This window comes from Garra rufa, chromosome 6 (genome assembly GCF_049309525.1).
Source record: "Garra rufa chromosome 6, GarRuf1.0, whole genome shotgun sequence".
In the NCBI taxonomy this organism is placed as follows: Eukaryota; Metazoa; Chordata; class Actinopteri; order Cypriniformes; family Cyprinidae; genus Garra; species Garra rufa.
In genome coordinates this window covers 19,841,504-19,913,592 of record NC_133366.1, presented here as the reverse complement: position 1 = coordinate 19,913,592, position 72,089 = coordinate 19,841,504, and the positions used below count along the sequence as shown (strand labels likewise).

Below are 72,089 nucleotides of genomic sequence, written 5' to 3'. Positions count from 1 at the left end.
AATAAGAGTGAATCTGTGCATATTTAAAAAAAAATATTTTCAAACAGTTAAAGGAACCGTATGTAGGATTGTGGCCAAAACTGGTACTGCAATCACTTTCAAAATACTGTAGAACGGTGTATCCCCATCCTCCCTGACTGGAGGTTGCCAGCTAAGCAGGAACGTATTTGAAATGAACATAATTTCTTAATGTCTAGTGCCATGTCAGGGCCATTTTATGATTAATTGAAATAAATTTCTTACATACGGTTCCTTTAAAAATTATTATTATTTCTATTTCTTTATACACTGCCATTCAAAAGAATCCGTAAGATTTGTAATGTTTTTAAAGAAATCTCTTATGTTCATCAAAGTTGCATTTATTTGATATGAAATATTATTGCAATTAAAAATGTTATGTTTTCTATGTTAATATACTTTAAAATGCTATTTATTTCTTTGTACGTTCTTTGTATTTCTGGTCATTACTCCAGTCTTCTGTGTCACATGATCCTTCAGAAATTATTCTAATATGCTAATTTATTATAATTGTTGGAAATGCTGCTTAATATTTTTTTGGAACCTGTGATACTTTTATCGGGATTCTTTAATAAATAAAAAGTAAAAACAAAAACAAAATAATTAATTAATTTCATTCAAACAAAAAGAAAATATTTAGTGAGCCCAAACTCTAAACAGGAGTGTATAGTATGTTACAAAAGATTTCTATTTTAAATAAATGTCTTTTTAACGTTTTTTTTTTTTTTCAAGAATCCTAAAAAAAGTACTACAGGCTCAAACAAAATATTGAGCAATGATGCTGAAAAAATAGCTTTGCATCAAAAAAAATTAAATGTTCAAACATCCAAAAAAAAGCATCTTCTAAGTGAATAAATGTAAACATGTTACACAGCCTTCTGGGAGCTCCCCCTTTCCAGAGCTGTGCGAGCCCATAGCAAATGCTATAAACTATTACATGGCAAATAGACGCATTGGGTATATTTAAAAAGCACTGTTCAGTCACCGAAGCCACTAACAGAGTTACGTCTCATTTGATCTCCAATATGTGAAGCGAGAAACCCAATGAGACATGCCAGTTTAACCAAGAGCCCAGAGTCTGGTCCAGGGTTGATAGCACTGCATGGATCATACGACATTAAATATAACTTATATATATATATATATATATAACTTTTAAAATGTCACATGCAAAAAAAAAACTGAATAAAGAATTTTTGTAGAATTCAAAAATATCATTGTAAATTTTATAGGTCTGGCTTCTGGTCTCATCCGTGTAGAGCTATTTTTAGCTGTCCTTTTGCTGCTTGCCTTAACATATTACTTGAATGTATTATCTTATTTATGAACACGCTGTTTGCTGCATGTTGTTATTCTTCTCATTTAGATTTCTCATTAGATGACTTCCACTGATAAACGTATATTTCATTAACCTGACAGGCAACAACAACAAAAAAAAAAAACCAGAGCTTATGAACAAAATATATTCTTAAAATGAGTAATTAACAAAAAATACCTAGTTTTATAGATCAATAGTTCATTCAAATATAATAGGTCTATACAGTCAAACCAAAAATTACTCGGACACCAGATATAATATTTTGATATTTTATACTAGTGGGTGCAGGACACTATAGTTCAATTGTGACAGTAAAACTGATTAAAATTGGAACCAAAAATTTTATTTGACACTTTGACCTTATCTTGTTTTTTTTTTACATACCTTTCTATCAAAGTTATTTGACATTATCAGGATGAGTTTGTTCTGACACAGTTCTTGTCATATTTTATCACCATTTTCTAAACTATAGCAAATAAACTGATAATGTGAAAAATTCTGAAGATGTCTGAATACATTTTGGTTTGACTGTAGTTCATTTGTGATTATCAAGATGAATTTGTTCTGACACAGTTTAACTCCGAGTTCTTGCCAAATTTAATTACCATTTTCTAAACTATAAAAAAAAATTAACTGATAATGTGAAAAATCTTGAAGGCGTTTCAATTAAATTACGTTCATAAATAATGGAATGCACTTTATCTAATGATTGGTTAAACATTATTCAATATTGAAATATACTTAAAGTTTTAAAACGACCTCACAGAGTACACAAACTATTGCACATTTATAACTGGAATCTGAATGCTTTCATTTATAAATTCTAGGCAAAGGCTTAGCTCAAGAATAAAACGTCAAATTATTTCTCTGAAGGTTAGTCTATCTTTAGTCAGTCTAGCCGTTTGTCTAATTGCGCAGTGAGTCGCTTTTTATTAGTATCAAATTAAACATTTCAAGACATGCCTTGAGACCCCTGCTCCATTTTAGAACAGAAATTCTTCCTGTGTGTACTCAGATACGAAATTAGGCTTTGTGAATACTAGATGAGCCATGTAGAAATGCAAACTGCTTTGTGCACTCACTCTGGACGTGTTCTTTGTTCTTTTCGGTGAAAAACAATGAGAGCAGCCACTGGATTTTGTATTTTTGTACAATGTTAGACACATTAAGACTGCATGTGATATGTACTTTAGATTGAAGCTGATAATAACGAAACGACGCTCCATGTGGTCGTTTTCAACGGCGGCAAAATCCAACTAGCAGAGGAAGACGCTTGATAAGGCAACATAAACTGCTATAGCGAGCAGCGCCCTCTGTTGGTTAAAACAAACAAACGCCGAGGTGGAACTGTGGCTCTGATACTCATTGTATATTGTATATTAAATTGTCTTTGTATATTAAATTATAAACGTTTTGTTTAACTTTTTAGGTGATATAACTTTTTTAGGCAGGGTTAGAATCAGAGTGAGCCTTATGGCAAGGAATTTTGTCTTTTCTTAAATTATTTTATTTATAAGACTGGGAATATTCAAACATAAGTTGGTCTATTTGGCATTAAATTACATGACGTAAATAAATGCATCTAATGATGTGTCGAAGTGTTAAAACCATAACTATTTCAAGAGCACATAAACTACTGCGCATTAATGGAATATTTATGCTGCAATGTAGTGCAAAAACAATAACAGATATGGGTAATTTAATAAATATGACTGAAATGACATATTTCTCTCGAGTTGTACAACACAGTGGTAGCATTTCCACTATACAATAAAATGTAATAATGATAAATTAAACGTTAAAATATTACATTTAATTTCTCCACCTTATTTTTGTGTGGGCAGGTTAAATTGTATAGGTCTGGCAGGCTTCTGGTCTCATCCATTTTGTCTCAAATCGTTTTGCTGCTTTATTGGTGTGTCTTACCATGTATTATCTTAATTATGAACACACTGGTTTGTAGTGCAAACAGTTTTGCTGTTTACTGTTGTTATTCTTGTTATTTCACTATAGACGTTTTTCCTGAACACGGAAGTAAGTCCGACTCTTAACTGAAAGAATGCTTTGCATTTCCGGTCTGCATTGTTTCTAGTCAAATTAGGGTATATTCCGAGCTAATAAACTAATGTTAAACCTATTAAAATGTTTTTAAAAAGCATAGCGCCATCACTTGGCAATGTCGCAATGACAGTCATTTGTCAGTGCTTCACTTTAATGAGTGTAGATGACACGAAGCAGCGGACGTTGGCTACATTAAAAACAGATGGACACTATTTGAATGGGTTCCTATGGAAACCGGAACAGAAAAGCATTCAATCTGACATTAGAATTCGTAATGGCGGCGCTCATTGTTTACTAAAGAAAAAGGTCTATAGCGATGCATCATCAATCAGCCATATTGGCAGCATTGAAAGTAAACAATGCCACTGAACCGAACAAAACTAGCATATTTTGCAGATTATTGCTGCTGAACATGATCAGTTGTTGTCATGTTTTGGGTTGTACTAATCAGTCAGACCTATAGACAGAGTACTTATAGACTGTTAAAAGTTATAACAGAAATGTCTGAGGACCAAAAGGCATTTGTGGTTGGCCAAACTGAACCAGGATTTCCAGGACAAGAATCGTGACAACATTCATGTTTGTTCTTATCATTTTCAGTCAGGTAGGTGAAATATTACGCTAATATCTTAACTGCTCATATCTTAACCACCTATTAACTTTAGTTTGTCAAAATATTGTGCCCTTTTCTGCCTACAAAGTCCTTCTCAATATAATTTAGCAGCTTCCACATGTTTTGCATGGTTTAGATAGCATAAATTAGCATAACAACGTATTCAGTAGTACATTAACCGCACAATCCATGCTGTTGTATACATTCGTGTATCGCCAATATGGCTGCGTATCTGGGCAACTGACAAATTCGTGATGAAAATTGATAGATTTGTAAATTTTATGGGTCAGGTCTCATCTGTGTCCAGCTATTTTTAGCTGTACAAAACAACTAATTTTGCTGGTTGATATTGCAAATTGGTTTGTCTTGCCATATTGTTAAAATTTATTATCCTAATTATGAGCATACTGCATGTTGTTATTCTTCTTGTTTTTTCCCTATAGCAGATAATGAACCAGAGGTCTCACCCATAGGCTTAGGTGGATATATATTACCCAAAACATGCAATAACACAACACATACGATTTCCCATACAATGGGTTTATGAACCAAGATGGAAGTACAGTTAATTTCCCATAATCCTCATAATCACCTAAGAAGCTGCAAATTTAGCGCATTCCAGAATGTGTCAACAACCAGTTTGGTTACTAAATTGAAGACATGACTGTATGGATCAGCAATTAACCACGTTTAGAACTGAACTTGAAGCAAATAAGGAGTGTTTAACACTTCATAACCACAGCTATAACACCTTGCCACCTGTATTATTGTGTCCTTGTTTTGTGCTATTTTTTCATCTGGAACCATATGGGAAGCAAGTTTGATGGATATCAAATGGAGCTCTCTGTGTCACACTCCATATGCCGAAGCAAACATAAAGGTAAGTGAAGGCTGCTGCGGTTCATTTAAAAATGCCATAGTGCATTCAGGTCATTTCATTAGCTAGCTGAACATCAAATCATGCCGGAAGGTTTTATGTTTTTAATGGAGACAATGGGCCAAATGAAATTAGACATGTTTTTAGTTCATTCCACGTTTTGCTCTAAGAGGGCATCCTTTACATTTCTGATCAAAGTGTCTTTTCACTTGGCAGCCAAAAGAGTTTTTAATGCAGCCGCCTTCCTCTAACTGTTTTTATCTTCACTTACAAAGCTTTTGGCTAATGACCAGCGCTTTATCAAGGCTTAAATGGAAAGAAACAGGGAGGGAGCTCATTGCAGGCCCACATAAGGATTTAATGTATAAGACACCTGAGCTAAATAAGAAAAAGCTTTTTATTTGCCTTCAAACACTCACATTATGGTTACCTGAAATATTGAAAGGTAAGAAGTTGCTGTCAGAGTGGGATAATGTTATCAATTCTAGAACGAAAAGGTATGATTTTCCTCACATTAAATTATTTCCAGTTTATTCAACACCCACATCACCTGTCACTGTTGTTACACTTGCTGAGCATGATTTGCCAAACACCATATCGGACAGATTGCATCTCTCTGGTCTGCAAACTTTTGCCTTCACACTGAAGAGCCTCGATACAGGCATGGAGGACTTCTGTTTGTCGAAGTGTCAAACCTTGTTTCCAGTTTGAAGATGAAGCCTAAAGGAAACTAGCTTTTGAGGTCAGCAAGCAGCAACATAAGGACAGATATAGTTTACAGAGTGGGAAAAGAACTGATCCTCAGTGCATTTCAAACTGCTTGTTTATATATACACATAAGGGTGATGCTGAAGAAAGGAACAAACAAAAACAACCGCAAAACCTACATATCAATCAAAAAGTCAAAATGGTGGCACCCACCATAGTCTACACTCTTAAAAATAAAGTGAGTTTTCACTTTTCCATAGCGATGCCATGGAAGAACCATTTTTGGTTCCCCAAAGAACATTTTAGTGAACAGTTCTTAAAAGATTTTATTTTTCCCTCACTATAAAGAACCATTTTTGCAACTGAAAGGTTCTATGGATGTTAAACATTCTTCGTGGAATCCTAGATGCCAATAAAAAACTTTTTTTCTGATTTCCCTTTGATTTCTGACATAATATGAATGATAAAGATGTTGATAATAATGAGGAACAAATAGTTGGTTTAAACTGACAGGTATAATGTGCTTAGTCCTTCAGATGCATTATACATTGATATCATTTTATACATCTTTCTGTCAGCATGCTTCAGTTTTCCACCATACTTATCTCTATACATATTCTTCTTACAGTAAGTGACACTGTGTAGTGCTGAAAGTACAAGACCTGTCACTCTGAGTATCAATTTAAATGTCTACACAACACAGGCGTCGGATGAGAAAGAGCGAAGTACAGCACAATAAGAAATACGGTGGCTTTTTCACCCGTTTTGTTCCTAAAGTAGGTTGTCTAGCGCTTTTCTCTCATAAAGAGTGACAGGACATTTAAAATTTATGGCAGTGAAAAGACAGAAGCTGAAAAGATGACCACATGACATGTCTTTTAAACTATTCAATACACCTTAAATCTGTATTCCATCAAATATTTTTAGAATGATTTGAGTCTATCACAGGTCAATGCTAATATGACAGAGCTTTAAATACTCTTCAGTGTGTGCAAAATTAGGTTAGATGTCTATAAAAATAGCTGCTTTTTTATCAAAACCATCTACTGTCTTTTTAAAAATTATTCTACTTTATTTATTTATTTAGTCGCTGTTGCAAGATCTGCTTAAAAGTAAATATTTTAGTAACACACTACCAGTCAAAAGTTTCTGAACAGTAAGATTTTGTTTTTTTTAAGTAGTCTCTACAATTTTGAAATATTTTTACTTCGTTCTATTTGAATACATTTAAAAATTAAATTTATTCCAGTGATTTCAAAACTGAATTTTCAGCATTATTACTCCAGTCACATGATCCTTCAGAAATACTGATTTTCTGCTCAAAAGACATTTATTATAATAATTTATTATTATGATCAAATCAGCTGAGTACAATTTTTCAGGTTTCTTTGATGAATAAAAGTTCAGAAGAACAGCAAAATTATAAATGTCTTTATCATCACTTTTGATTAATTGATAAATAATATTCTTTTAATTATACTGACTCCAAGCTTTTGAATAGTATAGTTAATAATGTTACAAAAGCTTTTTATTTCAGATAAATGCTGATCTTTGGATCTTTATATTCATCAAAAAATCCTGAAAAAAAAAACAGACTCAACTGTTTTAAATATTGATAATAATAATGATTAAAAAATGTTTCTTGAACAGCAAATCAGCATATTAGAATGATTTCTGAAGGATGTGGCACTAAAGACTTAAGTAATGATGCTGAAAAATTAGCTTTGATCAATTTAAATTACATTTTAAAATACATTTAAATAGAAAAGTTATTTAAATAGTAAAAATATTACAAAATTGTACTGTTTTCGCTGTGTTTCGCATTAAATAAATGTAGGCTTGGTGAGCAGAAGAGACTTCTTTACAAAACAAAAAATCTTACTGTTCAAAAACTTTTGACTGGTAGTTTAAATTTAACAATTTTATTCGTCTTTGCATATTCTGTCATCCTTACGGTGCTTATATGTAGACATATCTTCTCCATCATGTTCTGTCAGCTCTCCGACAAGTCACTGTCACAAATATGGCACTGCCTATAAAAGTCTAAAACTTGCTGGTGTTGGTGACTTTCCAAATGTACTTTTAAAGAGCTACACTTTCCCACAATTTGCATTGTAACAATTTTGTGACCAATTTGATGTGCATTTTACCTGTGTCGTTTCTTAAGGCTTCAGTATCTCACCTCTGAAGAGGGCCGGTGTGCTTTGGTCTGTCTTCTTTTAGACAGTGCTGGCTGGCTGTCAGTGCGCTGTGTTCCAGAGAATGATTGCACTTGGTTCTCAAACAGACTATGCTGCAGCACTCCATCAGCTACACCATCTGACACATGAACAGGTTTTCATCTGCTTGCAGTAAACTTTTTTTGAGGCATTTTATAACCCCCAACACAGAACACTTCTCCTTCCTGCTAAAGACCATTACAAGAATTATTTTTAGCAGCACCTCCAGACCCATCACCCAAAACAATCATCAGAGAAAACCATCATCTAAAAAAAATGATGGGTCTGATCACCCCCATGCATTATGCAATTCACATATATCAACCAGCTCATGTCTGTTTTATTTAAGGCTTTGAGGTCTTTGTGACCTTTACCATCATATAACAACATACTGCATTTCAGATAAAAGAATAGACGAACAAAAGAATATTTCTTTTCTCTTCAAGTATAAACTGAGTGGGCCTGTTCTGTTTCAGCAATGACAACACTCCCATCAGGTGGGTGTAATGATGCAATACATCATCAAACTCAAAGATAAAAATATAAGCAGCCACAACATCTAGCTAAAAAAAGAAGCGCAAAGTTATAGAATAGCAACAAACTAATGATCTACATCATTATGGTTTTATAAGCTACACTTACTTCTGATGTAGTCAGAATGTTCATTGCAAGGGATACTGCAGACATGTATACCTTTCGTCTGCCAAAAAAAAGTGTATACATTTCAAAAGTGGGTTTTCACAGTAATGCTTTAGAATAACCATTTTTGGTTCCCCAAAGAACCTTTCAGTGAACTTTTCTTAAAGGTGTAGTCCAACCAAAAATGAAAATTCTATCATTAATTACTCAACCTCATGTTGTTCCAAACCAGGAAGACCTTTGCTCATCTTCAGAACACAAATTAAGATATTTTTGATGAAATCCCAGAGCTTCCTGAACCTGCATACACTTTTAAAAATAAAGGTGCTTTACGATGCCATAGAAGAACCCTTTGGTCTAAAAGGTTCCATAAAGAACCTTTAAAATCTGAAGAACCTTTCTGTTTCACAAAAGGTTCTTTGTGGCGAAAGAAGGTTTTTCAGATTATAAAAAAGTAAGAGCTAGATGGTTATTTAAAGAACCTTTGACTGAATGCTTCTTTGTGGAACCAAAAATGGTTCCTCAATGGCATTGCTGTGAAGAACCTTTTAAAGCACCTTTATTTTTAAGAATGTAGACAGCAATGCAACTTACAATTGTTAGGACATCAATACAGTTTAACTGTAATTTTATGAAGCTCTGAGAATACTTTTTGTGAACAAAGAAACAAAAATTATGACTTTATTCAACAATTTCTTCTCTTTTGTGTCAGTCTTTGACAATCATTAGCAAGACTACCACAACACATCAAAAATATCTTAATTTGTGTTCCGATTATGAACGAAGGTCATACCGGTTTGGAACATCATGAGGGTGAGTAATTAATGACAGAATTTTCATTTTTGGGTGAACTATACCTTTAAAATTCACTTTTCTTCTCAGAATGAAGAACATTTTCATAATCTAAAGAACCTTTTTTCCACTATAAAGAGAATTTTGTGATATGGAAAGATTCCATAGATATTAAAAGTTGTTCATGGAACAATCAATGCTAATAAAGAACTTTTATTTTTAAGAGTGTAGTAGAATGACCAAGCTGCTATTTTTGTGAAAGTGCAAGTGGATTGGGACCGGTGACATTTCACGAAATTTCATTCTGACTAAGAGACATTTCATTTTTTCTAATATTTTCTTCAGTTTCTTTTAGAAACCACAAGCTCTAAGTGATAAGATATATAAGACCTTTCTTTGAACGTGTTTTTATGTCAAAAGCTAAGGGTGTACGGGAAAATTTTTAAAAACAATTAACACAAGAAACATCACATGGCATGTGGCATTTTCACTGGCCATCAATTAAAGGGATAGTTCACATAAAAATAAAAATTCTGTCATTAATTACTCACCCTGACGCTGTTCCGAACCCGTAAGCCCCTTATTCATCTTGAAACACAAATTAAGATATTTTCGATGAAATTCAAGAGCTTTCTGGCCCTTCATAGACAGCAACACAACTGAAACATTCAAACGGCCCAGAAAGGTATAGTCTACATGCCTCATGCTACTGTCCTGAATGGAGACTGCACCAGAAGAGAAGAAATTGTTAACACAAGTCCTTATTTTTGTATTCTTTGCAAACCGGAAGTATTCTCATAGCTTCACAACACTGCGGTTGAACCATTGATGTCACATGGACTATTTTAACAATGTCCTTACTACCTTTCTGGGCCTTAAATGTGGTAGTTGTGTTGCTGTTAGGCTCAGAAAGCTCTCTAATTTCATAAAAAATATCTTAATTTGTGTTCTGAAAGGTCTTACGGGTTTAAAATGACATGAGGGTGAGTAATTAATGACAGAATTTTTATTTTTGGATGAACTCTCTTTAATGAATGACCTCTGCATATTGGCAACAACATTCCTTCTTATTTTCATAAAACATGCAGAGCATATGTAAGGACACTTGAAACAAGGACCACTTCAAGAGCTGCAAGGCAGCTTTGAAGAGAATGACTTTATGGTTCCTGAGAAAAAAATGATATGGCTTTTTAAATCCTCTAATGTTTGACATTAAAATCATTTAAAGGTTCTCAAATCTCAACTGCCTGTGAAAAACTGGCGTTATTTTCTTAATTTCGTCAAACCGTTTACAGCTTTGGTTTATGGTGCCGTTAAGACACAAGTCTGAATGACTTTTTCAGTAATGCCTGCACAGGCAGCAACATTCTACACAACCATAAGTGAATGTGTAATTCATCCAGGCAGTCTAATATAATCTGTCTGATCTAATCAGCATGATGGTTTTAATAAGCTTTCATCAAATTGAGTTTATTCAAACTTCTTTTTTAAAGGAATAGTGCAACCCCCTCAAAAAACTGTCATTATGTCATTCCAAACCTGAATCACTTCTTCAATGTTTTATAGAACAGCATGACTAATTGATCACAGAATTAAATTTTTAGTGTCAACTATCACTTTAAGTTTTCATTGCAACACTGCAAACATTCATAACGGATACTTTACAGTATGAGGGTGTGCTGCTCTACCTCATTATGCTTCAAGAGCCTCATCATTTTAGTATTCAAGAGCTTAGTATTAATTATCACCTCATTAAGTCTGATATAACTCAGAAGTGATACAGATATGTATGGAAGCCCGTTTCCACTGAATAAAAAAGGGAAAAAAGGTAATTGCGACTTCTCACAATTCAGACTTTTTTATTGCAATTGTGAGTTTACATCTCGCAATTCTATTTTCCTCACAGTTGCATGATACAAACTCACACTTTTGACTTTTTTTCTAAGAATTGTGAGATTATAACTTAAACCTTTTAAAGCACCTTTATTTTTAAAAGTGTAGACAGCAATGCAACTTACAATTGTTAAGACATCAATACAGTTCAACTGTAATTTTATGAAGCTCTGAGAATACTTTTTGTGAAAAAAGAAACAAAAATTACGACTTTATTCAACAATTTTTTCTCTTTTGTGTCAGTCTTTGACACGCAGTAACAAGAGTACCACAATATCTTAATTTGTGTTCTGAAGATGAACGAAGGTCATACAGGTTTGGAACGACATGATGGTGAGTAATTACTGACAGAATTTTCATTTTTGGGTGAACTATCCCTATAAAATTCACTTTTCTTCTCAGTATTCAATATTTTAATAATCTAAAGAACCTTTTTTCCACTATATAGAGAATTTTGTGACATGGAAAGATTCCATAGATATTAAAAGTTGTTCATGGAACAATCAATGCTAATAAAGAACTTTTATTTTTAAGAGTGTAGTAGAATGACCAAGCTGCTATTTTTGTGAAAGTGCAAGTGGATTGGGACCGGTGACATTTCACGACATTTAATTCTAAGAGACATTTTATTTTCCTAATATTTTCTTCAGTTTCTTTCAGAAAACACAAGCTCTAAGATAAGATATATAAGACCTTTCTTTGAATGTGTTTTTATGTCAAAAGACAAGAGTGTACTGGAAAATATTTTAAAACAATTAACACAATAACATGGCATGTGGCATTTTCACTGGCTATTTAAAGGGATAGATATGTATGGAAGCCTGAGATTATAACTCACAATTGTGAGTTTATAAATCAGAATTGTAAGACATGAACTCACAATTCTGAGAAATACACACACTTTTGACTTTATTTCTCAGACTGCATGTTTATATCTTGCAATCATGACTACAACACATAATTGTGGGTTATAAAGTAACAATTGTGAGATTTAAACTCACAATTCTGAGAACAGTCTTTTTCCCTTCAAAATTGGACTTTATAACTCTTAATTGCAAGTTAATCTCACAATTCTGAAAAAATATTTTTTTGAGTAAAGAAATGCGCAGAATTGCGAGAATAAGTCAGAATTCAAAGAAAATTGCAAGAAAAAGTTAGAATTACAAAATACAAACTCGCCATTGTGGGAAAAAAGTCAGAATTGCGAAGACTCACAATTACGAGAAAAGGAATTGCAAAAAAGAGTCAGAAATGCAAGATACAAACTCGCCATTGTGGGGAAAAAGTCAGAATTGTGAGATACAAAATCGCATTTGTGAGAAAAAAAATCTGAATTGTGAGTTTTTATCTTGCAATTCTGACTTTATTTCGCAAAATTGAGTTTATATAACAAGTTTAAAAAAACTAAATTGCATTTGTGAAAAAAAGAATTGCAAAAAAAAACAATTGCTCTAACCGTTTTACCGTGTCATGGCAGATGCCCAAAATCCACTATAATTTTATAGTTTTTGTCACAGAATGTAGTTTTAAAAGTTTTTTTTTTTTTAGGCGAGAATGCACTTATCTAGACTACAGATATGCAGTTTGTCAAAGATAACGTCTACTTGAAAATTTCCTTTGTTGTTTTCGGAGATGTGAGCTCCATGACGTCAACGGTCAATCAGTGCTAATGAACCCGCCGACCGCAGCCTTACCATAACTAGTTTTTCTAAAATTTACCCCTGGCTCTGATGTCTCTATTACATATCATTTGTTTATGGTAAATTGAATGGCCAGTGCAGTCATCTGAAATCACCATTAACAGATGAAAGGATAGTATAACAAAGATATCGCTTTCCTCTGCAGACATTGAAACTAATGTTTTATTGTGAATATGAGATAAAGAAAATGCATAAAGAAGTAAAGAAATGTGCAGAATTGCGAGAATAAGTCAGAATTCAAAGAAAAGTCATAATTGCAAGAAAAAGTTAGAATTACAAAATACAAACTCGCCATTGTGGGAAAAAAGTCAGAATTGCGAAGACTCACAATTACGAGAAAAAGAATTGCAAAAAAAAGTCAGAATTGCAAGATACAAACTCGCCATTGTTTGAAAAAAAAAGTCAGAATTGTGAGATACAAAATTGCATTTGCGAGAAAAAAAAAATCTGAATTGTGAGTTTATCTTGCAATTCTGACTTCATTTCTCAAAATTGAGTTTATAACAATTCTAAAAAAAACTAAATTGTATTTGTGAGAAAAAGAATTGCAAAAAAAGGTCAAAATTGCAAGATACAAACTCTCCATTGTGGGAGAAAAAAAGTCAGAATTGTGACATACAAAATTGCTTTTGTGAGAAAAAAATCAGAACTGCAAGAAAAAATCTGAATTGTGAGATTTTATCTTGCAATTCTGACTTTATTTCTCGAGATTGAGCTTATATAACAATTCTGAAAAAGCATTGCAGAAGTCAGAACTGCAAGAAAGTCAGAATTGTGAGAAAAAAAAATCAGAATTGTGAGGAAAAAAGTTAGAATTGTGAGGATACAAAATTGCATTTGCGAGAAAAACTCAGAACTGCAAGAAAAAAAGTCAGAATTTAGAAATCACAAGAAAAAAAAAGTTAGAATTGCAAGAAAGTCAAAAAAAAATTGAGACAAAATTGCATTTGTGAGAAAAAGTCAGAATTGCGAGATAAGTCGCAATAACAGGTTTCCATAGATATGAATATATGACAAACCAGAAAACAATAATAAAACTGCAATGCCATACAACCATAAAATGAACATTTCACTCTTAAATGAAGATTTTATTTGATTACAAGATCTCTGCATTATATCCCAGGAGAAATTAATAGTAGTGACCAAATTATGCTCAGAAAAAAAGAAGAAAAAAAAACTAAATCTAAATTAAATTGTTAAGAAAGCATTAAGTAATTCCAAAGTTCTCAACAAACTTTTTACCTGTTAAACGATGCATGCCACAGAGAAAAAAAAACTATCAGCAGCTAAGGGCAGTTATGATTTGTGACTGTGGTTTGTGTAATGTAATGAAAAACCAATATTCAAACTCTTAAAGTATGCTTATGTACTACAAATGAGGGAGTCATTTTTTATTCATTTTTTATTTTGTGATTGTGATTCCACTGTTATCCCGTTATAACAACACTTGCAAACAAACATGTGTAACACTTGCAAACTGTTTCCTCCAAACCAATGTCTCCTCTTTTTTAATTAAAATCTGAAGATGAGGGTTCTACCCTGAAGAGACACAACATGCACAAAAGATTGTGGACTGGGGTTTGACAGAATATGAGTTTTATCTGCTGCGGTACTTACAAAAGCTTAGGAATATGAGCAAAACAGCCATCAGTGGTTAATGGTTGAAAAGGGAAGGGTAATTTACAGTTCTTGTACTTGTGAAATGAACATGAAAAACTAATCAGCCGCGTCTTGGAGAATACAAAAAGGTTAAAAGAAAAAGGTAAATAACACATTTGAATTGGTTAATGTTGGCATCCAGCTTGGTTTTAATGTCCTCATTGTCCCACTCATCATAAATATTGAAACTCTAAAAGAATCAATTTAAAAAAGGCACATCAGCCAAGGTCACAAACCGGCTGCTATTTTGCATGTCAACTGATTAAAAATTACTGCATTTGTTTATGAATTCCAGCATATACAAAAAAGAAAAACATTCAAAACACTGATAATAGTTAATTCCAGCAAGTTTCACGATTTGAAGAAACTATTTGAAACAAAAAAAGCACATCTTTTACTTAGTGTCATTTTCCAAGTTCCTCAGTCTATGGTGACTGTATGCCCCCCAAACCACTGGGAGTTTTCAATCCGGGGTGGTTGATTGAATTAAAATCAATGACAATCCTGCCTTGCTTTGGTTTGAATTGCCTGTAGGACAGATGGAAGAACAGAAAATATTACTGAAGCATGACCAAATAAAACATAAGTAGTTTGTCACTCTAGTCAAATCTAAGCCCTCCTTTTAAAATACCTTGATAAAAGTGGGAGAAAGAGAATTCACTCCTTGTCCTCATTGTCACACTAGTAATTCACCTCAGCACGCTGGAGTTGAGGAAACCAATTACGCACTAGACCTCGTGAGAGAGCACAAGCAGTAACCTCTCCATAAGGCACTCCCAGCAGGGACCAAACGCCCCAACATCTCATGAGAAAATGCACTGCCAAGAAGAACCAAACCAGCAGGTGGTAAACTCCCGATTTTCCCACTTATAGCCTTGTCTTCTGCGGCTGCTCCAGAAACCCTGTTTTTCCTTTTATTTTTCCTTCCTTTTTCAATTCACCTTCTATCTCCTTTTACTCTTTATTCTTTTATTAAACCCTCCCTCCCAGTGTGAGATAAACTGGATGTAGCAAAAATCTATTCCTTATCATCGAACCTCTATAACAACAGAGGCTAATAGAAATAAAATCTCTACTGACAGTAAAAGTATTCAAAGACCACGAACAACCACAAAGCTTTGACTCTCGCTCCTCCATGTTCCTTAATGCAAAGCCAGCTTCAGTTGATGCCTGAGCAAATCGATTCATCATCTCATTCAGAATTCAGAATTCTACACAGCAAGAATTTCAATAACACCTCTGTCCATCCTTCATTTCCTATTGATATGCCAATGAAAAAAAAAACCTGAAAACATAGTCTACTACTACAGTTCACTCTAACAGTCAAAGTCAAGTCTAAATATTTTATGGGAAACAAACGCTGTGAATAGGTACTGAAATATTTTTATCAATTTGCACACCAACTAACTTTATGAAATGTTTTGCTTGAAAAAGTATGCTAGTTTAAAAAAATAAAATAATGGCCACTTGGTTTGATATTTTGCTTTGTAACTAAGACATGCATACATTTAAAAGAGACTTAAACAACAGTTCTTTCTGGTCCTAGAATATGATTGGCTGAGAGGAGTGCGATTATAATTTATAACAGAATTCTAACTGTTTTACCATTTGTATCACTCAGCTAGTGTCACCGCAGATGCCCAAAATCCACTATAATTGTATAGTTTTTGTCATTGAAAGCAGTTTTAAAAGATTTTAGGTGAGAATGCACTTGTTTAGACTTCAAATATGCAATTATGTCAACGGTCATTCAGTGCTAATGAACCTGCCGAGCGCAGCCTTACCTTGACCAGTTTTTCTAGAAATTGCCACTGGCTCTGATGTCTCTATAGTGGTTAAACATGACATATAATTTGTTTATGGTAAAGTGAATGGCCAGTGTGGTCATCTGAAATCACTAATCAACAGTTGAAAGGATAATACGACAAAGATATTGCTTTCCTCAGCAGACATTAAAACTAATGTTTTATTGTGAATATGAGATTGAGCTGAAGAATAAATGCTGTACCAGATGCAGGTAATCACACTTGCTCTGTCCATCTCTTTCTCATAATACTCTACATAATACAGTGAGCTTTTAATACAGTAATACAATAAGCCATCACTGAAGCAACTTACATTCATTTGGTACTATTTCTAAATTGACATTTTCGATTTAGTAACAGAGGTTTGGGATCAGCTTGTTAAGCTGTCAAACTGAGAACTGAACCTGACGAGACAATCGAAATAAACTCGGAATTCCGAGAATAAAGTCAGAATTTTGAAATATAAACTAAAATTTACCTTTTTTTATTCTTTTATTCCATGATTTCCATAGACTGCTATTTGAGAACTGTCATTTTTCATTTTTGAACGTGATGCTATTGGTCTAATAGGATTCAATGATCTATGCTAAGCTATGCTGAAAGTGATATCGCCAGAACAGGAGAACGGCTGAATGGATTTCAAAACGGTAAAACTGAACTTATTAACTCTGGGGAAGTTAGAGAATGAGCCCATTTCCAAAAAAAGTGGAGTGTTCTTTTAAGTAAAAAAAATAAATAAATACCTGATATCATGACCATGTAAATGGATTTTAATATGAGCTTCATTAAATATCCTATGGCTCTGCAATCAAAGAGCTGAAGCCATGGAAATGCGGAGATTCAGCAGGACAAATTCATAGTAATGCTGGAAGTATTGGAGAACAACCTTCAAAAAGCGGCAGCAGGGGAATTAACCTTGCTACCCTCAAAGACTGGAAAGAGGCATGAAAGTATCTTCAAGGATTTCCTGATTTTCATCTTCAGGCGGATCTACTCCTTTTGTCTCCTCAGGCTCATGTCCCCCTAGTCCTATTTGATCTGACTCTGATGAAAGGCTTCAGAGTATATTTACCGTGCATCTATATATAGTGTGTACATACAACTGGGGAGATGAGATTTCCGTCCTGTCCGCTCTTGCTGTGGTTCCCGCTGGCTCTCTCTAACATAAAGAGGACCGTGTTTGGACTGCAAACCCCACTGAGAGTTCAGTTAAGTTTTCAGTTAACCCTGTATCTCATTAAAAAAAAGAAAAAGTGAAGGACTTCTTCACTCACACTATGTGTGTCTAAGGGTGTTAAATGTTTGCGTTCACATTTTGCTCTTTTAGTCCCAGTGCTCTTGGACTTTAAACTAAAAATCTTACTTGATACAGTATGGACGATATGAACAAAATCTTATTTCACAGTATGAGAGATTTTATTTAACAACAGCAATATACGTGACCCTGGACCACAAAACAAGTCATAAGGTTACATTTTTTTTAATTCAGATTTATACATCATCTACATAATCATATCTTTACTCAACATCCTAATGATTTTTGGCATAAAATAAAAATAATAATAATTTTGACCCATACAATGTATTGTTGGCTATTGCTACAAATATACCTGTGCTATATAAGTCTGGTTTTGTGGTCCTGGGTCACATATGTCACAATATATCTATAAACTAGGTTTTTCAGGTAAAATACAGTAAGAAACACTACGGTAATAATTATTAATGAACCAGAAGATTCTTATTAATGAACCAGAAGAGTAGTGAGTCAAGGTTTTCTTTGGTTGTTGATTAACATTAATGACACAAACAGCAGCAGGTTTATAATGTTGCTGTCACTTTAAAACAATAGCTACCCAAAAATGACATTTGTGTCATCATAAACTCACCCTTAAGTTCTTCCAAACCAAAAAGAATTCTGAAAAGATCTTTTGAATAATGTGAATAACTGAACAGTTCATGGTCCCAATTAAGTACCATAGTATTTTCTTCCCTATTATGGAATTCAATGGAGACCATCAACTGTACAGTTACCCAGATTCTTAAATTACATTTGTGTTGTGATACGGTTTGACGTTCTATGGAGACATATGCAGACTTGTGCACCGTGCTTTCTCATTCTTCCCCAAGCGTCTTTTTTTTCCAAAGGCTCACAGAAGCTTTTTGAGGCTTCAGGTCACACGTACACCCACACATCTGAGGGTCGGGCTCCCTTAACAGCCTTGATTGTACAATCGTTCGGGCCAGTGAGAACTGACAGGAATGCAAATGAAGCTTCTTAATTTCCAAGCCCCACACACACCAACCTCTTACTAAGGTCAGACTCGAGAGACTCACTTGTACGTGATGCCCGCCAAGTTAAGAAGCCGTCTGGAGGCAGTCATTTCTGGAGCATCATGGTATTTGTCTGACAAATAGATCACATCCTTTATACCTGTAAGGCAAAAACAGCAAAAATATAGTGTGGGTCAGACAAAAGCACACTTGCGTGCGCACACACACACACACACACACACACACACACACAAACAAACAGACAGAGGAATTTAAACAAACAGGCCCAAGGAGAACAGGGACCCAAAATAGCCTGTTAGGAAAGAACAAGAGCTTGTGCTCGGGGAGAGGGAAGGGAAGTCGATAACTTGTCGCTGCAGGCTCGAGCCAATATCAACCAATCCCAATTGGGACAAAATCTGCCCTGCTGGCGTCTTTAAAACACGTGGTGCATTTGGCAGCACCCCCACGCATCCTGCTGACTACTCGCAAGCGGCCCACATGAGGCGATTCTATAAAGGGCCCCGTTAGCCAAGCTTTACAGAGAAATGTGAGGAATCTGGTGAAACCACTTAGACTCCCTCTTGCCCTTAAAGCTTTCAGAGGTGAAAAGAGAAGTCCAACATTGCCAACGGTAGCTGCAATCGCAGATGAATATACCGGAGAGAAACACACCCACTCTCCAAAATACACAGCATCTCCATCATGCACTTTTATCTGCACAGGAGGAGAGAAGTGCTCTGATCGAAGGCAAAATGACTTGCGCAGAGTGAATTCCACCTGTCATTAAAGGCTGTCATTACAAGCATGGGGCTCTCCACGGTATTACTTGAACAATTTTTGAGAGGGAACAGATGAAATTACCATGGAACAGCCTGGCTATGCCATCTTAAAACCATTTTGGTGGTGACATTTTATGGTGCAGCAGGGGGAAAAAAAAAACCCCCGTTGTATATCCAAGTCTCAACGGTCTATTTAAAATAGAAAGCAAATACTCAATCAAAAAAAACCTCGAGCCATTCAGAGCGTTCCAGCTAAAGTCCGACGTGAAACATAAAAGAAAAAAGTTCGAAGAAATTGCAAAGAAGTGTTTGCATGTAAACATGCCTTTTCATGAAAAGAACATGAGAATACTGCTCAAAACACTTCCAAGACGACAAGCTGTCCAACAGAAGGGAAGGCTCTGATGGAAGGTGGAGCAGAACTCTGGAGATGCTACGTTTCCAGAATGCTCTCTGGAGATGAGGTGACAGAACAGTCCCTCAGTCCCTCCAAAAACAGTCACAGGAAGTGACAAGATGGCAGCTGCTTGGGAACTGAACACTTTAATTCCTCAGAGAGAGGAGAGGCTCTAAAGCAGCGCTTGAGAAGCTGCCGTCGCCGGCACCGAGGAGCCAAAGTGCAGGGGGGACATCAACATGGGAGCCGGAGAAAGTGAAAATGATTTGGTGTCATTTCATTCTGTGAGATTGAGGGATGGACACATTTGAACGGCATTTTCGAAAAGAGCAGTAACACTCTCTCACTGGAGGAATGGCAACAGAATTAGATACAGAAACGTAATGTCTGGGGGTCTTCACTTTCTCTTTTGATGCTCTCATCTCATTTAGTGTGAAAAAATTAGATGGCGAAAGAACAGTGGAAGAGCTCTCAATTTAGCACAAAAACAGTTGTCAAATGACCGACACAGCACACATGTAGGCAGGAATAGGATTACGGCAAATGAAAGCACTGTCGCTGGCACAAAAGCGTGTACCGATGGCACCAAATTACTGGAAAAACCTTCATTTTAATAAATCCCTCTGGTTATAATTAAATTACGTTACAGTTTTTCCATTAGAGAAGCACAGGCTGCCAATATCAAAAGGTTTAGCATGCACAAATAAACAAGATACAGCCCGCTTGCCTTTATAAGAGAATCAGGGTGGATTCGCATTCCAAGTCTACTAATATTCCCCTTTATCCTATGCAGAGGCTTTTCTGTTTCCTCATATCATGGGGCTTTACAACTTCTAGTAAACAAACATGGCCATAACACCTTCAAAATGAACAAACAGCGACGACACCCCTGACTCAATTCTTTTAAACTCAGCATTCAAACATTAAACATCCGCTTTGTTCGGCTCCATCTGATTGGCATCATCAGAGGGCGTTTTTAATGAGGTCGGACGTTCATTTTTAGCCGCGTTTTGTTGCATCCTATAGAGCGCGAGGAGACGAAAGGGAGAGAAAGTGCTGTGTGTGTTCCTTAATGATGCCGGAACATTGAGAGGAAGCTGACACCCCGCTGAGAGATGGGCCGGGGCAAGGCCAAGCATCCTGAAGATCAGACGGCATCGGAGCGTGTGTCGTGCTATCTTCAGCACACAGCTTCAGTAGGCTTTACCACAAGAGTACATGGAGGGGGATCAGGAAAAGCAAACCAAAGAAAGAAAGAGAGAGAGGGAGAGAGAGAAGATGAGGACAAAAAGACTTGGAGGGGAGGAGAGAGACTGGGGAAGGGGGTGTTAAGAGAGTTCAACAGATAAGAAGAGATTGAAAATAACAACAGAGCAGGGCTTGGAGAAGGAAAAATAAGAGGAAGACAACCTGTCACCACGTAGGCTGTATCTAACCAGCCAAGAAGGCTCACAAAGAAGATGGCTGCTCAAAGTGACGCCCACTGCAGGCTTCACGGTATGGAAGGGTGACCATAGAGAACCTCAGTTTCCTCCTGTCTTATCCGTCAATTCATCTGCAGCCACATCAGCACTGGCACAAAGGCTCAAATATCTGAGCAGAAATGCTGATCCTGATGTGTGAAGTGCAGAGATGGAACGGAATAAACGTTCATCACATGCTATGCAATCCAACAGGGTTGAAAAGGAGGAGGAAGAAAAATAAAGTTGATGTTCAAGGTTTGTACTACATTTCATCTTGTGTCTTTCTCAGAAAACATAAATATGAAATGCGTTAAGAATGGAAAGTGCTTGTTTTAAAAGCATAATTACAATAATTCTACAATAATTCTCTTGCGACAGTTGGACTGTGCAAAAAATCAAAAGAAAGAGTTTGAGAGCACATGTAGGTTCTTAGTCACACTTGCAAGACAAAGCCAGAGCTCAGAGATTGAATTTTGTTAACTTAAAGAAAAGCTTAAAGAGGTTAAATAAACCTTTTGTTATAATTATACCTCACTGGAGGTGTGTTTCAGGTGTGTAAAAGTAGGACTATTAATGCTAGGGATGCACCGAAATGAAAATTTTTGGCCAAAACCGAAAAAAAAGGAAACCAAGGCCGAAAACCGAAACACCGAAAGAATTATGCCAATTATTAGTACCATTGCATTTATGGCTATGACTGTGTACTAATCTTACTAAAATAAAGGCATTGCAATTGCATAAATTAATATTTAAGTTTCAAAGAATAAATCAATTATATTAATTAAAAAAAATTATCATCAATCAAGTATTATATTACTTAAATAACATATACATATATTTTACTGCCTTTGTTTAAATAGTTTAATTGTTTACATTTTATAACACATTATCTTGTGGATCCATCAGTTCACATTTACAACTCTACGTGTTTCTCTTCCAGCAGGAGGCGCTTTCAGATTGGTAGTACACAAAGCAGTGCAGCAAATTACTTTGAAAGGTGCAGTGCTCATATTTATTCAATGGATAGCCTTTTGAAGTTTCATCGGAATTCTTGTCTTTCAGTCCCCACATTTAAGACCACCTGAAATCATAATTAAGACTTTCTTAACCCCTAATAACACTGCAGTCATCAATGAAAATTAAGAGCTTTAAGACTTTCAAAAACAAACCTTACACAAAATATGTTTCTTTTTATTTTTTTCCCACCATGTTCAGGGCACAAGAAAAATATTAGGGGACTAAATTAATATCAGCATATGAAGTATAATCGTCTCTCATTGTCTCTGAGGGAATGCACGTCAGATTCTGAAAGCACTGTCAGTTTTTACTTTCACTTTAACATTGCACAGTTTTCACATTGCTTGTGTGATATCCATTGGCTCACCTCCATGGTTTAAAACAAATATTTATAAAAATACAGTATGTAGAAAAGACATATCTTTAAAATACATGCATTTAAAAAACATAAAGCCATTGTTTTTCACTCACTGAAAGCTACATCTGTCTGTCTCTGCTCTCATCACGCACGCACGACTGCAGACACACCCCTCTTGAAATTTCTGCATTACAAGTTTTGCAAATCTCTATCCATGGGTCTTTCTCAGATATATTAAAATACGTCCACACCGCAGACGTGTTGCTTCAGACAAGCACGTGCAGGCTGCGGTTTCTGTTTGCGTCAACATACTGGTACGGCCGTGTTGTTTCGGTGATAGAAGTCTCTTTTGGGCCATTTTCGGCCGAAAATTTTCCGTGGCCGAATATTCGGTGCATCCCTAATTAATGCGTTATCAATAGCGTACATTTTACTAAATTCTGCATTGTATGGTGACAGATGGTTTAATCTAGTGTGTGTTAAAGGGGACTTTCTGGATTTTTCATAAGCCAGGCTAAAAAATAAAAAATAAGCAAAAATAACAGAACTAAACTAACAGAAAACATGCAACTAGTAATCGGCACCAAGTCAACAATATAATCTTTAAAAACCAAACAAAAAGCTGTAAATTTGTTGTTGAAATATAAACTTTTAAATGGTGCCTGTAATAAAAACTTCAGGCCAGATTTAGGCCTTGTCCACTCAAATACATTTTAGTTTCAAAACACATATTTTTTGCTTCATTTTGGCCTTCTGTCCACACCGAGATGGCATTTTTGACAAAGAACACTGAGCTTTTTGAAATTTCTCTCCAAAGTATGGATACTGTTTATGCGTTGTAGTGTGGACTGTGAAAAAGGAGGCTTTTAAAAAACAATGACATGTTTAGTGAAGTGACACATATTGTACTAATAGACCAAATATAGGTTTGTAAACCTTTTGATTGCATGTGCGCATCATGGCTGCAGAAAACCCGGCAGAGATGGCCTTTACAGCTAGAGAATTACACAGATATGGTACAAAAAAGTTAGATTTAAAAATGATAATGGATTATATTGATTAGATGTCATTTTCAAGATGTTCTTAGCTTATTACAAGAGCTTGTCACCCAGCGATAAGCACTGTTATTGAACGTAATTGACATTAGATAGTGGAATAGTCTCACAGATATGAAACGGATGTTTTTTTTTTTTTTTAATGGGCAAAGCCTATCTAGCCTATAAAAAAAATCTAAATACTGAGAAAATCACCTTTAAAGTTGTCCAAATTAAGTTCTTAATGCATATTACTAATCAAAAATTACATTTTGACAGGTTTACAGTAGGAATTTTACAAAAAATCTTAATGTAACATGATCTTTACTTAATTTCCTAATGATTTTTGACATAAAAGAAAAATCAATAATTTTGAATCAATAACTCCATCCATAATATGTCCATTTTAAACATCTGCGTTTAGCTTTAAATGGCATCTTTGATGACAGTATTTTATAAAAATTATTTGCATTCTGATTTTGACATCAAAATGCACAAAAATATTTTTTTTCATGGATTTCTCCACTTGTTACCAGTGTTTTTCCTGCAACCACTGTACACGTGCAGCTGCAAGTGACGCAAGTGTGATGTCTACTCTAAATTGGTCTAATAAAAAAAATAATGTTTATACCATTAATGTGCCTGTTATGTGCCATTCACTTACACACTGTTGCTACAGATGTGTTTTTTTGTACACTCTTCATATTACAGTCCTGCAAAGATGACAGAACTTTTTTTTTTCGATTGCTGTTTGCGGCAAAACATGAGGGAAGTGGCTTTTTAGATCAGACATATAATGTTGAGTGTGAGCGACCTGGACACAACAATAACTGGTAAAAGAATTGCCAGAAGAATTGCATGAAAACGTATCACGTCTGTTTCGTCTGCTTACGCATGCGCAGTAAAGCGAATTTAACATTTTCTGACATTTCAGTGTGAATGAGAACATTTTGTAAAATGTTTGAAAACGCTAGTGTGGACGGAAAGCGCTTGAAAATGAGTTTTTTGTATCTGGATTAAGGCCCTGTCCATATGAACACGGCTATTTTCAAAAGTGTAACTTTTTCAATGTGGTTTGGCCGTTGGTCCACAAGCAAATGCTGTGTCAGGTCACTTAAAACCGGATCTTTTTTGAAAAATCTTTTTAGAAATTCCGGCTGTTGTTGGATAGCTGGTGAAACCAGAGATTCTGATTGGCCAACATGACTTTACATACAGGGTTATATTGCCAGCTGTTGGTTTGGCATGCTCTTGACAGCGCTACATAGCATGTTTTTGCGTTTTCTTGTGGACTAGATTTTTAAAACTAGACTTTTTTTAAACTAGAATTTATAAAACAAACTGCATTTATAAAAACACTTGTGTGTGGACTAGGCCTAACGTAGACATGACCTTATTTAAACACACTTTCAATAATTCAAGGTAAAAAATATCATGAATATTTAATATAGTGCGTAGATTTTGCACAATTCCCCACAGTAGCCAACTTACAAGTTATAGACACTGAATGGCTTTCCTGAGGTAAATGTATTATGTGACATTGTTTACAAGCTGTTTTACTGACATCTTTAAACAGTTGACATACACAAGATGTGATACATTTCAGTAAGTTGTACTATTTCTTTCAACATACCTTCTGATATTAATTCATGTTTAATGTTGTGCTATATAACTTATAAAGAGATTTATGATTATTTTACACCACATTATAGAGCATCAAAACCACAATTATTGATTGCATTTCATACTCAAGTTTCAGCATTCAAATTCTGTTAACTTTGTTTCATATTAAAAGTAACAAAGCAAAAAGCTTTTATTGCAATTATTGGATAAAAGGTCCACAAGAAAAAATGTTTAGTGAAATTCAAGCATTAACAGAAAACAGCTTGATCTTGAAATGTAAAAATCCATATCAGTATAAATTTAAAAATGAGAAATCGCTAGTTATTCCCGCTCTAGTATCTTCAGAGCTGACACATTTACCTGTTGTAGTTAATCGACATTGTGTGCACAAATTAGTTAAAACGCGATTTTGGCCCTCCAAAACCATTTCATCCAAATCCGTAAATTGCTGAAATTTTGGTGCACCACCAATTAATTTTATTATTGCCTGCTTACAAAATCAATGTCAATTATCTGCTCACCTGCGATGCGATTCCTGAACAGTGAAAGCAAAAGTATTGATTGAAAAACCAACACGCACATCATGAAACTCACACAGTTCAGACACACTCTCACCTGCTTGAATAATGAGTTTGGCGCACTCGTTGCAAGGGAAGAGCGCTACATACATGGTGCAACCCTTGACATCTGCCGAGTTCTTATTCATAATGGCGTTCAGCTCTGCGTGGCACACTGAAACAAAACATGAAAGACCTGTTAGAAATGTTCAGAGTTCACGAACGCACATACGTGCAGCACAGAGTGATGCGTCAAAGCTATGATTAATATCTCTGCTTCACAACAAACTTGGATTCAGCTTTCTTGGCTTGTCAACATTGTACCACTTCACCACAAAAAGGCTCCAGTCACCAGTTCACTGTTAAAAAGGAAAAAGATTTCAAAGCATGAGTCTGAACAGATGTCAGCTCTCCACAACATCACCCAGAAAAAGCCCTGTCTAATCACTCACTCTGCTCGCCTTAATTACGGAGAATGAATTGGCCCATCAGCGGTGGCACATTACCATTGCACCACGAAACACCAGCCTGACACGTTTATTTTGGCAGAGCTTCAGCACAAGGCAGAGAAAGAGAGAGAGGCCATGTAGTTATGATGGAAGAGAGATGTCAATAATTCACACAGATACACACACTCATTGTGTTTTAACTGAAAGCACACACACACACAGCTAAGAGTAAGCGCGCAGTGATGATAGAGTACGATCAACCATGTAAATGTGAGAGGGACTGAGCTCTTAAATAAAATTTAACATTTAATATATTACTATTAATCTGACTGGATTGTCAAGGTAGTGAAACATTTTCAGCATAAGCAATCGGTAGGTAAATATTGCAGACGATTATGCTTAATAAATCAGGAGAAGCAGAAGTTGGGATCATGATTAAAATACGATTTATCTTACAGCCCTATCCGAACAAAACCAACACTGAACTGACTTCAGCTGAAGAATAATCCCATTATCGTTTAGAGCTACTTTACAACAGAATCAGACCAATTTCCATAATCGGTTCTGCTGTTTTCTGTTCATCACTGTGAAGCTGCTTTGACACAACCTGTATTGTATAAAGCACTATGGAGTTGAATTGACTAGTATGAAAGATATTGTTATTAACGCAGCTGCAGCAAAATAAAGCACAGCATTAACCAACATCATTCTCTCTTGTTGCAGCACATAAACCTTGTCTCCCGTTACAGAATACGGTGAAAGCACCATTATGTTAACAGGGCAAAAATCAAGTTAGGCCAGTATGTGCCATACTTAGTATTTCAGCACCCTCTAGTGGCACAATACTGTACAGAATCTTCATTAAAAGCAACTACAGTGCAGATCAAAACTAGAGAATCTACAATCTCCTAAATTCCAAGGTTACAGCTTAGTCCTATTTGAAGTTACTTAACTGTAGTAGAAGGGCAGTTTTTAAGCACATTTCAGTAATTAATTGTATTCTGAAGCACAGTATTAAAAAAACTTTATATAGAGAACTCTGATTAAAATTAGAGAACACCTACAGATGTTTCCAAATTATTGGTGCTAATCTGTCAACTAGTGCTAATTTCTTTAATTATGACAAACCCTATTGAACTGGCAGCATTCCTCCAATTTTCAGGGCAGCTCCAAGGTGACCGAAACCCTGCGACAGGAGGATGTCCAGATGGAGGCCAAAGGGATGACCCTTTCAGACACTGCAAGAGAAGCTGGTCGTTCCAAATCAGATCAGGTTTACAATGACACTAATTCATTCAATCCCCCAAAAAGGCAGGTCGTCCATGTAAAAGAAAAATGCACGAGAAGACAGAATAACAGAGACTCTCAATGGGGAATTGGTTCAACACTGCAGCTGGAACTGCTTGCCAGTTAAGTGCTGAACAGGGTAAGGATCTGTCATTGCATGTTTAAGAGAAGTCGGACTGAAAGCGCACTCTGCAGTGACCAAACATCTCATCAGCAAAAAGAATCAAAAGGCTAAGCTCAGCTTTGCTGAGGAGAAAGTTGTGTGGACAGAGGAGAATTGGTCCAAAGTTCACTTTAGTGATGAGAGCAAGTTTAACTTATTTGGGTCTGATGGGAAACATTTTGTACGGCGTCAAACTAAAGAAAGACTGAAGCCCAAGTGCATAAAGAAGCCAGTGAAAGGTGGAGGAGGAAGTGTCATGGTTTGAGGGACGTTTTCAGCAGCAGGAGTTTATAAAGCCACATGGCAGGGTAAATGCAGAACCTCCTTCAGCAACATGCAGTTCCTTCCCTGCAAGCATCTTCCAATCAGCCTGTAACAGCTGGAAAATTCTTTTGGCTGAGAAACCCACAACAGTTACTAAATTATGGAAGAGAGTGGAAGAAGAATGGACCAAGATCACACCAGCACAGTGTGGGAAACTAGTAATGTCCTGTGGCCGTAGATGTGCTCAAGTCATTCAAAGCAAGGGGCTCCACACTTCCTACTAATTTCTGACAGCTGCAACCCTCCAAAATTTGTTGCAATCTTCTTTTGTGCTACAGTGGTTACTGTTCTTTAATTTTGATCACTGTGTTTTCCACAAAATAAAGGTTTTTGTTAAATTGCCTTGGATATTTTGTCATACATGTTAGTAGGACAGTGGCATACCTACAGCTAGTATTCCTTCAAATTTTGAGCAATGAAGATTAAAAATATTTCAGAAATAGAATGTTCTCCAATTTCAATCTCCACTGAATTGCTCATACTTAGGCTTAAATGTTTGCTCAAGTCTGCAAAAATGTTAAACAGTTGTCATCCACTCCCATAAATAATACTGTGAATGACAATCAAGTTCAAAACAAAACAAACAAAAAAAAAGTACACTGCATTGATTTACATTTAAAATGATGCAGTTAGAAAGTTGTACTTAACATTTCCATTCAGTTATGACATTAACTTATACTGCAAGCGACAACCTAAGGTTTTGAATCACAGCCATTTATGACATTGCATAAATGAAGCAAACAAAAAGTATGACAATTATTCATCATAATAGTTAAAACCACAAATCAGTCAATAAATCATAATCTCAATTATTTCTTAGAAAATGAATCATCAGACAAATTTCATAATTGTGACAGCCCCAGTAGTAATGCTGTGACACTGTTTCGCTCTACTTGGGCATGAGTACATGAGTTTTTTTGTACATAACCGGCAAGACTGTAAACAATCACCCTGAACACCTAAGCAACACATAGTAACATGCTAAACTAGAACACAGTGCTAAAAACCACTGAACACCTAGCCAAACACTACAGCAGCTACTCTGAACTGCCGGAATGCATAAAAAAAAAAAAAAAATCTAGCTTTCATCTTTTTTTATGAACCAAATACAAGTATTCTATATAAACAATTGGTGGAAATGTCCTTTTATGCGTAGTTTAAGTTTGCTAATACATGCTTATTTCATTTATTAATTTTTTAAAATGCCTATTGGCACTTACATTTCACCTATCACTTCTGCTCTTGTAAGCGTAATAAATCAATTATATATATATTTTGCTTGATTACACAAAAGAGAATCCAAACTATGATCCCTTAGGACTAAGAGGGACTTCTCACAGACTCTAAACGGTTTACCTTTATTGTGCCACACTGGTGCATTAAGAGAGACAGAGATGTGCCAAATGAATCCTTTGAATAGAATTAATGTACCGTCACTCTGCATGAAATTGAACTCTATGCCTGAGTGAGCCACAATGGCAAGTAAGATTTTTTTTACGATTTTTATATTCATAAATCATGTCAGGTATGTATCATTTTACGCTAAATACTTTCTACAAAATACAATTATTAGTGCCAAATATATGGGTAATAATACTAAAGCTTTATAGGAAAAAACAAAAAAACAAACAAAAAAAAAAAAAAAACACACTACACATATTTTGTCCTTTTCAGTCAAAAGTTTACATACACCTTGCAGAATCTGCGAAATGTTAATTATTTTACCAAAATGCATGCTATTTTTTTTTTTATTTAGTACTGACCTGAATAAAATGTCACATAAAAGATGTTTACATATTTTCCACAAGAGAAAATAAAAGTTGAATTTATTAAAATGACCCCATTCAAAACCCCATTGTTACCTGAATGACCCACAGATGTGTTTTTTTGTGTTTGTTTTGTTTTGTTTTGTTGAGTGATAGTAGTTCATGAGTCCCTTGTTGGTCCTGAACAATTAAATTGCTCACTGTTCATCAGAAAAACCTTCAGGACCCACAGATTCTTTGGTTTTTCAGCATTTGTGTGTATTTGATGAACAACTAATTACTAAATTAAAAAAACAGCTGTGGATCATTCAGGTAAGAACACAGTATTAAGAATCAAGTGTATGTAAACTTTTGAACAGGGTCATTTTTATAAATTCAACTATTAATTTCTCATGTGGGCTATATGTAAACGTCTTTTATATTTATTAAAAAAAAAAAAAAAAAAAAAAACATTTTAGTACGATTCCTCTTATTTTGGTCAAATAATTAACATTTTGCAGATTCTGCAAGGTGTATGTAAACTTTTGACCTCAGCTGTACATGCAGCTATCAACGTACAACATTTGAGAAAGATAGAAAAACTACCAAGTTCGGGGACACTGTGGACACTTTTACGCTTCAAAATATATTCATGGTTTAAATGTGACTTTTCTACATAACTATGACATGAAAACACATTAAACCTGAAAAAATAAAAATGATGTCTGCGAAGCAAAGCCAAAACCAATTTTCTGTATTTTAATTTTAAATTTTGGGCCACTTTGTGGAGTTGGCTTTGTTTAAAAAAAAAAAAAAAAAAAAAACACACTTCTTAAATCTGACCACTGACAACAGAAACCAGGGAAAAAATACAAGTCACGAACAGTTCACAGGATCGTCCAAGTGCCAGACTGATAAATCCTCTCCAAGGTTTCGCACCTTCCCTTTGGCTGTACGACCCATTCAAAGTCCGGAGTTGGCATGTGCCGCCTTTAGGAACGCCAGCTCCAGCTCATTTCCATTTCTCACACTAATAGCTGCCACAAAGTGACCTTTCCCATTCCCTCACTCAGCAGCTCCGCCTTTATCTCTCCCATCAGCCCCATGCAGGTGAAAACTAATCCATGACTGCCGCTATGCACTCAAGAGAGCATACACCTCGCCACACTGTGTTAACAGACACCATGTGCTGCGTTGACAGAGCCTTAAATCTAAAAAGCCTTTTCGGCCAGTGTTTAACGTGGGTGCGCACTGACCTGTCGGTGTCAAACAAAGGCAGAGTGACTGATCATTATGGGCAACTGATTGTTGCAGTTCAAATGACAAGAACCCCGGGGTCAAATGCAGAACTCACCATAGGGGTATTTGGTGTCCAGCTTGTCATCAGCACTGCGAGACCAGGGCAGCAGGTCATCGTCACAACCATTGGGCATGCCGTTGTAGCCAATACCCACTATCTTGTTCTCCTGATTCACAATGCAGGCACCAACCTGGAATGAAATTGAATGAAAGCTTATTTTCCAAACATATATCACAATGAAGACAGCCTAGAGGCACAAGCCTGGAATTAGACTAGCGATGTGGAAAAAACAAAACAAAAAACACATTTTCAAAACGGTCTAGTAAGTGAAATAATCAATCATAGTACACTTTTCACATTCCAGACTTCTATTCATACACATGCAAATGCAGAAGATTAGAAATGCAAGCTTATGTGAAGTTTGTTGAAAATTCGTATCATGTGAAGACACATGACCAATAAAAGATTGTTTTATGTTGCATTTCTACATGTTGCGACCTCTTATTTGATTTAAAGGGAAAGTTTAACCAAAAATAAGAATTCCTTCATTCCTTCCTCCAAAATCATAAGACCTTTGTCCATCTTCAGAACACAAGATATTTTTAATGAAATCTGAGTGCTTTCTGAACCCTGCATAGACAGGAACAGTACTACTACATTCAAGTAGTAGAACATCTTTCAAATAGTCCATTTGACATCAGTGGTTCAACCTTAAATTTTATGAAGCTACGAGAATACTTTTTGTGTGCAAAGCAAACAAAACTATCAACTTTATTCAACAATTTCTTTTCTTTTATTCAGTTTTTGATGCATGTTGTTTCATCAAAAATATATGAATTTGTATTCTGAAGATGAACAAAGGTCTTACACGTTTGAAACAACATGAGGGTGAGTAAATAAAGTTCACATCCAGAACAAAATTTTACAGATAATTTACTCACCCCCTTGTCAGTAAGATATTCATGTCTTTCTTTCTTTAGCTGTAAAGCAATTGTATTTGAGGCAAACATTTTAGGATTTTTCTCCATATAGTGGACTTGAGTGGTGCCCTCAAGTTTGAACTTCCAAAATGCAGTTTAAATGCAGCTTTAAAGGGCTCAAAACACTCAGCCAAGAAAGAAGGGTCTTATCTAATGAAACGTTTGGTTATTTTCTAAAAAAAAAAAAAAAAAAAAAAAAAAGTACAATTTAACACTTTTTTAAACCTCAAATGCACATCTTGTCTAGCTCTGCGTGAACACTGTGCATTCTTCCAACTTCAAAATCGTCCTACATAAGTACTGACCCAGTGTTTACAAAGTGAATGCGTAAGAAGGGTCAAACACAAAGTTAGAGGAGAAAATTTTTATTCTAGAAGTGAACTACTTCTTTAATTACAGAATTTTCATTTTTGGGAGAACTATCCTTTTAAAAAACACAAGTAGGAAAGTGAAGTAGATGGAGTAACCAATATTAAAATAAAAATGAAAAAAAAAAACTGTCAAGTGCACCCACAACAATTGTCTGTCCCTACAAACTTTGCCAAGTCTATGAAACCTGCTATAAAACTATAAAATATTTTAGAAATAAAAATGGTACAAATAAATTAATGTTCACCTTTTATTTGTATTTAGCCTTGATACAAACAAGAAATGTGAAAACAAGGTCAAATAAACTAAGGATTCTTACCTTAATTATATTAATATCTTTAATTTTAAACTATAACATAGGCAGATTATAACAAAAGTGCTTCAGCCAGGATAAAGAATATAAAAAGTGCTCAGAGTTGATGCAGAAAACAGAAAAACAAAAGTGAGCACTGTAGACAGGCTTACAATTCTTTCTATGCCAGCAGGAGGCGCTTTTGGAGCGGCAGAAACAGTAACGGCTGTACACAAAGCAGAGCTGCGCTCGTAAGCGCTACTTTATCAGATAAAATAAAAATGCCATCGGAACATTTCTGAAGACAGTTGGTTCCCTTTAAAGACACATTCATTTAAAAAAAAAAAAAAAAAAAAAAAAAAAAAAAAAAAAAAACACACACACACCACTTTTTGATTTTGAAAGATTTGTGCTCTGAAAAATACCAAAAGTGATTTAAAAACAGATGCAAACACTTAAACTCTGTCACAATTCATTTATTTTGAGTATTGGACTAATTTAAGCAAATCTTTCATAAAAGACTATTTTGTAGAGATGCACCGATTGATCGGCTAGTGATCGGAATCGGCCGATTTTTCGCATGATCGGCCCGGATCGGTAACCGGCCGGTCAATTTCTCCTCTTGCCGATTCCTAGCCGATCCCTTTATTACCAGCGGCGCATGCAATTACGTCACTGCCACGCGCGCACTCACAGTCGCGTGTAAACATGTCTTTGGTGTGAGTGAAGATGACACAAAGATCGCAGTTTTTAACATTTATAAGGCCAAAATACAACGTGGGAACAACCACGAACCACGCGCATGTTTAGTTTGGACATGTGGTAGATCGTGCCCCCGCTCTGCATATTTTGCATGTCTCTGTTAGTTAACACACCTGATTCAGATAACCCGCTCGTTAGAAGTAAGCTCCGTGAATGAACTGTGTTCCGATTGAAATGGTCCCTGCCCAGTGTTCATTGCTCCCTACTCCCTGAGCAGGGGAAATCCGTTGACGTTTACTACACTTTCATTCATTCACATATTTGCGCTGCGCCACCGCATACAGCGTCTTCACACACTAAAATAGTTCGAAGCCAGCATATATGTTCCATTTGAAGGTTATTAAAGCATGCGCGACGTGAATTTAATTTGTATTTATTTACAGATGCATTTATGTTACACTTCTCTAGTACATTTCATCTGTGTATGAAGACGCTGTATGCGGTGGCGTATAGCTCAAATATATCAGAATGAATGTTCCGAATTGTAGTACCGCTGGATTAACTTTTGACAAGGCAGAAATGCTTCTCTTTATCAAGAAACATTTGCCATTAATGTTCAAGTAACAGCATTCAGTACTAGCATTGTTATTTCTACCTATTTGAAGACACAGTGCACTTTTTGTTATTAAAGTTATTGTTGTGAGATGATCCTGTAATTACTGTTTTTAAAAAAAATTCCATATAAAATTGATTGAAGAAAAGTAGATTTTTGTATGCCTGCTTTGTTACTTATATTTTATTTCTAATGTTTTCAAGGCTCAGAGCACTTTATTTTGTTAAAGTTATTTTAATATGAGAAGATGCTGTAATGTTTATACATTTCTTTTATCATAAAATAAAAGAAAATACATTGAGGAAAAGATTTTTGCTAGTACACTATACTATGTTAGTTACAGGAACTAATTTTATACCTTTTTCGAAGGCACAAAGCACTTTATTTTGTTGTTAAAGTTATTTTGTTGTAAGAAGATCCCGTAATGTTTAAAAATGTATTTTATTATAAAATAAATTTAATTAAAGAAAATATTTCTGTATAGGCCTATGCATACATTACAGTTCTTTAAAAAAATAAAAATCGGAATCGGCAGGTCACACTTACTGAAAAATCGGAATCGGCCAAGAAAATTGCAATCGGTGCATCTCTACTATTTTGTAACAAGATACACTATTTTAAAAAACACAAAACGTTTGTGGCAGGATGTTAAAAAAATACTAAAAGACTCAGTCTGATCTGAACTTAAGTCAAGCTGACCTGATGGCTTACTGCATGTTCCACCAAGACCCATCAAATTTATCTGATGCAACACAGGTCAGCAGAGGAAGGCAAAAGAGTTTCCTGAGATGATGGATCGCTGTCAACAAAGTTCAGTCAGCGTGAGTGAGGGGGGTGGAGGCTGACAGCACCCACATTCTCGGTTCACCAAAAATCGTGTGTCTTGGATACGCAATCCTGCTCCGCGCCTTTAGGAGCAATAACGGATGCATGCATGAGCTGACCGAGGATCACGCTTGACTGAACTTCAATATTGCACTTAAATATCGGGAGTGTTTATATTGGCCAGGAGGTCGCAGCACAGCAGGGAGCTCTGAAACCAGAATATGTTCTTACAGTACATGGAGCGGATAAGAGGCCTGTGTCCTTTGATCAAAAGAAGCTGTAGGGTGTTTGGAGATCTTTGAGGTGTTGTAGTACCAAGCTGCTTAAGAGCTTTTCTGAGATAATATTAATGGGAACAAAATAGTTTTAAAAGAAAGAAAGTGAGATCACAATATTGAAGACGACGTCTAATTTCTGATTGATGTACGGTCATCAAAAAAAAACACATTTTAATCTAACAGGACTGCAGGCAATCAATCTCTAGGTACCTGAGAACTAGGGTCCTTGCTCCTCTGTGCTGATAAGAAGGCAACAGCCATGAAATACTCAGGCCACTCCAAGTAGTCCTGCCTCTTCTTTGTCACACCGTCACTATGTGTCCTGTTGGATTGAAAGAATAAATGAGGGGAAAAAGCTGGTGTCATGAAAGCACACAAATATAGACAAATTATCACTAATATAACATTAGTGGAAAGACAGATGATCATATGTGTAAACACAAATCCTTGTTTTCTCTAGTATTTTAAGAATATGATAAAATTAGGGTTATAATAAATTAATTCCTATACAAATAGTAATTGATATATTACTATTTAGCATACATATTAAGCTTAATATGCATTTATCATTCCATTCCATTTATCATGAACATTCAAGTGCCAAGTACAGTGACAGACAGACATACTGGCAAGGCCAATAAATCTGCCAATATTTGACCATTTCAAGATTACCAGCACTGGCCGATATCCATGCCCACTTGGATGATAAACCGTGTTATCACTCCCTTATGCCAGTTCAAAAATCAACAAGGAAACTAATCAAATGGATTGCAAATTATTTAAATATTTGAAAGCAGATTTGATTTTTTTTTTTATGTTCAAAAAAACATTCAAACCTGTAATGTTGTGCATTATCATTAGAATTCAAAATCAATCAAATTTATTGCAGTGACAGCAAAATTGAATTTTCAGTCTGAATTGACCGATAACCTTAAGCAAAAATATCACAGTATTTTGATTACAGCTCTGAACAACTTACAGAATATTTGGAAGAGTAATATTTATTTTTTCTTTGATCTGTTTCTCAAATGTTTGCTGAATTGTGGTTGATTTGCTGCTAGAACTAGCCTGGCGAGCCAGACTTACATCAAGATGTTTAGTCTGGAAACTCTCCATAGACGCGGCTTACTCCGAGGGCCGGGATAAACGGTTGTCTCTCAAAATCCCTATGCACGCAATAGGATAGCGCTTCAACCAATCAGAGCAACGAAGAAGGTGACGTAGTAATTGGTATATTAAAGTGCATATTGCAGGTTAGAGACTCCGGTGAATTGATGTATAGAAAAATAATGTAGGAACCAGATTTTCTTTAAAATATACTTCAAAATACGCTATTAAGGCTTCTAGAGTCGTTTTTGTGAGAGAATTTTACTTCCGCATCTGAAAAACTGGCAAACCGGTAGTGACGTAACGAGAGGGAGAGCGGTCAATGTAAACCATAGGAAAACAATGGATCGCAATGACTGTTCGGACGCAGAGAACATTTAAAATGTTTATTTACACTTGTATGACGAACCACAGACACAAATATGAGACTGCTATGTGGCCAAGAGAGCAGGGACATGCCAGGATTAAACAGAACAGCGGTCAGAGGAGACAAATTAAGTTGTGGTGTGAGGAGAACAGGGCAGGTGTCTGAGAGAGATCAGTGTTAGCTGACGATATCTAATCGGGCAAAATCATAGCATTTGTCATCTAAAAGTATTGATTCTACTTACCAGTAACACAAACGAATGATCGTTGATTAAGCGTGTCATACTCATTAATTTCCGATGCAAACGTTACGTGATATAGCGGGTTTTTATTACCGCGCGCGCGAGAGAGAGATAAACACCTTTTTGTTTTATTATATGCTTATATGGGAAATACCCCCAAACTTGATGTGCTGTCTCTGACTCTGCACCCAGGCTTTGAGGCTTGCTGTCTGAAATCAAAATAGGTTCTACATTATAGCTTAAATGCATTTTAGGCAGGGGCATCTCCAGGCCAGCAGACATGAGTAAGTTTATGGTAGAGATCATTTATTACTCTGAGCTAAATACTTACAAATAAAAAACGTACAAATAAACAGTAACATTTTATCTCAATTACAGTTTGACTATATTTAGGTGACAAATACATGTAAAGTAAAACTTTTGATGCCATTGGTATAAGACATTTAATATTGACAGCATAAAGTTGTCTGCTCATCAGGAAGCCCTTACCTGCATGTGTTGTGTCAGCTATTAGACAGTTTACAGAGGAAGGATTACTTTATAAAGGTTTTGAATGGCCCCATTTTGGTGACAAACAATAAAAAATAATCACAATCACAAATTGTCTTACTGTATACATTTTTTATGAAGTTTACAACATATATATCAAGCAGAGCTGCATTTATGGCTAATTCAATTCAGTTTCATTTATACAGCAATAAATCATAAATATTATTTCATAGTACTGTTAATACCCAACTTAAAACACAACATTGCAACTGTTAATATATACATGTAGATGTACAAAACATATACTACTGAAAGAAAACTATTGTCAGTGTGGGTATCCCACTAATGTGTTATATTAGAGGTGGTTAATAACAGCTGGCCTCCACTGCTTCAGATCTTCACACAGACTCATGTCTTGCAATGTCTCCCAAAGCCCTATAAACACAACACATGACAATACATTACAAATTAGCTGTGCAAACAATGTGACCAAGCTGTAACTAGACTTGATGATTATAATATTAACAAACTGAGGATAACTGACCAGTAATGCCTTCTCCTATATGGTACCGTTTTTACACAGTTCTTAAAATGATATTGCTAATGCTTACAAGCTAGCTACGGTGCTTTACAAAAACGTATACACATCTCGTTGTCTCATTATTTAAATAAATATGTTCACGGATTTGGTATTTATGAGAAGTTGTGAGAAGAAAAACAAAACTTACGGTGCAGTTCACGTTTTCGTCGAGCTGCATCTCTGACGGCTTCGGACGATCCACAGTCTGACAGCGGACCCGATGAAGCTGCTGTGTGCACCGAAGGAACTGCACCGGCTCTGAGCCTCACTTGGTTCTTGCTTCAGCATCTCATGTTGAACTGCATCATATCGCCGGGATGATAATCCTCCAGAGTAAAGTGAACGCGTTTTTCGAAGCAGATGCATTAGTATAGGCCAGTCACTTCATCCGCACAAACGCACCCATATACAGAAGATAGCACCGTTCTTTTTATTGTAAGTAAACCCGTGGACACGATGTCCTGACAGGCTGGAGTTTGTGCAGCCTCCATAAACACAATAATTTACCATGACGATGATCAATTAAAATTAAAAATAACTACCGAAAACACACTAACTCAAGACTGCTCCTACTGAATAGCATCAGAGCTAGGCGAACGACTCCCTCTCGTGACGTCATATGACGCGGTGTGGAAAAAAAAGCTGTTTTTGAGAGCTGTCAAGGAAACCGTCACTTTGTCTTCTAAATTTGTGCCCTTAGGTCTTGTAAAATATTTTCAAATAGCGCATTAACGGTTCGTATAGTATTTTCATTCACGAATATATGTTTATCTCGAATTTTTTTTTAACCTGCAATATGCACTTTAAGCTTTTTCCGTATCCAGTCAGCAAAACTCCAAACACATCTTCCTTTTTTAAAAATGACTTAAGTGCCGTTCTTTGCTCGTTTCTTAAAGAAAAACTTAACTCCAAGTCCTCCAGAGTCGCGGCCAAAGCCGATTCGAAAGACCGCTGTTCGACAGCTGCAGCCGCCATTCTTTGTTTTTCAAGTGGCAGCCGTCGCAACTCTGTCGTCATATGTTAAGCCCGCCCCGCCTACTCTATACGCGTTGTGATTGGCCTGACCCAATTTGGGTTTTTGCAGCTAGAAGGTCTATTGAGAGTGTCTAGACCCACCTGGCTGCAAAATAATTTTTGCTGCCGCTAGGGTGCGTCTAGATTTCTAGGCTATGCTAGAACGTACTCGGTTACTAACGTAACCTCGGTTCTCTCTAGAGAGGGAACGAGTACTGCGTAAGAAGTATCTTACGCTAGGGGAAAATCCTTTTCTGCGAGATATTGAAGCCAAAAATTATCCTTAATTTTGAAATAATGTAAAGCGCGTTGCAGCAGCATACAGACATAGGCGAAACAGCTTGCGCGCCTATTGGCTGCTCTGCGGCAACTGCAGCAGCCTATTAGAGCGAGGCCTGACGCGACGCCAGATCCAATGGGGGCATTTCGCGCCCTTTGCGTCGCTTCGCGCCCTTTTCGTAGCTTCCCGCCTAAAAGGGCGTGGTCTAGACCTATAAATATCGCTCATAGGCAGCTATTATCTGGTTTTTCATCATCAAAGCAACCAGAGCGTGCGCATGCACGGCAAGATACGCAGTACTCGTTCCCTCTCTAGAGAGAACCGAGGTTACGTTAGTAACCGAGTACGTTCTCTTACAAGAGGGAACGAGTACTGCGTAAGAAGTATCTTACGCTAGGGGACCCAGTGTAAAACGCCGTGCATCGTGAGATCTGACACCAAAGACCCAAGGGCGAAAGCCCGGGGTTCATACAGTTCATAATCACCTATGGAACTCACAGGGAGTCCGGGGAAGAGGGAGGGGCAATGCCGCACTCTTCCACATAGTGCAGCGTCACTCAGACGCTAAGTAAACGTACATACAGGGCGGGGTTACGGCCTGAGCTGACGTAAAAATAAGGGTCTTCACACAGTTTGCTCAGACACATCTTGTGCTATCACTTTCACTGTCGACCCTAGAGCTGTGCTCAGTAGACGCAGCATTCCGAGCTGATAACATCAGGTCAGACAACACTGAACATCTAGACTGACAGCAATCTGGCCTGTAAGGCGGGAACCTCCAGGTTGTAAAACCTTATAAATGTAGACGGAGAGGCCCAGCCCGCCGCCGTACAAATATCTTGCAAGGCAATCCCACTCGACCACGCCCACGATGAGGCCACGCCCCTCGTGGAATGTGCTCTGACACCTAGCGGGCACTGCATGCCCTTGGAAGCATATGCCAACGCAATAGCATCAACTATCCATCTGGATAAGCTCTGTTTCGACGCGGCCAGTCCCTTGGGACGCCCGTAAAACGAAACAAAAAGCTGCTCTGTCTGTCTAAAAGCAGACGAGCGAGACACGTAAGCTCGTAATTCCTGTTGACTGACCTAGCGTTGTGCTCGAGAACGCTGTTATGGCCGCCACATAGACTTTGAGCGTGGACGGGGTTCTGCCCTTGTCCAGCAGCTCTTGTAGAAAGGAAAGCACCTCCATCACACCACAGTTAGTGGGTGACGAGCCGCGAGCTGCGCACCAGCCCGAAAACACTGACCATTTTGAGGAATAGAGCCGTCTCGTAGACGGGGCTCTAGCCTGCGTGATCGTGTTTAATACTCCTTTAGGGAGTTCATCATATATTCGCTGGTGGCCCAGACATGAAGGGACCACAGCTCTGGGTGAGGATGCCAAATCGAGCCGCTGGCCTGAGAGAGAAGGACTCTCCTCACTGGTATCGGCCACGGGACAGTGCTCGTCAGCTGCATCAGCGCTGGGAACCAGGGCTGGTTTTCCCAAAACGGCGTTATCAGCAGTATTGAACATCCTTTTTCGCTGACCCTCTCTATCACCTGAGGTAGGAGAGAGACGGGGGGGAAAGCATAGAGATGACGGCGGGGCCATTCGTGGGCCAGCGCGTCTCTGCTTTTTGAGCAAAATTCCAGACAGTGAGCGTTGTTCGGAGACGCAAACAGGTCTACTTCCGCTCTGCCGAATTTCTTCCACAGTAGTTGTACTGTCTGTGGGTGTAGAGACCATTCGCCTGCTGGAACATTGTTCCTGGACAGTCTGTCTGGCCCTATGTTTAGAAGCCCCGGCACATGCGCTGCTTTCAGCGAGCGCAGGTTGCGCTGAGCCCATACCAGGCGGCGTTCTGCAAGTCTGTATAGGTTTTTGGACCTGAGACCGCCCTGGCGATTTATATAGGAAACCACTGACATGTTGTCCGAGCGGACTAATACATGGTTTCCTTTTATTTGGGGACAGAAGCGCATCAGCGCGTTCTGTACTGCCAACATTTCGAGGCAGTTGATATGCAGGAGCTTTTCCCGTTCTGACCACTGGCCAAAAGACGGTCTACCCTCGAGCAGAGCCCCCCATCCCGAGGTGGACGCGTCCGTAGACACCACTTTTATTCTCGAGGAAGTCCCCAGGCTTACACCTAACTGGTACCAGTCGATTGCTCTCCACGGATTCAGGGCTGTGACACATTACTGATTGACCGTGATACGAAGCCGACCGGGCGCCCACGCTTGACGCGGAACGCGCGCTTTCAGCCAGAACTGCAGTGGGCGCATACATAGCAGACCCAGCTGCAGAACTGATGACGCTGAGGCCATGAGACCAGCATTTTCTGAAATTTTTTGAGCGGGACAGACGCGCCGCAGCGGAACGAGCCCGCTGTGCGCTGAATGTCTGCTGCGCGCTGTGGTGACAGCCGCGCTATCATTGACAGCGAGTCCAATTCTGTGCCCAGGAAGGAAGTTTTCTGACTGGGGGATAGTGAGCTCTTCGCCCAATTGACTCTGAGACCCAAATTCTCGAGGTGATCGAGTAACATGGTCGTATGCTGTACAAGCACTGAGCGAGACTGCGCTAGAATCAGCCAATCGTCCAAATAGTTCAGTATGCGCACGCCTTTCAGTCTGAGAGGAACGAGCGCTGAGTCCATGCACTTCGTAATGTACGGGGTGCCTGGGACAAACCGAACGGCAGGACTGTGTACTGATATGCCTGGCCCTCGAAGGCGAGTCTCAAAGATCGCCTGTGACGTGACGCTATCTGTATTTGAAAATACGCGTCTTTCAGATCCACTGACACGAACCAGTCTCCTTGGCGAACTTGCGCGAGGATTTTTCTGGTCGTGAGCATCCTGAACCGACGCTTCACCAACGCTTTGTTCAGTTGCCTTAGATCTAATATGGGTCTGTGACCCCCGTCTTTTTTCGGTACCAGGAAATATCTGCTGTACAGCCTCCCTTCGCTTTGAGCTTGAGAAAGGGGCTCTATGACCCCTTTGCTCAATAGTTTCGCCACTTCGGCTCGAAGCAGGTGTGCTGCTTCTGTCTGCATTGTGGTCTCGACGCGCGCTGTATAGCGGCGCGGACGTCGGTGAAACTGTAGCGAATAGCCTCCTTTTATAATGTCCAGCACGAAGCTTTTCCAATGCGTTTGCATGAATAGCTAGAGGCTGAATACGAAGCGCGCTCCGTTCTTTCATTAACGGAGTGGTTTCGGTATGCTGTGGCACCAGAGACGTGCTCGTGACATTCGGGGCGTGGGGCACGCTGATAGCGGGAACTATTATGTCTGTGTGTGTATGTGGTTGTGTGGCAACAGGCACATTTAACACACTGCAAACACCGTTCGCCTGCATACACGTTAGTTTCGTTTGTACAGAAACCTTTTGACGTGCATAATGTGATGTCTGTGGGCACTGTGAAGCGCAATCGATCTGAGCCGATTTTATGTTCGCAGGGTCTGTATGACAGGTTGTGCTTGTGTGTAGAAATGAGCACTGGAGGAGTGGGCATTTTTGACTACACGTGAAACACCATCGGCCGTGGCCGGGACTCCAGAAAATACACTCTATTGGGGGTTTATCTGGGTAGCCGTGAAAACAACCTTTGTGTGCAGGCAAGCGGGCGACAGAACCGGCTTGTTGGCTGCAGCAAACACTGGAACAGTCACATTTAACACACTCCAAACATCGTTCGCTTGCATGGAGCGAATGCACGCTGATTTCATGCAAAACGTGCTCGTGATATTTGAGGCATGGGGCACGCTGATAGCGGGAACTATTATGTCTGTGTGTGGATGTGGCTGTGGGGCAGCGGGCACATTTAACACACTCCAAACAACGTTCGCCTGCGTAGAGCGAATGCACTTTTGGTTTCGTTTTCACAGAAACCGTTTGACGTGCATAATGTGGTGTCTGTGGCCACTGTGAAGCGGGCATATTTACCACGTGTGAAGCGCAATCGATCTGAGTCGATTTTATGTGCGCTGTGCTTGTGTGTAGAGATGAGCACTGCTAGTGGGCATTCTTACACGTGAAACACCATCGGCCGTGGCCGGTTGTGAAGCGCAATCGATCTGTGTCGATTTTATGTGCGCTGTGCTTGTGTGTAGAGATGAGCACTGCTAGTGGGCATTCTTACACGTGAAACACCATCGGCCGTGGCCGGTTGTGAAGCGCAATCGATCTGTGTCGATTTTAAGTGCGCTGTGCTTGTGTGTAGAGATGAGCACTGCAGTGGGCATTCTTACACGTGAAACACCATCGGCCGTGGCCGGTTGTGAAGCGCAATCGATCTGTGTCGATTTTATGTGCGCTGTGCTTGTGTGTAACGTTAGAGATGAGCACTGGTTAGTGGGCATTCTTACGACACATGAAACACCATCGGCCGTGGCCGGGACACCAGACAATACACTTTATTGGGGGTTTATCTGTGTAGCCGTGGGAACGACTTTTGTGTGCAGGCAAACGGGCGACGGAGCCGGTTTGTTGGCTGCAGAAAACACTGGAACAGTCACATTTCCTGGAACTGGACGAGCGAATAACTTTGGTGGGGGTCCGGCAACAGCGGGACTCGTACACCGTCGTTTTCCCAGTTGTGCTAGGACGATTTCGGAGGCTCAGGTTTCAACTCAATCCTGGGCCGCGGGCCGCGTCTGGCGGGGCGGCGGCCAGACGAGAAAAACGTCAGAAAGCGTTAACCACGGGTGCCTCTCAGCAACGGTGAGAGACCATGTTACGCAGCGCTGACGCGGCTAGGCGGCGGCGAAAGCGCGGCGAAGCAGGTTTGACGTCTGACGGCAAGCTTTAGAGGGGAGGGCCGACTTAGCACGCCGTCCAGTGGAGGGCAGACATAAGTGGGCTGCTATCGCCTCTTCTGAGCAGCATGCGCGTTCCTGCTTTGGCGGGAAACGGAAATCAGAATCAAAAACCTCTTCCTCCTTCATGGCCCCCCTCGTCAGCGGCGTCGATGGAAGCGGTGGCAGACAGCGGCCGCTTTACGTCCGGAACAGAGGCTGACGAGGTCGATGAAGCAGGCGGGCGAACCGGCGAGCTTTGTCGGCTGGGGGAAGTGTCCGGGGCCCGCTGGGCACGGCGCTTTTTACGGCGCTACACCGCGGCGGGCGGGGGAGCAGTCTCAGTGAAGAAGGCAAGGCAAGTCCTCAGAGTCACCATTGGCATCTGCACGAGCCGTATGAAGGCATCTTTAAAAAGACGCTTTGCTCTTTTTAGAGAAACAGTGTGTATCGCAGCGGCGACACACACTGTAGATTATAAAGGATATAGGCGCCGGAAAGCGCAGCAGGAATGCACGGAAGGCGGCGTGGCCAGCAGCTTCAGTGGCTCGTCCCGCTGAGATGCTTGCAGTCAAACGGCGGCTTCTTATCCGGCTCCAGCGATGCGTGTGCTTCGCTTGAAGGATGAAAAATCAGATAATAGCTGCCTATGAGCGATATTTATAGGTCTAGACCACGCCCTTTTAGGCGGGAAGCTACGAAAAGGGCGCGAAGCGACGCAAAGGGCGCGAAATGCCCCCATTGGATCTGGCGTCGCGTCAGGCCTCGCTCTAATAGGCTGCTGCAGTTGCCGCAGAGCAGCCAATAGGCGCGCAAGCTGTTTCGCCTATGTCTGTATGCTGCTGCAACGCGCTTTACATTATTTCAAAATTAAGGATAATTTTTGGCTTCAATATCTCGCAGAAAAGGATTTTCCCCTAGCGTAAGATACTTCTTACGCAGTACTCGTTCCCTCTTGTAAGAGAACTACTGCTGCCATAAAACAGAAAAATAAAGAATGACATGTTAATTTAACAAATCTGTAATTACAGTTATTTAATTTTAGTTTATCTTTTAATTACAGTACTGACACAAATGTGTTTGATTATTATAGTATTAAACATACAATCCAAACATTAATTACATGATTGAATTTTTTTTTTTATGTAAAAACCATACACTGCCGTTCAAAAGTCTCTTTTTATTTCATTTCATTTATTTGATCAAAAATACAGAGAAAAAAAACTATATTGCGAAATGTTATAACAATGTAAAATCATGGTTTCTATTTTAATATGCTTAAAAATATAATTAATTCCTGTGATGCAAAGCTGAACTATCATCAACTATTACTTGAGTCTTAAGTGTCCCATAGAAATCATTCTAATATATTATTAGAATTATCTCTGTTGGCAACAGTTGTGCTGCTTAATATTTTTTGGAACCTGTGATGTGTTTTTTAGGATTCTTTGATGAATAAAAAAAAATTAAAAGAACAACATTTAAAAAAAAAATACATATTTTTTCAGAAATATATCAAAGAATCCTGAAAAAAAAAAAAAAGTATCACAGCACACATACAATTAAGTTGTACAACTGTTTCCAGCACTGATAATAAATCAGCATATTAGAATGATTTTTGAAGAATCATGTGACACTGAAGACTGGAGTAATGATGCTGAAAATTCAGCTTTAATTACAGGAATAAATTTTAATGTACATTAAAATAGAAAACCGTAATAAAATTCAAAATATATTTTTCTGTCTTTTTGATCAAATCAACACTGCCTGAATGAGCATAAGAAACATCTTTAAAAAAAATAAAATAAAAAACATAAATTCTACTGATCAAAAACTTTTGAACGGCTGTGAATATTACTACTACTAAGAATAATATCAAATAATGCTATAAAATCACATATAGCGACAGCGATTTGAAGATCAATTGAAGACCAATTTTTTTAAAGAAAGAATGAAAACATGCTCACATAAACAAGATGTTTATTTGCTCTATTACAGACCAAACCATTTAAAATTACAGTCAACCACTGCATTTTAAACACGGTCCAAATAAAGATTTCTGATTTAAATTAGATACTTTAATAATAAATCAATTTGAAGCAAAACAATGTTTTTCCTTGGTTATCGTGATTCAGTGTTTCCTTGGTTATCGCTGTAAACATGCAAGATGAAAAGAAAATATCATCTAAACTTTTCTGAAGACAGTTCCCCTCAAAAATACATTCATATAAACTCCCAAATGAACATTTAGGATTTTCTTCCAACATTTTGTGCATCCTGAACAGCGAGTTTGCTCTGCTGCTACAGGATTTCAACTCTATGCCTCTGTCTTCAGTGCCTCTGTTAACAGCCATTTACAGACTTCATAGTATTTCCAAGTGACAGTTTTGGCTTATGATTGCAATGTTGTTTGTGCAGAAGTCCAGAACAGAGATCGGCTGAATTAGAAGGAAAAAAAACATTTGGTTGCCAATCACATAAGTTCCAGGGGTTTACCACTGTTGGAATGCATTCTGGGGGTAATAGCAGGGTTATCCTGTTAAAATTGTATTGCAGGGAGCCAGGGACTAAATATCACTTATTGGGGTCACTTCTACCCGCAGACATATTTTTTTCCATTAAAGAAATGTTTTTTAAAGGTAGTGTATATATCTACACTAAACTGGCCATCAGTCACTAACCCAGCTCATATCTTAAAAAAAAAAAAAAAAAAAAAACACATTAGCCAAGTGTGACTAAGACCTTTCCGTTATTATCAAAGTTTCCTGTTGTCTCAGTGGAGTACTAAATCTTTAATTGTGCTGATCTTAACACTGGCATCCCTGACGCCCCACCGATAGCTGTCTGCATGTGTGATTTGAGCACTGACAGACATTACCATCATATGGTTCTCCTCCAGGGCTTTCCATTTTAGCTTAAAGTGATATTACACCTTTTGCGACACATCCCAGTGACTGTCTTTGAAAGGCACAGGGATTTATGTGTGAACATTTAATGGACCCATCTGACTTGCCTCCCTCTTTTTCCTAATGTCTCTGGTGATTCTGGCTTTTTGAGCAGCTGTCAGAGCAGGTGTGTATGTGTGTGTGAGGTAGTCTACTGGTGAAATACGGAGGGTTGATGATCTGAAACTAATGGACAAAGCAGTGAAACAATGCTGAGGTAGTCATTAAGCATTTTAAAATGTGCAGTTATCTGAAAATCATTCACACGATATAGAAGAAAACACCTTGGGATTTAGATTTTTCTTTCAGGTCTAATGATTTGTGATGATTATAAAAACTGTCACAGACTAAACATTCATTGTGTAGTGCGCCTAACTTCAGATGACAAACACGACCACAAGAGGGCAGTTAAGCATCTTATCCATGTTCATGTCAATCCCTTTTTTCAGTATTTATCAACTGTATACACGCCACAACTCTTAGGTAATAGACCAAGGCATTAACTGTTTGTGATAATGTGTCAGAAACATATATAGGCTAATTAACATGTTGTCTGCACAAAGCGCACTCTTTTTACGAAATTTAACGCAACTCGCAGCCTCTATCACATTTCTCATGAACACAAATCTTAAATCATCACGGATTACTGTCCTGACATGTGGTGACATTGAATTCAACAGTAAAACAACACATCAAAACATTACCCGTTGAGCTGTGATGCATCGTTCTTTGTCTTGTCGTCCATTGCTTAATCAGAAAATGCTGGTTCTCTTCTTATGGATATTCCCTAATGAGATTCGTACTAAATATCCAGCTGCACAGCAAAGCAGAGGAACTTCCCGCGAAAAAAAAAGTCCAGCCCACTTCTCCTCTGTTCCGGGTTTAGAGGAGACGCAATGAATTGAATGGCGCCATCTCTACGCGGCTCTGCACATTACACAGTGAGTCGAATATAGTTTACACCAGTCAAATATACACCGTATATTAATATAAAGATGGATCATACAAAATGCATGTTATTTTTTTATTTATTTATACTGACCTGAATTAGATGTATTTCACATAAAATATGTCCACAAAACAAAATAATAGTTACATTTATAAAAATTACCCTGTTCAAAAGTTTGCATACGCTTGATTCTTAATACTGTGTTGTACCTGAATGATCCACAACTGTTTTTTTTTTTTGTTTTTTGTTTTGGTTTGGTTTGGTTTAGTGATAGTTGTTCATGAGTCCATTGTTTGTCATGAACAGTTAAACAGGGGTGTAAACTTTTGAACAGAATGAAAATGTGTACAAGCAAAGGACTCATTCAGTTAACAACACAGTATTAAGAATCAAGTGTATGTAAACTTTTGAACGGGGTCATTTTTATAAATTCAACTAATATTTTATTACACCATTATGCGTTATTCATGTAATGATTCCATATAAGCCTTCAGCAACATTCATTTTAGGGGTAAAATATAAAAATGAACGGTGCCTTACATTACTTCTAAAACCACAAAAAAATTTAGGGAAAGTTATTTTTATAGAAATTTATGTTCTTTATGCTTACGCTCTGTATTTTACAAAAATAAATAAATAAATAAATAATAATAATAATAATAATTACAGAAGAATACGTAATCATAACGATTTTGTAACATTGTTTTAATTTCAAGAGTAAGACCAGTGTTGGGAAGGTTACTTTAAAATGTAATAAGTAGTGTACCTATTTCGATTATTTTATTAAAGTAATGCAACTGATTACATTTGATTACATTTTGATTACTTTTCTAAATTTCTAACAAATGTTTTCAACTGTTAATCATTTTGAAACATTCATCACTTTTTTTTAATTCTAAAGCACAGCCACCACAAAATCAGACTTTAGTACATCTTTTTACTTTAAGGTCTCAGTTAAATTCAGATTTAAAATCGTAAGATATGGTTTAATAGTTCTAATACTGTTTTTGAAATCAAATCCTTGCACAGCTATGACAAGAAACACAGGCATCTAACAATGCCTTAAAAACAGTTAGGCCTAATCTTAAACATAAAACATAAACCCAAATAGGAAATAAAGCAGTTATCGAATTCCGGAAACTCCTGAAAGATTGGTGTCTCATATTTTACAGCAGTCAATGCAGTTTTGAAAGGAAATCAATCATATCTGTATGTGTGTGAAAATATTCAAATGTAACCCCCTTTGTAATTGTTAACATTTTCATAGAAACTATAATTTAATTACATATTGTTTCTCAGTAACTGTAACAGATTGTAGTTACATTTATTTTGTAATTCCATTACATTTAACTAGTTACTCCCTAACACTGAGTTTGGTCAAATAATTAACATTTTGCAGGTTCTGCAAGGTGTATATCTGACTTCAACTGTATGTCGTTTTAAACCTGTATGACTTGCTTCTTTAGTGGAACACAGAAGAAAACATTTTGAAGAATGTTGTAACCAAACAGTTTCGGTTCCCTTTGACTTTCATTAAGGTCAAACAATAGAATGCAAGTCGATGGCAACCGAAACTGCTTATCAACATTCTTCAGAATATTTTCCTCAGTGTTCAGGTTTGAAATGACATGAAAGTGAATTATAAATGGTAATTTATGGTTGGATTGCCCCTTTAAGTACTTTAATGCTTTTCACAGTGCCAGTAGTCATCAAATGAATCATGAAACTATATCGTATAAATCCCCCCACACCCCTTCCGTGCTCTGACGCCACAGAAGGGCATTACGCAATTCGTACCCTAACTAAATCAGTTCACCTGCTCTAAAATAAGCAGGGTCACCAATCGCAGACAGCAAAAAACAGATGCTCCATGAGAAGTTCCTCATTACAACTACAGCGAAACTCCCCCTTACTCTATAAAGGGATAAAAATAATTGTGCCTTTCTAAGGATTATGGGATCAGCACAAACACAAACAGAGTTGACTCACTTCCTTCAATTTGCTCAAAATCAAGTAAGTTATACACTTACAATGTCTCTTTTGGAAATTCAGTTTAAACGTTTAGATTTCGGGAACATTTGAAAGCGTTTAACAAATTAATATGACAAATGTCACTCAGTTGTTGTTGTTGTTGTTCATTGTCTGTTTACACGATTCCAACATAACCTACATACTTAACAGAGTTCCTTAGTCACAAAATGTTTTAATCCTAGTCTGTATGTCTGGTAATAATAGTAATATTACAGTGATAGTAATATTGGCACATACATGTCCCAACACTGGTGCGGTTTACGCCGAGTTCAGACTGCACGATTTTCAAAGCTATCGCGTCACAGATGTTTTCACACTGCATGACTATCTGGGGTAGCATTCCGTCACTGCTGTGTTCACACTGCACGATGGATCGGTGACAGGGGGTCGGTCACACCGCATGACTTTACAATAGGAAGAATCGCCGACAACTTTGTCTCGGTCCGCAAACTACGTCTCACAACCAAACACACGCGAGAAGTGACATGGAAACAACGCGAGGTCAGGCGTGCAAGTTCTCACGTGAGACTGGGATTATTATTTAAAAAAATGGTAGCCCGCAAGAAGCTTGTCATACAAATTGCATGTGCACTCATTTGCAGCGAAAAGAAAAGAAGCGAAACTATGCTTGTTGATATTGTGGTCTAATACCTTCGTAACTCCTCCCCCAACTTCCCGCTGGCCTGGATGTTGCTGTCTCATTGGCTGTAGGTAATCGCCGATGTGATTTTCAGTCAGATCACCTTTCACACGGCATGATTTTGAATCGCCGACAGGTCCAGATATTTAGCATGCCAAATATCTCACGGGTGCCGGCGATACGTCGGCGATTCTCTCAGATCGCGTCTTTGATAGTTCACACTGTGTGATTGTCACTCACGTGAACGAGCACCGATTTGCCTGTGATTTCGGGCATTTGTCAGCGATTTCTCAAAACCTGTCGGCGAGTCAAAATCGGGGCTGAAATCATGCAGTCTGAACTCGGCATTACTGGTAGTGGCGTCAAGTTCCAGCAGGCGGCGTGGCATAATGTGGAAGCGGAAGTGAAAGTGAAAGAACCCGTTGTTTCAAATGTACCGCTGACCAATGAAACGTTCAGTTGTTTCACTTCCGCGGTCTGGTGCTTGATGACGTTTTTGCGTCATTCTGTTAAACACGAAAGGCACAGTTTCTGGAACAGTTCAGATATCCAAAAATCACTGCGTTGTTCTTCATAAAATGAAGAAAGTAGATCTAAAACAAAACATGGTGAGGTTTTCTGCGTAGTTCCGGGACAGGATTTTATAACACGTCTAATCGAGGGATCTTTAGAGAATTCTCGGCTGGCCGTGCCAACCCTCCAGGTAAATACGTAAACGGCTTCAAAGCAGAAGTATGAATTTATAAATTTGTTTAAAAAATATTGTGCTGGGCTGAAACATGTTTACACTAATAAACGTCCAGATATATCACATATATCTGTAATTAAATGTACGGTTTGAATGATCTTGACATTATGTGAAATCGTTTATTCTTTCATCTTTTATGGAATGATTTGATATAATATTCTGAATAATAATTCTTATTCTAGACAATAATTTTTGGTTTTATGTGAAAGATAAGCCATATAAAGAGATAGCACGTTGCGCCCCATTGCAGAGTGAATCATCACGGCTCTACAGGGATCTGCATGGTTTTACTCCCTGCATTGCTACTGAGCACTTCACTAACCCAAATGTTGTGACCACAACACCCGTAAATCTGGGGAAAACGTTTCTTGTTGTATTTCTTAAATCTTTTGTTGTTTGTTTTTTACCACACAATGAGTTTCTGTGTGAGACAGAATGTCCAGTACATTTGAAATCTTCACTGAATTCAATTGTGTTCAGCATCAAGATGCCAGTGGACAGAATGAGAATGCGCCCCTGGTTGGAGCAACAGATTCAGAGTGGGGAAATTCAAGGTCTTCATTGGGTCAATGAGGTGAGGGTAGAAATCTGACATTGAATTCTAAACCATTCATTTTGAGAAGAGCCTTGCACATGACATGCTGGGAATATTTGTGGACCATAAGGGTCATTTTTTTGAAATTGAGATTTATACAAACGGAATAAATAAGCTTTCAATGTATTATTTGTTAGGATAGGACAATATATGGCTGATATACAACTATTTGAAAATCTGAAACCTGCGGGTGCAAATCTAAATATTGAGAAAATCGCCTTTAAAGTTGTCCAAATTAAGTTTTTAGCAAAGCATATTAGTAATCAAAAAAGTTTTGATATTTACAGTAAGGAATTTGCAAAATGTCTTCACAGAATGGGATCTTTACCTAATATCCTAATGATATTTGACACAAAAGAAAAATAGATCATTTTGACCCATACAATGTATATACATGCTATTTAAGGTCACATATAGATCAGTTTTGCCTCTGAAGGGCTTTATTCTGTGATAACAACCGGTTGGATGGACATTTTTCCGCTTATTACATGACTACTTGATGCGTAAGTAAATAATTACACACAATATATTTAATTTGCCCAAAGCTTCCACAAAGAAAACAGTTCCTAACAAATGGCTTTGAGCCTAGACAAAGTTCAGACAAGACAGACATATAAGGCAAAATGTTCAGTCATATCACTAATTACACAGCTTTTAACCACATAAATGAAGACAGTAAGAAAAAAGTGTTTTTTAAATCCATTACAGTGTACAAAACAGTCATTCTGGGGACAGGAGGAATACTTCAACCAAATTACCACAAGCCTACTATTAATACTGGAGTTCTCTGTTTCATTTTACAATAAATGCAGTCAAAAACGGAGGCGGAAGATGACAGCAGTTGAGTGTGAATGAAACTAAAGAGAGTGCAGCAGTGTGGTGTGGCTTTTTGCGTCTTTACCAATATGTTGTGAAAACCAGTTTGTAATTTTGAGCATGCTTGACATGTCAACTCATTTTACACAGATTAGGTAATATTACACTATCAAAATGTTTCCATTAATAGGAGAAAAGGATATTTCAGATACCATGGATGCATGCTGCCAGACATGGATGGGATTTGGAAAAGGATGCACCTTTATTCATGAACTGGGCCATTCACACAGGTAGCTGTTGCTCATTATCTGTTGTGTAATAAATGAGACTAAGAATTGCTTTAAAGGCAGAATTTTTCAGTTTTTGCAATATGTCCACTATGCATTCGAGTTGATTCTACTATTGCATACAGCTTTGAACACACTTCTTGGGTGATTATTTTGTTCATTCTACTGGTTTGTAGCTCCATTTTGCTGTATGAGACTGATTCCGTTTTTACCCAATGATCTTTCATACAGGAAAGTATCGTCCAGGTATTGACAAACCAGACCCTAAGACATGGAAGGCAAATTTCCGCTGTGCTATGAATTCTTTACCAGACATTGAGGAAGTGAAAGATAAAAGCATGAAGAGAGGCAACAATGCCTTCAGAATGTACAGAATGCTTTCCTCATATGAAAAAGCTGTTAAGAAAGGTAATTTCAGTCTTTAACGAAACACAATATTATTTAGAAAAAAATTCCATGTCATTCCATAGCATTTTTAATCATATACTTATCATTAATGTAGGATCTAATGATGACATTTAAAAATTTCTAAATGCATATTATCTTTTTTCAGGGAAGAAAAAGATGGACTTGGAGCAAAGAGCAAAAGTAGGAACGCATGACTGTATACTGAAACAACAGTGCACATTTTTAAGTATAGCATATAATCTCACACATGTATGTTTGTTTGTTTGTTTTTTAGAGGGGTTTTCAGAAACGAAAAGCTGGCACTCCCAGAAAATTAAAAATGACAAAAGAACAAAATGAAGAGAGCTTAATGGAGGAAACTACACCGGACAGCACTGTGCTATTTTCTGGTAAATAACTAAATCATGCATTAAAAATCCTCAATTTTTTATTGTTCGAATAAATAAACAGCAATAATGGAGACAGCATTGGAAAATCAACATACAGTGGAGATCAAAATTAGTGAACAATCTATAAATATTTTTCTGAATTTTTTCAAAATTTGGAATATTAGCTGTAGTTATACCACTGTCCTACTAACATGTTTGACCAAATTTCCAATGCATTTCAAAAAAATTTTGTGGGAAAACACAGGGATCTAGGTTAGAGAACATTTATGGAGGGTTAGGGAGCTGTCAGAAATTAGTAGGTCACGGTAGCGGCCACAGGACATCACTAGTTTCTCAGCCTGCGCTGGTGGGGTCCACTCTTTCATAGTTTGGTAACTGTAGTGGGTTTCTTAACCATAACTGTCACCAAGCATTTTCCAGACTTTTTCAATCAGGTTTAGATCAAGATTCTGTACGGGCCATTGTTCTTAGATTCAAGGAACTGCTTTACCCATTTTGCAGTGTGACAGGGAAATTGTCTTGGCTTGACTGGGAAAAGCTTGCAGGGAAGGAAGGAACTGCATGTTGCTGAAGGAGATCCTGATAAATTTGTATTCATCCTGCCATATAGCCATCCCCCAAACCTTCACCCTCCACCTTTCACTGACTTCTTTATGCACTTGGGTTTCAGTCATTCCTCAGTTTGACGCCAAACAAAATGTTTCCTATAAGACCCAAATAAATTAAACTTGCTTATATCACTAAAGTGAACTTGGGACCGATTCTCATCTCTCCACACAACATGCTGCAAAGGTGAGCTTAGCCTTTTTGATTCTCTCTGCTGATGAGAGGCTTGGTCACTTTTAGTCTGACTTCTATTAAACATTCCGAGACAGATCCTTACCCTGTTCAGCACTGAACTGACAAGCAATTCCAGCTGCAGTGTTGAACCGATTCCCCATTGAGAGTGTCTGCATTACCCTGTTTTCTCGTGTATTTGTCTTACATAGCCTTTTTGAGGGACTTGAATGAATTAGTGTCATTGTAAACCTGCAATATTTGTGAAAACACAGATTTGGAATGACCAGCTTCTCTTGCAGTGCCTGAAAGTGTCATCCCTTTGGCTTCATCTGGACAACTTCTGTCACAGGGTTTCAGTCACCTTAGACTAACCGCCATCTTGCAATCTCAGTGAAAATTGGAGGAATGCTGCCAGTTAAATAGGGTTTGCCATATAATTAATGAAATTAGCACCAGATTCCAGATTAACACCAATAACTTGGAAGTATCTGTAGGTGTTCTTTAATTTTAATTAAAGAACTTTAATTTAGTTCTTTTTCAAATATCTACGGTGGCCGAGAGAGCTCAACACGCTGCAACTTAAGAAAACGCATGCAAACAGAAAAAAACGACAACAAATTAAAAAAAACATCTTCATCAGTTTGACAACACAGGCACTGCAAATCCTTGCAACGCAAACACAAATACGGAAACGCTGCAAATACAAAAAAAGCGCTGCAAATAGCACGGAGCACAACGGAAATGTTTCGGGGGACCTCAAAAAGTGACGAACCCATCTGGGACCTGATTATTTGTTCAGTGGCTGTTGGTCACAGCAGAGGTGTTGTCGGTGAATTAAAAGGTGATAAAGATGAACTTAGTGATGGGAAAATGAAGCTTTTCGAAGCACCGAGGCTTTCCCCTCAACTGAATCGTAAAAAGGCTCATTACTCGAAGCTTTTCAACACGTTACACACTAACGACATCTTGTGGTCAAAGGTAGAAAAAGTTGCTTTCGCGTTCCAGATCTCAAAGCGATTTTGGACAGTTTCATCAAATACATCAATTTGTGCTACGAAGCCCTCAGAAATAAAAATAAATGTAATTTTACTTGAATTAATCTGTAAATAAACTTTTTATAAAATTATACAAGTATAAGCATGGTTCATGTAGGCATATATGTTCAAAGTAAATTAAGAATACTGTTGACTAATATTATTATTAATTAGAAGTGCTTGTGAAGCAAGGATAACTACAAAATGAACATGCACAAAACTACACATGTACATATTTATTCGTATTATGATTTATTCTTAACAAAAAGTGAATGACACTTGAAACCTGCAAAAGGGGTTTGTGGTATTTGATCAGAATATGAAGCAGTCACGTGGTTGTGTGCGAAAATCGAAGTTTCGGACGTCACAGGTCACGTGGTTATGGCAAAACGAATCAAGCTCCGGTACAGTGCTTCACTGTGAGATGTTTCGTTTTTTTGATACAAGCTTCGGTGTCAAACGTCACATCAATAGATAAACTATCACCTTTTAGTTCACTGACAACACCTCTGCTCTGACCAACAGCCACTGAACAAATAATCAGGTCCCAGATGGGTTCGTCACTTTTTGAGGTCCCCCTGAAACATTTCCGTTGTGCTCCGTGCTATTTGCAGCGCTTTTTTTGTGTTTGCAGCGTTTTTTTGTGTTTGCAGCGTTTCCGTATTTGTGTTTGCGTTGCGAGGATTTGCAGTGCCTGTGTTGTCAAACTGAAGATGTTTTTTTTTTTTTTTTTTTGGTCATTTTTTTCTGTTTGCATGTGTTTTCTTTCTGTTTGCATGTGTTTTTTTAAGTTGCAGCGTATTGAGCTCTCTTGGCCACCGTAAATATCTCATTGAAGTTTTTTTTATACTGTGCTTCAGAATACAATTAATTTACAAATATGCTTAAAATTGGCCCTTCTACTCCTGTTAGGATAGCTTCTAATAGGACTAAGCGATGACAGTTGTTCACTAATTTTGATCTCCACTGTATTTACCTATAGTGGTATACATAAACAATTGATGCTATTTATAACTTTTAACCAACTGGTTTCAATGCGATTATTTTGTGTAAAAGTACATTTCTTTTTCTGAAATAATTTGCTGAAACTGGTATTTGTCTTGAAATTAAACGCCAAATGGTTTCACGTTCTATGAAATTCGTTATTCATACGTTTTATTTAAGGGTGGTTAGTTTACCCAAAAATGAAAATTCTCAAATTTTTACAAAGCTGTGTGTTTTTCCTTTGAAAAGATATTTTGCCTAATCTTCGTAACCTAACAGTTTCTGGTCCGGACTGACTTCCACAGTATTTTGAAAGTCAGTAGACACCATTAGACACTTCTTTTATGTTCAGCAGAAGAATCAAATTCATACAGGTTTGGAACAACTGGAAGATGATTAAATTATGACAGAATTTTCATTTTTTGGTGAACTATCCCTTCAAGTATCCAAATACTTTTTCAGTAATTCACTGCATATCGATTGGTATGTACAGTCGTGGCCAAAAGTTTTGAGAATTACATAAATATTGGAAATTGGAAAAGTTGCTGCTTAAGTTTTTTATAATAGCAATTTGCATATACTCCAGAATGTTATGAAGAGTGATCAGATGAATTGCATAGTCCTTCTTTGCCATGAAAATTAACTTAATCCTGAAAAAAACTTTCCACTGCATTGTTAAGAAGGCTTCAGGGCATTCAAGAAAGTCCAGCTAGCACCAGGATTGTCTCCTAAAGAGGATTCAGCTGCGGGATCGGAGTGCCACCAGTGCAGAGCTTGCTCAGGAATGGCAGCAGGCAGGTGTGAGCGCATCTGCACGCACAGTGAGGCCAAGACTTTTGGAAGATGGCCTGATGTTTTTTCTCTCCAAAAAAAACATCAGGGACAGATTGATCTTCTGCAAAAAGTATGGCGAATGGACTGCTGAGGACTGGGGCAAAGTCATATTCTCCGATGAAGCCTCTTTCGGATTGTTTGGGGCATCTGGAAAAAGGCTTGTCCGGAGAAGAAAAGGTGAGCGCTACCATCAGTCCTGTGTCATGCCAACAGTAAAGCATCCTGAGACCATTCATGTGTGGGGTTGCTTCTCATCCAAGGGAGTGGGCTCACTCACAATTTTGCCCAAAAACACAGCCATGAATAAAGAATGGTACCAAAACACCCTCCAACAGCAACTTCTTCCAACAATCCAACAACAGTTTGGTGAAGAACAATGCATTTTCCAGCACGATGGAAGTGATAACTAAGTGGCTCGGGGACCAAAACGTTGAAATTTTGGGTCCATGGCCTGGAAACTCCCCAGATCTTAAAACTTGTGGTCAATCCTCAAGAGGCGGGTGGACAAACAAAAACCTACTAATTCTGACAAACTCCAAGAAGTGATTATGAAAGAATGGGTTGCTATCAGTCAGGATTTGGCCCAGAAGTTGATTGAGAGCATGCCCAGTCCAATTGCAGAGGTCCTGAAAAAGAAGGGCCAACACTGCAAATACTGACTCTTTGCATCAATATAATTGTCGATAAAAGCCTTTGAAACGTATGAAGTGCTTGTAATTATATTTCAGTACATCACAGAAACAACTGAAACAAAGATCTAAAAGCAGTTTAGCAGCAAACTTTGTGAAAACTAATATTTGTGTCATTCTCAAAACTTTTGGCCACGACTGTAGATATCTAACATTTGTTAGCCCAAATGTGTATTTTAGTAGAAATGTTAAAGATGAAGTCTATAAATCCTACATGCATACTCATCAACAGAGCAGGAAAGTTCCCCTGTACCCATGTCAACTGTGAGGGAGATGGCTGCTGTAGCTGAATTACCTGACGTGTGTGCAGTTGTTGAGGTGGCAACTGAGAATGAAGAACCTGCATGTAGCTCCACTGAAGTGTGTCTGCCTCTTCAGGACTCGCATGTTTCATCCTACAGTGGTAGGGTTCTTTCTTTGCATTCAACCTTCTTTGTGTTGTATTCACCACAGGAATGATAAGTTAAATATTACTGCTACTATTACTGTACTATGTTATTGTTGGCCACGAACACAGCTGGATTTCATTTTTAAATCTAAGTATATCTTCTATACTTTGCTTCAACAGAGAGTGACACAGAGAGCACATACAGCGAGGAAGACATAGTACAGGTATGGATGTAAATTCCAAAAAAGAACATCTTCCCTTAATATTTTTAATACAATTTAAGCTCTTAGATCATCATTTTTTTTGTTTGTAACAGCCAGTTAAGCCAATACACAGTCATTCAAATGCTTGATTTAAAGAAATGTTTTTTTTTTTTTTTAAAGGTTTAGCCAATTATTAGGCTGTTTCAATATACATGGCGTTTCTTCTTATTATTATTATTATGTTTTATGGTAATTATGTGTAATTTAAATGTCTAAGGGGCCATTCACATGTAGCGTTTTTTCAGGCTGAAAAGTTGAGAGGTTCAGTCTGAAAAATTGAGATATTTATCCCGATGCGAAAAAACGAGCGCGTCGCGTTTTTAGGCGCGACATGTGAACGGCCCCTAAAACATTAAATATCCTATTATGTGGATAAATATAAACGCTCACTTAGGGAGTCCCTCTCTGGCTCAGTGCCAAAAGCTGCGCTAATCATACCAGTGTGATCATACTCTTCAGTAACCAGCCTATATTGATCAGAACTCTCCGAAGTTTTTTTTATAAGTAAAGACTTGCCGAGTCACAGGGTTCAAGTCAAGTCTAGAGTCATTGCTGTCAAAGTCTAAGTCGAGTCCCAAGTCTTTTCTGATTATGTCAAGTCAAGTCACAAGTCATCAAATTTGGGACTCGAGTCCGAGTCGAGTCTCGAGTCATGGACTCGAGTCCACAACTCTGCAAATTAAGATATTTTTTATAAAATCCGAGAGCTTTCTGACCATGTATAGACAGCAATGCATCTACCATGTTCAAGGCCCAGAAAAGTAGTAAGGAAATTGATAAAATATTTGACATCAGTGGTTCAACCTTAATTTTATTTAGCAAATTAGGAGTTTAATGAGCAAAAGTTGTAGTTAACAGTGAGAATTGGTCCCCAAACTAAAGTGTGACCAAACATGAATACTTTTATTGAGCAAGGATGCATTAAATTGATCACAAGTGACAGTAAAGAAGTTTTCCATTTAAAAACGATACAAAAAATGTATCACGGTTTCCACAAAAGCCATCACAAGAATACATTTTTGTGTTTTGTAACAATGAGTGCGTTTACATGGACCCTCTTAATGCAATTATAATGACATTTTGGCAATACTGCGATTAAACTTTAACTCATGTAAACGCAATACTTCAATTCTAATAATGCGATTAAGCTCATAATCGCAGCAAGCATAATCGTATTAACATAGGTGGCGCACGCCAATTTTAATCGAAATATACAGTCATATAAACACCTTAATCGCAGTACTGCTGCTTTGACCAAAGTGCGCATGTGCTCATGAGGTACACATTCTTAGCGAATAATAGGAATAATGGAAACTCCATGTAAACCGGAGTGAAGAACTTTGCTCTTGACATGTAAACATCATAATGCGATTAAGTCCTTATTCTGATTATCGGAAATAATCGCATTATTCGTGTGCATGTAAACATAGTCATTTATGACTGCCAAATGTGGTCCAATCTCTTTAAAACTTTGCATGCTTGTTTAGAATCACCTGTTGCATATGCTCACCAGGTTTTGTGAAGTTGCGAGTTTTACTTTAGGCTTTATATGATTTGGGGTAAATTTGGACAGGCCTCTTTTCTACACGACCCTGTTATAGCTTCCTACAGGGTCAATTTCAACTATTTTTTTGATAATTATTGGCCTAGAGAGTCCAGAGAATTGTACCACAGTGTTTTATTCCAGATTAAGCGAAAAACGTAGGACTAGTTCACAAAGTAAGTCTTCTCAATCATTTAACAAACGATTTGATTGATAGCAGTGGTTCTAGAAGCAAAGTTGTCCGGAATGAGGAGTTCTGTCATATGATATGAATATCGAATGTATGTGCAAAAAAACGCAGAATGCACCATTGCTTATGCCCTTGAAAAATGCAATATCACCCCCAGTGGTCAATTTTATTTCAAATTTCTCACAGACCTTTGGGGCCGTGAGTCAAACAGGCCCAAAGTTTCGTTCCAGTCGGCCTCCTTTAACCATGTCTAATAGATGCTCAAACTTCATCTGCCAATGTCGACCATGTTTTTTTGAGATGCGCAAATGTCCTTATAGATGCTTTACAATTACAATAGGGTTATGCACTTGAACCCCTAAAAATCTTACTGACCCCAAACCTTTAAATGGTAGTGTACATAGATACACACACAAAAATAAAAAACATTTTGTTATCAAGCCAGTTTGGGAATGTTTTTGTGCTAAAAGTGTTTTTAACTTCCCCCTGCAGCTTCCCCAGGACTTGTCCTTGAAATCTTCACAGAAATCATCATGTAATTCTGTGTTGAGGATCCCACCGTCAGCACAATCCTCACCAACCACATTTTTCACATCAACAAAAATAAATTTCAAAGTGACCAGCTGCAGAGAGGACTCACCCTTAATTGCTTACAGCACTCCTCCATGGTTTCCCTGCCTGTTTAATTTCCAAAAAGTCACAGACACGCAACCCTCAAACCCTGCCCCCTCACCAGATCCCACCAGCAGCCCGGCTTCTCAGGCGAGTGTGATAGCTAAAGCTGTGGACCTCTCTATTGCAAAGCACAAAACACTACAATGAAGACACTGAAATCCACAACCTGCTGCTGTTGAGCTGATAACCTCATAATTCGACATTAATCAAGTTCTCTCAGGTGCAAGATTTCCCTCAAATCTAATCCTGTATTCGTGTTCAGCTTTTAAAACCAAACCGTTTTCAAGCTGTCTGAATCCGTTATACCGTTATTTCTGAAATATTTTGCAACTCACTACCTCACTCTTATAACTGTATTCAATTGTATAACTACCTCATAGATGTGACAATTGATCACAGAAGTTGTCAGTGTAAGCTAGTAATAACGCAGAATTGGAGGAGAATATGCTTGTATTACTTTGCATTGAAGTGACATTTCATACTTGTTGAAAGGAGATGTAATAAAACGACGTAGAACCTTTACTGGAAAATTTTTAAGGGAAATTTGCATGTATGTTTTTCTACAGGGTACTGTAGCACAGTATGGAGATCAGAGTTTTTGCTTTTGAAAGACATGCTTAAGGTTTTGTATATTTTCATATGAAACTGTCATGTCTGAATGTATTGTTTTAGCTAATTTGATGTTTGTCACTTCAGAACAACAGAATTGAACTCCGTTTTACTACTTGAGGTTCAGCTCTCTCCCATGTCAGTAGGGCTATAAATACTTGAATATAGACACTAACTAGAGCTGTATGTTTTTCTTTTTTCAATATATTGAGATTTTGCTATTGTTCTTGTATACCTGTAAACTGTTTTTACACAGCAGTCACTAACTTGCATAATGAACAAATGCACTAGAGATTTAAAAGCAAATATAAAAACAGGTTTATTGTAGTGTCATGATTAAAAAAATTACACAATACAAAATCTTTTCAACACTCATTTGTTGTATAATGTACATTAAAACAGTGGTTCAAAGTGTTAGTAGTGGTACTAATTAAAAAGATGAATGTGCAGGAGAAAAGCAAATCACTTTTGTTGCTGCATCTTACCTTGATTTTACAATAGAGGGATGATTATTCAAAATGATTTTCAACTCAGACTGCGTGTGTGTTTGTGTTTATACAATGACCTAAATGATAAATTTCATTCTTGGGTTTCTCCTATTGAGATTTTCATTCTTCATGCCAATTGTTTTGTCTATGATTTGTATTATACAAGGCTAGCAGTGTACAATTTCATGTTATTAATGGTGCTATATTTATAACAAAACTTTGTACATCTATAACATGCTTATTATCATGCGTCTTGCTTAATTCCATGTGTGTTTGACTGAATTAAGAGCCTACAACACTGTAGCACAGCTAATTTAAACATCTCAATCAGATTTAACTTCGAATTCTATAAGCAAAAGTGAAAGCAAACAAAAACCTTACTCCCCTCAAGGCCATCTAAGATGTAGATGAGTCTTCATCTGAACTAATTTTAAGAAATTTAGGATTGCATCACTTGCTCACCAATGGATCCTTTGTGGTGAATAGGTGCCGTCGGAATCAGAGTCCAAACAGCTGATAAAAACCATAACAATAATCCACACAACTTCAGTCCATCAGTTAACATCTTCAGATAAGTAAAAAGCTGCATTTTTATAATAAACAAATCCATAAATAAGGCATTTTAATTTCAAAATGTCACTTCTGGCCAAAACGCGAGTCCATAATCCATAAAACTCTTCCTCCAGTGCGAAAGTCTATCTTCTATAATCCACCAACATATTTGTTAAAAATGGTTATAGACTGTTTTCGCTTTTAAACAATGCTTGATCTGTGCACATTTCTCATCTGATTCAGACAAAACAGCTTTACTGGAGTAATATTATGGATATATGACTCTTAATTTTAGCTGGAAACAACAGGTTTGAAGCTAAAAACTGAATCAGGAGAGAAATGTGCACACATCAAGCACCATTTACAAGCCAAAAAGTGTCAAAAACTGTTCTTAACAAATATGTTGGTGGATTGTGATGTGAAAACAACAGAGGATGGATTTTTTTCACTGGAGAAAGCGTTGAACTCCATAATATTATTTTGAAGGTGAAAAACACCTCGATGATAGATTTGTTTAGTACAAACACAAAGATTTTCACATTACAAGACATTAATTGATATACTGTGTGGATTATTGTTGTTTCATCAGCTGTTGTGGACTCTTTCTGACGGCACCCATTCACTGGAGAGGATCCATTGGTGGGAAAAAGATAAAATGCTAAATTTCTCCAAATCTGTTCCAATAAAGAAACCAAGTCACCTTCATCTTGGCCACCCTGAGAATGAGTACATTTTCAAAGTGAGCAAATTTTCATTTTTGGATTAACTATTTTTTATTACAGTCTGTGCCTTCTTTTGAAGTACGATTGTATTGCTGCACTTAACACTCTAAAAATCACAGTTTTTTTTTTTTTTTTGTAAAGGTTATACTTAGACCTGTGTACAGACTTTTACCAAAATAAAGAAGAAATTGTTTAGAAGACCACTAGTAACTGAGGTTGTAAATGTAGGTCATCCCCTTACTTCATTTTTGGGGTTTGAAATGGTGGGCACTCCAGACCACCAGTCTGGATGATGTGAAGAAAAACAGTTTACTTCTCAAAGTACGGCAAATAAAAGAACTTGAATCCTCTTCGTCCCCGAACTGCACAGCTTATATAGATCACGTGATAGACTGAAACAAAAAAGGAAGTTTTCTTTAGAATTTTTCTTTAAGCAGTAATGTCTAAAAAAAGTCATGTCCTTTATTTGCATGCATTACAAAGATAACACCACAATTCATAAAACTATATTAGCTAAGGTCCAAAATCCACTACTGATATGTACAATGACAATAAAAGCTTATATTAAGAATACATTAGATCTTACCACCAGGAATGAAGAGAAGGAATCCAGGAACAAAGAAAATTGCACTTGAAACACCTAAAAAAAGGACATAAATAAATGGGTTGCATAATTCTGCTGGACAAGGCACTGCAGAGCACTGATTTATTTATTACTTATAATTAGCTGAATGAGTTTGTGTGCTAAAGCAGTCCTGCTCATAGTGACTTACAACCAATGCCAACGTGACAGGTCTTACCTGCGTGAGGATTTAACTGTATGACAATGCCTGTGAAGATCAAAGCTGATAGGAAGGAGGAACAGGGAGGGGGAAGATAGGAATGGGAGAGATAATACATTAATGAAATAGCTGACAACTGCATTTGAATTTACTGTCTATAACATCTATGCTCAAGATCAGAGTTGACACCAAGATAAACAAAGACAGCACTTTACAAGTCAAACAGAAACAGCTGTTCCCAGACACCTTCCCCCTGGGATCTGTAGTACCTATACTGATCAAAAAAATCACAAAAGGTATGATAGTCTTACCAACTCCAGTGATTAAGAGGAGGAATGAGGCAAGAACGACTCGTCTGTTTTTCTTCACCAGCGGGTGAGACGTCCACCTGGGACAATCCACACAGAACAAAGAACAAGGAAAAGAAAAGAATATCACAAACTAGTTTAATTTAACCAAACAGAGTGATTTAAGTTAATATCTCATCCAGAAGTATGTATATAAAAAGTATGAGTGTTTGTTACCCGCAGCAGTGAGCAGACAACTGTGTGACTGAGCTGAGTGTGCTGAATGACCACTGAGAGCTGCAGTAGGACAGAGTAGCAGGATCACTGGAACACAGACAGACACAGGGCTTGATGTCAGGCTTTGACAAGTACTTACACCTCAGCAAATGCAAAGCTAAATATTTGGTTTAGTTCACTTCCAAAATAAAAATCTCCTCATAACTTACTCACTCCCATGTCATCCTAGATGTTCATGTCTGGCTTTTTTTCAGTCAGCAAGAAATTAAGGTTTTTGAGAAAAACATTCCAAGATTTTCCTCCATATTGTAAACTTCAATGGGGGTCAACGGGTTAAAGGTCCAAATTGCAGTTTCAAATGACTCTACATGATCCCAGCCAAGAAATAAGGGTCCTATTTAGCGAAACGATCGGCCATTTTATGAAAAAATAAAAATAAACATACTTTTAACCACAAATGCTTGTCTTACACTAGCTTAACTTTAAGCATTGCATAGTCACATTAAATAGGTCAGTAGGTGGAAGTACTGACCCAGTGTTTACAAAGCGAATGTGCAAATAACAGCCTTTACAAAAAAAGGTCAAACAAAAATGTCGGACAATTTTGAAGTTGAAGGAGAAAATGAGAGTTTTTCACCCTACCCTACTTTTTTAACTGGAGTACACTGACGAAGTACTAATCGTGCATGACTTTCCAATGTGATTATGTAAAACGAAGTTGTGGATGAAGAGCTAGTGCAAGACAAGCATCTGTGGTTAAATAGTATATAAATTTGTACTTTTTTAGAAAATTACAGATTGTTTAGCTAGATAAGACCCTTATTTCTTGGCAGGGATCGTGTGGAGCCCTTAAAAGCTGCATTGAAACTGCAGTTTGGACCTTCAACTCGTTGGCTCCCATTGAAGTCCACTATATGGAGAAAAATCCTGGAATGTTTTCCTCAAAAACCTTAATTTCTTTTCAACTGAAGAAACACCTGAATATCTTGGATGACATGGTGGTAACTAAATTATCAGGACATTTTTATTCTGGAAGTGAACTAATCCTTCAAATGTCTCGTTTATTTAGCACAGCTAAGGAACTAAGGAACAATGTGTGGTAAAGATGCTGGACCTAAAAATGTAGGACTATCCTAGGTGAAAAAAACAGTTAAAAAAAAGTGTAAAAAGAAATAAAACAATGTTATATAACCCATTTAAAATCGGCTATTTCTAACAACAACTAAGGTGAATGACAATAAGACTTTTCAACAACAACTACATAGATCAAAACTGGCATTTTACCAGTGTTTAACAGAGATAAATGTGCAGTTTAAATGTCTAAAATGTATATACTTGATATACTTTGTTTAGGCTTTTGGACAGTACTGCTCTCCTAATTTATACAATAAATATTTGGTTTGCAAGATTTGTAAACCCAGCCTAAACATTTTCTTATTCTGCTTGTTTAATCTGTCAACAATCTAGCTACCTATCAATAAAATAATATATTAATAATAACAGTAGAAAATGTACATTATACTGGCAAATCCATCATCACTGACAATTGCTGTTTTGCTGTTGAAGGCAATTTTAAAGGACTAGTTCACTTCCAGAATAAAAATGTCCTGATAATTTACTCACTTACTTTGTCATCCAAAATGTTCATATCTTTATTTTTTTCAGTCGAAGAGAAATTAAGGTTTTTGAGGAAAACATTTCAAAATTTTTCTCCATATAGTTGACTTTAATGGTGGCCAATGAGTTGAAGGTCTAAATTGCAGTTTCAATGCAGCTTCAAAGGGGTCTACATAATCCCAAAATAAACATTCTATCATGTTAAAACAATAAAAATTGATATACTTTTAACCACAAATGCTAACCTTGCAACAGCCCGTCCTTCCACATTACATAATGATGTTGGAAAGGTCATGCGTGATGCAGGTAGAAGTACCGACCCAGTGTTTACAAAGCAAAGTCAGTCAAATGCTCTTTACAAAAAAAAAGAGAATTTGAAGATGTCTGATGATTTTGAGGAAGTGATGGAGTTTTTCACCTTACCCAATCTTTTTTAACCAAAGTACACAGACGATAAAACTAACCGCGCATGACCTTTCCATAATGATTACGTAATGTGTGAAGATGCTCATGTACATCACAGAGCTAGTGCATGATGAGCATGTTATAAATGTGGTTATAAAGTATATAATTTTTTTTTTTTCATTGAAACTGCAACTTAGACCTCCAAATTGTTGGCCACCACTGAAGAATGTTTTCCTCAAAAGCCTTCATTTCTATTCGACTAAAGAAAGAAAGAAATGAACGTCCTGGATGGCATAGGGGTGAGTAAATTATCAGGAGATTTTTATTCTGAAAGTGAGCTTCTCTAAGTGATGCAACGTAGCTTGAATTAAAACCTAAATCAACAAATTCTGAGTTAACTAAACTCTACATCAATTTAAAACTCAACGAAGGTGAAACCCATCCTTAATTTTTGTACTATACTCTTCATATTACTACATCTAGTTAATTTACTTGCTTATTAAGAACATTCAAACTAAAAGTGTAAACTCTCTAGTGTGAACAAACCTGATTTTGAAGAAGTTATTGAAAGAAGAGTTCACAGTGCCACCTAAAGCATCTTCATTTTCCAAGTTCTGTGGGTAAACACAAAATAAAGTCAGTCACGTTTGCTTGTAAAAGACTCAAAAAGAAAGCGACAAACATGTAAACACCTGACCTGATATTTTAGATTACTGTGTTCGGGAGTGCCAGCAGATCCAGAAGTTTGTGTTTTGGCAAAAGAAAGAGGTCCAAATGTCATCTCTCCCCCGACATCCTTCTCTCTCCCCTTCCATTCCCCCACATCCTCTCCAGGCACCACACCTTCCTCCTCCTCCTCCCCCTCCAGGACGAATGCGTCGTCGATTGTGAACGGTGTCCCCATAGCTACAGGCCCTCAGATACTGGTTGGTTGTTAACTGGCAAGCACTGTGAAGTTGATAAACATCTCAGTTTAGTTACTGATCTTCTACGCTCTGCCCTCTGTTTTTCTCATTATGCAGTATGGTGCACTGACTGCCAAATAAAATGCCTTTACAATGTACAATAATGAATTTTGTATTTTCTCTCTGAATCACTTCACAAACTATTACGACAGAAAAGCAAACAACATTCCCTTCTTTAGATCAAAGCTGCTTACTAAAGCTAATCTACAGAGCATTTTTAAAAAGTGACTGGTCTACACAATTGTATAAGTAGAGTAAGGAAGTGTTTTTTGTTAACTACAAAATCTGTTTAAAATGGTGTATTAACAGATGTTAAAACTTCATTTTATGAGGCAGATTCAGGTTTAGATGAAGAATAAATCGCAGAGTGTGACATAATAATTGCCCAGAGGAAGCATGTGACTGACACGCTCTTCCGCTTGTTCTTAACAACAGAATGTTTGCATCCACCCCAATCTACATCTTGCGCATTATAAAATAGGTCGTTACATGCGACACGTAATTTTAACCACGCTACTGTAATAAAATGTGAGTTTAAAACCTTTTATGTATCTGGAAATAACGGTTGTTTTGTTTTACGGTAACAGCTGTTAATTTTACGAGTTTGTCTGAAGATTTAAAGAGTCGTTATCAACCCGTTATCAACACCAACAATAGCGCTAAATTACAAAGGAAACATCCTCTACTTACTGTCCATTACTCTTGATCCTCGTCAGTTACTCATAGACATGTCTACCATGATCCTTAGATCACTCCCAAGGTATACAAGGTTAGTAGATCCGATTAAATGTATTATTTACTCGCCGGCGCAAAACTTTAACCTAAACTTTGCTAGTAACAGCTGCTTCTTTTTTGTGGGTCAAGTCTAAACAGACAAAGTAGCGGTTGTCTCTTCAGCGACACTCACAGGACTGGAGGACCGTGGTCATTGTTCATGACAGCATGGAGCAGTTTGATTAATTTTACAGAGGAATGTTAAAGTATATATGAAAATATATATGTCACAAGGGACCACAAAACCAGTCTTAAGTAGCGCGGGTATATTTGTAGCAATAGCCAAAATGGGTAAAAATTATAGTTTTTTTCTTTTATGCCAAAAATCATTAGGATATTAAGTAAATATCATGTTCCATTAGGATATTTTGTACATTTCCTACAGTAAATATATCAAAACTTTTTTATTAGTAATATGCATTGCCTTGAGCTCTATTTGGACAACTTTAAAAGCGATTTTCTAAATATTTTCTTTCTTTTTTTCAAATAGTTGTATATTGTCCAAATACATCAATGGAAAGCTTATTTATTCAGCTTTCAGATGACGTATAACTCTCAATTAAAAAAACATATCACATATTTTACTTAATTTATTGTTATTATAATGACAAATTTTAATTCCTTAAGTAAATATAACTTAAACTGAAAAATAAAAGGTAAAAAAAAAAGAGTGGTGGTGGTGAGCATGACTTGATTTGAAGGAATTCATTGAGATAAAATGAATGTTAATGGGTGAATGTTGAAAAGCAGTTATTTGGACATTGGCCAAAAGGGCATAGTCGTTGCTTACAGTGCCAGTGTGTTTACCAAATCCTTAATACATTTTTCATTAATACATTCTGGTGTAATTGAAGCCAGTGACAATTTATGTAAGAAAGCATTTGTGTAAATTGAAATTCTGACTTTATGTAAATGAAGACATGCTTCTAATGGGAGTTTGTCACCTTTTTTCTACCATGGTTCTCAGTTGCCCAATACCATTGTATAATTGATGGCTGTCACTCATTGTTTCATTCTTCTGGTGGTGTGATAAAGCAAATGTGTGGACATTTGTTGATCTCTATATAGTAATATAAAATAGACCATAAGTCTCTATGATGAACTTGTATAATTTACTTTTCAGGCAAATATATATGGAGTAACTATCCATAATATTTTACAATACCACTAAAAAAAAGTAGCACCGTTTTGTGTTACAGAATGTGTGGTTGTGATGGATTATTATTCAGTTGATAATGATCTTTTGCATATATATTTTATTGCCTAGTAGACAGAATATTTATGTACTGTTGCTTCTGACCTCAATGAGGTAATTGAAGTTCATAAAAATGTTTTATTTTCCTCTGGGTTGAAAAAGGCAGCAAGTACCATGCATGTGACAACAGTTTGACTGCATAATTAGTTAGATTTATCCATTTAACCAAGCAAAAATTAGAGAGAATAAAAACAGGTTAATCAATAACTCCTATGCACATTTTTATGACTTTAAACATCTCAAAGGTGTTACTTCATCTGACAATTTATTTATTTCTGTGTTGCTCAGATTCTGCAATAAAAAAGAGTGTTTTTACAATGCAATGCGTCATCAATCGGCCATATTGGCGGCACTGAACCTAAATAATTCCACTAAACTGAACGAAACTCGCATATTCTGCTAATTATTGCTGCTGAAAATGGTCCATTATTGTCATGTTTTGGGCTGTACTAATCAGTCGGACCAGGAAAGACATTTGGAGTACAATAGACCACCAAAAGTTATAACAAATCAAAGAAAATAATGCAAAAAACTGTCTGTGAAACAAAAGCCGTTTGTGGTTGGCCAAACTAAACCAGGATTTCCAGGACAAGAATTTTGACATTTGTTATTATCATTTCCGTTCAGGTAGGTGAAATATTAGGCTATTATCTTTATTAACCCTCTGGGCCTCCTCATTAAGGGGTCACACTTGGCTCCCTCGCGGTCAAAAGTGACCGAAGCCTTAAAAAGTAACTTTTTTTTTTCTTCAGGAAAATCAATTAAATATATTTTTGTTCAATAATATTTTGTAATTATTATTTAGAATTTTGAGCATTTTTTATGAATCTATGCAATATTTATACAGTTTTAATGAGCAATTTTTTCCCAGTAGATTTATATTTTATATTATATTTTTTAATTAATTATGTATTTATTATTTTTCAATAAATACAACATTTCACATTAAAATAGAGTAAAAGCATTTAAAATCCATTTTTTAAAGTGAAAATTGCACCATCTAGTGGCATAAAAAATAAAAACTTGTGTAATGCCATGTAAACTCCTGTATCTCCCTATATACATATATACAGGGGCTTTGGGATTCCTATTTTTTTTTTTTTTTTTTTTTATTGTTTCTTCATTTTATTAGGCTTTGCATTTAGAAATATATTCAGACATTCTAAAAGATAAATTTTGGCAAGGTTTAGATTTTTTTTGATTGGATAAATATCAGGTTTTGCATTTTTCTGCTTATTTCTGTGTGTGTGTGTGTGTGTGTGTGTGTGTGTGTGTGTGTGTGTGTGTGTGTGTGTGTGTGTGTGTGTGTGTGTGTGTGTGTGTGTGCGCGTGTGTGTGTGTGTCAGTTCTGTACTTTTGTTATTTTAGAGTGTCAGTCCTTGCTTGCTGAACACTTCAGCACAGTTGCTCATTTGTAGCTTGTATTACCAAAAGATTATCTGAATTATCACATTTTTTCGTATTTCCCATTCATTTCCTATGTCGGTCATTTCTGACCGCGAAGGAGCCAAGTGTGACTATTTTTTTTTTTTTGACCCTTTAACATATCCGAATCATGTCACTGATTTTTTTTGTACTCACATAGCTAATGCAACAAAAGTCACCAAGTGTCATCTCATTCTGATGAAGCTACGATTTTTAAAAATTCAAAACATAAAATTTTTCGGTCAAAAATGACCGAAGAGGCCCAGAGGGTTAATACTGCTCGTATGTATCTTTATCGCCAATTCACTTTAGTTTGTCAAAATGTTGTGCCCTTTTCTGTTTACTAAGTCCTTCTCTAACAGATTCCACATGTTTTTTCGTGGTTTAGACAGCATACATTAGCCAAACAACGTTCCATTTTACATTAACCGTTCAATCCATGAATTGTTTTTATCCGAGTATCGCCAGTATGGCCACGCATCCGGGTAACTGACCAAATCGTTAAGTGCAAACCCTTTTTTGATATGCGTAAAATTGAGCAGTTTAGGTATATGATTAACTTCAGCACATTTGACCAATTTTAGACATAGGCATGATGATCTGTAATCTAATGTGTATTCCATCAGTTGTTTTACGCTGTTTAACCACTAGATGGAGGCAAGATGCAACCTACAGAAACTCGAACACTTGCATTTCCTTTCCGGTGTCATCTAGTACAGATACAATCACCAGCTATTTCATTAGGTACACCTTGCTAGTGCTGGTTTGACACTTTTTTGC

General features: G+C 37.2%; 3 protein-coding genes across 3 annotated transcripts; 1 reads left to right on the top strand and 2 right to left on the bottom strand.

The window, feature by feature from the left end:
• Window positions 1-14,214: 14,214 nt before the first annotated feature.
• On the bottom strand, window positions 14,215-47,832 carry dctd (dCMP deaminase). Its single transcript, XM_073843052.1, has 6 exons — window positions 47,653-47,832; window positions 35,342-35,453; window positions 31,127-31,262; window positions 25,863-25,979; window positions 18,637-18,733; window positions 14,215-15,025 (listed from the first exon to the last, which is right to left on the bottom strand). The coding sequence occupies exons 1-6, from the start codon at window positions 47,691-47,693 to the stop codon at window positions 14,923-14,925; spliced, it is 606 nt and encodes a 201-aa protein (XP_073699153.1). The 5' UTR covers window positions 47,694-47,832; the 3' UTR covers window positions 14,215-14,922.
• A 3,258-nt stretch (window positions 47,833-51,090) lies between these two features.
• irf2a (interferon regulatory factor 2a) lies at window positions 51,091-61,963 on the top strand. Its single transcript, XM_073841911.1, has 9 exons — window positions 51,091-51,271; window positions 51,797-51,890; window positions 52,918-53,017; window positions 53,246-53,422; window positions 53,568-53,602; window positions 53,697-53,811; window positions 58,365-58,535; window positions 58,701-58,744; window positions 61,009-61,963. The coding sequence occupies exons 2-9, from the start codon at window positions 51,804-51,806 to the stop codon at window positions 61,336-61,338; spliced, it is 1,059 nt and encodes a 352-aa protein (XP_073698012.1). The 5' UTR covers window positions 51,091-51,271; window positions 51,797-51,803; the 3' UTR covers window positions 61,339-61,963.
• A 131-nt stretch (window positions 61,964-62,094) lies between these two features.
• On the bottom strand, window positions 62,095-68,710 carry tmem134 (transmembrane protein 134). Its single transcript, XM_073841912.1, has 8 exons — window positions 68,546-68,710; window positions 67,588-67,838; window positions 67,437-67,504; window positions 64,869-64,955; window positions 64,656-64,732; window positions 64,363-64,407; window positions 64,149-64,202; window positions 62,095-63,954 (listed from the first exon to the last, which is right to left on the bottom strand). Exons 2-8 carry the CDS (start codon window positions 67,792-67,794, stop codon window positions 63,872-63,874), a joined length of 621 nt encoding a protein of 206 aa, XP_073698013.1. The 5' UTR covers window positions 67,795-67,838; window positions 68,546-68,710; the 3' UTR covers window positions 62,095-63,871.
• Window positions 68,711-72,089: the final 3,379 nt, after the last annotated feature.

Bases quoted from the DNA above. Each gene is read 5' to 3' on its own strand.
- irf2a (XM_073841911.1), top strand. From the start codon at position 51,804: ATGCCAGTGGACAGAATGAGAATGCGCCCCTGGTTGGAGCAACAGATT. The intron at 53,423-53,567 runs GTAATTTCAGTC...ATCTTTTTTCAG, and splicing joins TGAAAAAGCTGTTAAGAAAG to GGAAGAAAAAGATGGACTTG. The intron at 58,536-58,700 runs GTAGGGTTCTTT...TTGCTTCAACAG, and splicing joins GCATGTTTCATCCTACAGTG to AGAGTGACACAGAGAGCACA.
- tmem134 (XM_073841912.1), bottom strand. From the start codon at position 67,794: ATGGGGACACCGTTCACAATCGACGACGCATTCGTCCTGGAGGGGGAG. The intron at 64,408-64,655 runs GTAAGACTATCA...CCTTCCTATCAG, and splicing joins CCTCTTAATCACTGGAGTTG to CTTTGATCTTCACAGGCATT. The intron at 64,203-64,362 runs GTAAGACCTGTC...TCCTTTTTTTAG, and splicing joins ACAGTTAAATCCTCACGCAG to GTGTTTCAAGTGCAATTTTC.
- dctd (XM_073843052.1), bottom strand. From the start codon at position 47,693: ATGGACGACAAGACAAAGAACGATGCATCACAGCTCAACGG. The intron at 35,454-47,652 runs GTAATGTTTTGA...TCAATCCAACAG, and splicing joins GATGCATCACAGCTCAACGG to GACACATAGTGACGGTGTGA. The intron at 31,263-35,341 runs GTACCTAGAGAT...ATTTCATTCCAG, and splicing joins GCAAGGACCCTAGTTCTCAG to GTTGGTGCCTGCATTGTGAA.